Source organism: Cupressus sempervirens, chromosome 1, assembly GCF_028749045.1.
Source record: "Cupressus sempervirens isolate cs-2001-9-10 chromosome 1, ASM2874904v1, whole genome shotgun sequence".
NCBI classification, from domain to species: Eukaryota; Viridiplantae; Streptophyta; class Pinopsida; order Cupressales; family Cupressaceae; genus Cupressus; species Cupressus sempervirens.
The window spans coordinates 872,930,517-873,002,605 of NC_143118.1; the positions used below are offsets into that span (position 1 = coordinate 872,930,517).

The 72,089-nt window shown below is 35.1% G+C and overlaps 2 protein-coding genes across 4 annotated transcripts; both read left to right on the forward strand.

The window, feature by feature from the left end:
- Positions 1-31,790: 31,790 nt before the first annotated feature.
- Positions 31,791-44,798, forward strand: LOC149580605 (sucrose transport protein SUC9-like). 3 transcript variants are annotated; one of them, XM_089792215.1, is made up of 6 exons: positions 31,791-32,407; positions 32,566-33,428; positions 34,827-35,629; positions 35,814-35,877; positions 44,270-44,313; positions 44,411-44,798. In XM_089792215.1, the coding sequence occupies exons 2-6, from the start codon at positions 32,963-32,965 to the stop codon at positions 44,594-44,596; spliced, it is 1,563 nt and encodes a 520-aa protein (XP_089648341.1). In that variant the 5' UTR covers positions 31,791-32,407; positions 32,566-32,962; the 3' UTR covers positions 44,597-44,798. The 3 variants fall into 3 exon arrangements, with proteins under 3 accessions (XP_089648341.1, XP_089648350.1, XP_089648333.1); XM_089792224.1 differs by having other exon boundaries at positions 32,064-32,407; positions 32,561-33,428; XM_089792207.1 differs by lacking the exon at positions 31,791-32,407 and having other exon boundaries at positions 32,546-33,428.
- A 2,235-nt stretch (positions 44,799-47,033) lies between these two features.
- On the forward strand, positions 47,034-48,121 carry LOC149580606 (subtilisin-like serine-protease S). Its single transcript, XM_089792236.1, has 2 exons — positions 47,034-47,235; positions 47,418-48,121. The coding sequence occupies exons 1-2, from the start codon at positions 47,226-47,228 to the stop codon at positions 47,672-47,674; spliced, it is 267 nt and encodes an 88-aa protein (XP_089648362.1). The 5' UTR covers positions 47,034-47,225; the 3' UTR covers positions 47,675-48,121.
- The last annotated feature ends 23,968 nt before the right edge of the window (positions 48,122-72,089 follow it).

The following is a 72,089-nucleotide window of genomic DNA, read 5'->3' on the forward strand; positions in this document are numbered from 1 at the left end:
AATTTTTTGGGTATCATCCCCACCCTAGTTTTACCTTCTTATTCCTAGAGGGTTTCTGGGTTACCAAAATCTCAAGTGTTATGTGGTGGTGCATGTTTTTTTTTCATGGTTGTTTGATATGTTTATATGCATGCAATCTACTTTCAGTTAAAAGTTTTAATGGTTAAACTAATACTTCTTATTCACACCCCCTCTCAGAAGCATTCTTCCTATTTGAATATTCCAACATGATCATCAGTATGTTGAAGAGAAGATTGAAGACTTTTTCCCATCGAGTAGCTCAGATGAAGCTAATGAAGTAATCAAAGAACTCCTAGCAAAGAATGGCTCTCTATAAGAAGAAGTAAGAAAACTTAAAAGAGAAAAAGAAATCCAATCAATCAGGCTATGTGAAATTTTGGAACAAAGGAATAAGGCAAATGAAGACTTGGAGGCAAGGAACAATGAAGAACAGAATCAATCCAATCGGCATGAAGACCTCATTGATCAAATCACTAAAGCAAATGAAGAAATCAGGATTCTCAAAACATAGAATGAAAGAATAAGAAGTGACCTAAATTATGAAAGGGAAATTAATGAAGGAATAATGAGAGAATTGAGATGTGAAAAGCAAATCATTGAAAAATTGAAGAATAACCTAAATGCTAAAAAATAAATCAATGAGAGAATGTTGAAATCACAAGAAGACATGAATCAATTGAATCAACAAAATGAGTAGAATCTTCATATGCAAAAAGGTAAAGTAGGACTAGGATACAATGAAGAACAAGGTGAATCTTTCAAGCAAGGTGCAAAAAGGAATCTAAAACCCTCATGCAATCATTGTGGGAAAATTGGTCATGCATCAAAAAAATGCTAGAGCAATGGAAAAGGAAAATTCAATGGAAAGTGCTATAACTGCAATCAACATGGTCACAAAGCCAATGAATGCAAGGAGAAACCAACATTTGAAGGTAAATGTCACAAATGCAAAAAACATGGTCACAAGGCATCTCAATGTAGATCCAAATCATTTAATCTAGCTGAACAATTAGTAAAGGCAATATTTGGATGGGACTACAATACCTAGTGTAGATGTCATTATTATGGAGAATATGGATACACTAGCATAAATTGTGCAAGGCACCACCTAAGAAAGAAAGATACTACTATAAGGTGTTACACATGCGCTAAACTCAGTCATATAGCTAAAAACTACATGAATATGGGAAAAGTTGAAGATGAAAAGAAAGCAAGGGCTAACAATATAAGGACACAAATGAGGTAGCAATGGATTCCTAAATCTATTGAGGATACAAGATCGAATCATGATAGTGAAGTCACTCAATAAGTGGGTGATTCCATCTCATCAAACTAAATTCCTAAGAATGTATTGGAGTTCTACTCAGTAAGAAAATCATAAGCAGTTCCAAGAAATATGAGGAATGCAAATGATCCAATCAGTATTCTAGACACTAGGAATCACAGAAATGTTATCCTTCACCGAGCTACATCAGACTCCACTGAGGTAAGCTAGTTATAGACCTTACCGAGTGAGGTTGGGAGTAAAGGAAATTTGGTTTGTTCGTCAAGTTGATACTCTTGCCGAGTTATGTCAATGGATGATAGTCTTTCATTCACTATGTTATAATGCCATCGAGCATTTATGAAAATTTCTCAACAAAAGGGGCAATTTTGACTTCATTTTTCATCGCATCCACAGCATTCGAAGAGCAGAGCGATTTGAAAGAGCATCATAGTGTTTTTGAGCGATTCAGCAGCAAGATTTTCATGAATTTCATCATCTACCGAGTAGCAATGGCATCTACCAATGGAAGCAACACTAAACCAAAGAAGGGTTCTGAAATGCTGGTTAAGGGTGTTGAATGGAAAGCACCAAACTTTAAAATCATTCTGGTTGTTGCTGAGTCACTTGATCCATATGGAGCTCAGTCTCAAATCTTGCCCAAGGTACTCCTAATTAACGACATGCAAACTCACTTTAAATATTTTGTTCAAGAATTAGGGACACTAGAAATAGATACTGCCCTAGCTAAAATGTGTGTTGATGAAGTTTTGAAACCTGAGCATAAACATTTGGAAGTTAAAGGATTAACTCATATCCCTCACATGCCTCGAAATTTTTGAGTAAAGTGGTTGGAACAACCCATTCTGATTACAAAGAAAATGATACACAAGGTTACGGATCTACTAATACTAAGCTAGGCCAAATCAACCAAAACCCTAGGTCGAGAGGAACTGTAACAGAAAACCCTAGCCGAATGGGATAGTAGAGGTTTGAAACTAAACAATGTCACTAACATAGAGCTTAGGTTAGGCATCCATATCATTACATATAAAATATATAGCTCGAGTTGGTCAAACAACGTTCCTTGTGAGGCAGTTGACCTACCATACATGGTTATAAAGAAGAATCTTGAATTTGATTTGTCAAATGTACTTCTGAAGCAATTGAACAAAAACATTGAAAGTGTGAAGACTTCCAAGAACAATTCCTTCAAGTTCGGTTCATTGCTTACCTATTTATTCTTTTATGTTCAAAAATTCTTTCCACCTAAGGGCATAGTTGTATGGAGAAAAGACACCCCTGTTCTTTATCAGATAAATGAATTTATTGAAGAAATAGGTGAAAACTTTGAAAGGGTGTTGGATAATTACTTTGAGGCATTCAAAGAGAAAATGAATAATAGATTCTGAATCCCACACCAAGCTTGTGGAAGACTACAATAATGACATATGCTTCATGGTGGACTGTGATAGAGTGTACATTCAAGTAGTCATACCAAGAGTGGCATGGGTAAAACCATTGCCTTATGAAATTAACATTGATGAAGCTAGAGACATTATTAAGGCTTTAGTAAATGAGCTAGCCAATCCAAATCTTCCTACTTTTGGCACTTATGAGGAAGCCAAGAAGAGGATAGAACTTAGTATCGAGATTCCTCAAGCTATCAACAGAGACAAGAAGAGGATTGCAAAATTGAAGAAAGTTGAAGGTCCTCTAATGCTTATCGAGGGCAAGGGTGAGGATGAAGAAGAGGAATATGATGAAGGTGAAGAAGAAGAATCAGAGAAAGAGGAACTAGTAAGGAAGAAAGGTAGAGTAATTATCACTAAACCTCAAAAGAAACATACTGCAATGTTCTCCAGGAGAGGTAGGAAAGGTAAAAGTGAACCAGTACTTCTTGTCACAAAAGTTTGTACCCTTGTCCAAAGTTTTTACCTAAGGACAAACTTGTGAAACATGGAAACAACCTCCAAGCTGTGGGACTTGAACTGTGAGGTTGAGTCTCCAGAGAAGGCCGACTTCCTTTATTATCAGGGTGCACCTAACTACTCTTGGAGAGGAAAAGGGAGAAGGAATGCATAGAAGCAAATCTACCTATTCTAACCTAAGGGGGGTGATGCACCAAAAATAGAGTGTTCAAACCAATCTCTGCCCATATATGCACTATTGAACCATCATGACACCAAAAGATATACACATCCAGACTTGCTTTAATCTAACAATCACATGTAGATCAAAAAAACCCAAATGAATGAGACAAGGAAAGAGAGGATTCACTTATATACCATTCATAGGCCAAAAGAGATATAGTCATGCAAGATTGCAGATATCTACAATACACCAATAAGAGGAAAATAGTTCTTGCACTTCACATCAATGGCTGAAGGAGATAAGACTGTCATAAAATTCAGAGGCAAAGGGGATTTACAATGAAATTGCAGAGCAATATCAGAGAAAACAAAGAAGGGTCAACCTCAAAAAAATCTACAAAAATTGCCTTTATAGCTTAGGCATAACTGAGATGTTCTCTAACTGAAGTTACTCCACAACCGCTACCATTAAGTCCCTTTAGAGATCTGGAGAAAATATGATCTGGGCACAGATTCAGATACAATGAAATCTGATATTTTGTTGAAACAGGGCCCTGACAAAAACGACGCCATTAAACCATTATAACCAAGTAGATGGATAAACTGGGGTGATGGAGTGTTCTCCTGCTATTTATTGGGTTCAACATTCATTCAAAAGTGGTTGGAATTGATCATGAGGATCAAATCATGTAAGAAAAATCAATTTCCTTCATTTCTGGCTCATTAGTCAGCAAAGTCAAAAAGTCGACTAAATGCTGCAACCAAAATGGGCCACGTGGGCCAATAATTTTGTTTCATTTTGCCACCCCGTAAAGTCTCCACATGGTTGACCACATCTTCTCAATTAACTGAGCCACCTTCCCAACTTAACCGTAATGTCACATAACTGTCAGTCTTAACTGTTAATGCCTTAGCTAGGCCCATAAGGACACATGTCCTTCAGGAACTTTCCCACATTGTTTAATTACCTTGCAACTTCATAATGCAGAGAAGCACCCACCATAGATTTGTTTGCATTGGATGGTGGATCTTGCTTTGAGAAGAATAGATGCATGATGTTATTATCAGCTACATGTCACGAAGGGGCTTGCCCGCATTACTTAAAACTCATGCACTTTCATATTGCGGGCGAGCGCTAGCCCTTGATCTTTGCTAAATCAATGATCACAATGCATGAACTATAAATTTTATTCCTTTGGGCCCGCGAGGACATGTGGCGATCTAGCACTTGCCCGCATTGTCAGGAAGTTTGACAAAACATAGAATGCAGGAAAGCGCCTGCCAATCAAATTGCCAGCTCACCTAGTAACTTCCCAACTTGTAGCCTGCAAGAAGAACATGGACCCACTTGCCATGTGTCATGATGAGGCTTTCTCACATTATGTAAAGATCACTTGTTTTGAGAAAGTGGGAAAGTGCCCACTGTAGATCTATGCAAGATCTGACGGTGTAGAAAGTTGTGGGCCAGGGGAAACACATTTAGGAAAATAGGAAATACCATATAATCTTTATTTTTTTATCTCTCATATTTCTAAGGCATTTAAATAATATCAAAGATGGTTAAAGATCGTTGGGTGGGCTCAAGTATTTGAATTCAAATTTTTGGCAGGAGGCAAATATGGTTAATAGTACTCATTTGCTCTCCACCTACATTTGAGGAAAGAATGAAACAACTAAGAGTTGGAGTAGGAATATGTAACTTCAAAGTTCTCAAGTATGAGACTCGAACTCCAGCTGAGTAGAAAGAGATTGAGGACTTAGTCATGGAGAAGATGGGTATTTGGAAATACTCCCCTACTCAGATGCAAGCTCAAATCCATGCAGATCTCTTTGCCAAAATTCAAGTCAGATGGGAGAACATGGTTCAAACTATTAAAGACATCTTTGAATAATAGCTGAAACAGTTAGTACCTAATCTGACTAATGCTGAAGTAAAGAAGGCAATGAAACAACATAAAGACAGAATGATTATAAAGCTTAACTCATGCTTTATATTAATGAATAACATAGAATTAGTGGTTAAGCATGCCTCAGACATCTCGAGAGATGTATATCATCTCAACAAGCCATCAGAAGAAACTGTTATAATTAAAGATGATGATAGTGATGATGATGATGACAACACTCCTTCCATCACAGTTACTGAAGGTGAATTGCATGCTTTAATGGAAGACAAGGAAGAAGAGGAGGAGGAAGTAGAAGAAATGGATGAAGAAGGAGAGGAGGAAGAAGCAGAAGAGGAAGCAAAGGATGAAGATGATCCAGTCAAAATTGCAACAAAAGCTATTGCATCTCTTCCTCACACTCCACCACATACTGTCACATATGTGGAGATAGCTTCTACTAGTAAAATTGTGAGCACAACAACATCAATTGCTCAACCTTCACCAGTCACCTTCGAGCTCCAAGTATCAAGCACTTCATCTACAGAGCTGACTATCACCTCTTCAGCTATCAAGTTAGCTCCCTCTGTATCTACATCTTCAATTTGTGCATCAGTAAGTTCTACAATTTTTTCTTCATCAACTCCAGTAAGCTCTACAGTTTGGTTTTCATCTACATTGTCTGCATCTACTTTGATTCTAGTTAGTTCAGACACTTCTATGAGTATTCTACCGAGTGTGGCACCATTTTTGGGAAATGTTTCATTTTTTGGTCCAGTTAGTACTTCTATTGGCATTCAATCCTTAAGCCCTTTCCATTTTTCACTGCTAACCCTTCTATCTCTACTATTGTGTCTATTCCAAGGGTCAAACTAGTCATCACTAAAGTAAAACCAAGGCAACCATTGAAACTTCTGATCATTGTAAAGGAAATTGAAGAAGACATTAACTTAGAAACAGAGATAATAATACCTAAGATTGACTATGAGACTGCTACTATTGAAGAAATGAGGTTAGCCAGTCAACTCATAGAGAAGAAAGCTATGTAGAAGCAACTAAGGTCTGAAAGGGATAAGGAGTACAAAATAATTGAAAATGCCAAGAATATAATTACAGATGCTATAGGTATTGAAATGGATTCCACTCAACATATTTTGATTTAGTTAGAAGAGGTTGTACATAAATATAATGAGGACTCCTCTAGACAAGAGAAGCTAATTGAAAAGGCTAAAAGGAAGTTTGATACCAAGGTGCTAGAACATATTGCTCAGTAGATTGCAATCAAACAAGTGGAGTTGTCCACATTTTTTGGGAAATTTTGAAAATTCCTTTAATAATGTAGCATCACTTTTTGCAAAACTTTGTGATATGTCCGATTTTACCAATGAAATAAAGGAGAAGCTAAATAAGATTGAAGTTGACATGAAATCTAGTGCATCAAAGTTGTAGGCTGACCCCTCTTCCAGCTCCCTCATCACACTAAGGTGAAATATCTAGTAGAAGTGTAGGCAGAACTTCTAAGAGAAGAAGCAAGAATAAGAGCAACCTTGATTGATATTCAGGAAACATGATCTTGCCAATAATGGATACAATGCAGAAACATATTGCTCATTGCAAGACATTGGTTCAGGATCAGAACTTCTCAATGGCTGATCACATGATCAAATTATCAGCTGAAGTTCATATTGCTCTCTCCACCTGCAAAATTTTGCAAAAGAATTGGGATACTTCATTCGCCCTTATTCTTAAGGTACATCAATAATTTCTCTCTCAATTTGGTGTAACTATATAGATAGTACATGTAGCCCTTTGGCATTACTCTCAAAAAGGGGGAGAGATATCAGTATAAACAAAATGGAAATTTTGTATATAAGGAGAAATATTAGTATAAGTGAAAGGGGGAGATAGCACTCAATAGAGTCAGCATGTATATGTGTATAGCTATGTACATAATTATCTTTTTATATACATTACATGTCACCAAGGAGATATATGTAGAAATGTATATGCAGTAGCTTTACAAAGATCAATTTTGAAAAACCAAAACTTAGTGAGTTCATTTATGTACATATGTTTTGGCTTATAAGTGTTTTGTCACTAATGCCAAAGGAGGAGATTGTTGGCATTAAGTTAGTATTTCCATTAGTGACAACACTTATCCATATCAGTATAACTATCAAGCTGAACACTTAATTCTCTACTCTCACCAAGCATTCTAGTGTTAACCAAGCTTTGAAGAGTTTAGCAGTTTACACTGAGCAGACAGTGGCTACTGAGCGAATATAGGCAATATGAAGATCAATAGTGTCTATCGAGCTTCACAATGTCTACTGAGCAGTAAGCTTGTGTCATGCAAATTCTGTTTAAACCGAGCATTGGAAGAATTAGTGTTTACCGAGTGAAGCAAGGTAAACTTGGTATCTACCGAGTGATACTACATCTACTGAGTCACCAGTGGTCACCGAGTTCAAAACTACATCGAGTGATTAGTATGGACGGAGACTTCACTTCTACGGAGTGCATGATGATGCCGAGTAATGCAGTGGACGTCATGTATCAGAAGGTCATTGAGTTAGTTTAGTGAACTCGAGTTATTTACTATTGGGCCGACTTTGTAATGTATTTGTTCACTTATGTTTTGGTCGACCTTGCAGTTTTGTAAATTTGAAAGGTATATATGTAAGAGGTATTGTAAGATATCACATGCATGAAGAAATAGCGAAGTAATGAGAACTATATGTGAAAGATTATCAACAGTAGTTCAAGGAACACAGCAAGGTCAATACAAAGGTAGAAAAGTTATATCTATCACATAAGGTGATCAGTGCATAAAGGATCTTATCAGCAATCAGTTGTAAGCAGATCCACTACTTCATCTTAACAGGTGAATCAATTTTCTAAATCCTCTAACAAGGTAGACTTAATAGTCTTTGTACAAATTTCTTAACCGAGTGCATACGTCATTGTATGTTTGTAAATCCTCTAACAAGGTGGACCTAACAATCCTTTGTGCTCCTAATAGGGAAAATCACCAAAAGTGGTCAATGTAAGCCTTAATAGGCCAACTTTATGCTGTAGTATTGAAGTTTTGTGGGTATCATCCCCACCCCAGTTTTACTTTCTATTTGGAAGGTTTCCGGGTCACCAAAATATTGTGTTCTTTTGTGTGATGAATATTTTAACTTTCAGTATTAATGCATAGAGTAGCATAGATTGGTTTGTGACTAATTCAAAAGAAGAATTTAAGGTTACTGATTCACCCTTCCCCTCTCAGTAACCTATCATATATTGAATATTTCCAACACCATCATGTTGATTGGTACATGAATATATGTACGAGGGGGGGGGGGGGGTGTACAAGAGTAACGACACTGAAAAAGGAAGGAAACAAATATAATGGATCATAAAAAGACTAGGCATAAAGAAGTCTAAAGCTAAGTAAATATCAAGGACATGGGTCAAGGAGTATCCACTCATGCACTATCTGATGACTAAGGTGAAAATAGAATGTGCTCTACCTTCATTATGAGAGTATTGACATCGAGGGAAAAATTTGAATAAGAAATAGAATTGAAGCAGCTAAAAAGGGTAGCCGATCAACCCCAAACTTAATAAAGTGACCCTATTATCATTGTATTAAATGAACATTCCTATATAGGGATATAAAGGAGACATTCAAGTGAAAATGTTGAGAATATTTATTTGAATATTAAGTGGGAAAATAATAGAGAAACATGTTATCATATTATTTGGAAGGGATTATAATATTAAATATATCTTGTTTGATATATGAAACACATATCTTCCATATACAAGAGCTTGTATACCTTGAAGTGAACATAAATTTTTATATATTTTAGATATAGAATATATTCATCATATGTAGTCTGACCTATTTGAAACTCCAAATTAGGAAATTGGAATAATTAAAGAGTAAACCCTAAAAGTGATTATTACAAGTGGTATCAAAGCATAATCCTACAATCTTGTGAATAAAGTCTATGGAAAATCACAAAGTGATGATGGGCCACACCACCCGTACCAACTCACAACCAAAAATGCAATAATATGGAGACAAGAGAGATGACAAAATGCTTCATAAAACTTCCATTAATACTTGAAATTCATTAGAATATTCTCCAAATGGAAAAACTCTAAATTCTTACAATATAAGAGAGATTGCTCGCTAAGAGCTTCTACAAGAAATTACATCCGAAGAGCTTTTACTTGAAGAGCTTGTCTTGAAGAGCTTCTATTTCTCCAACTTCCATTAGAAGAGCTTCCATTTCTTTTACTTCATTACAAATGATAATAGGCCTTTCTTAAATAGGCACTTACCACCCAAGGCATGATTTATCCACAACATTCTAGAATCTCCACAACCTTCTACAATATCTACAACCTTCTAGAATTTCCACCTAAATACAACTAAGCACCACTATGTGGCCCAATTAGAAAATTACATTTCTTTTGTGGATCACAACAAATATTAAATGCATGATGCCACCTACACACCTCAATTAATGGAATAACAACTATTTTTATTATTTTTCTATTTACGCCACCTATGCATCTTGAAAATAGAAATTCCTCTTTTCTCCTTTTTCCCTTATTTTATTTTTAAATTATTTTTCCTTCTATTTTCGTCACTTTCTCTCTCCTCCACAATTTTTTTTTTTTTTCTTTCTTTCTTTCTCTCTCTCTCTCTCTCTCTCTCTTTTCTAATAATTTAATTTTCCCATGCAAGATGCTCCTGCATCAGACTCCCTTGGTAGATAGAAAAGTGTGTCCCACACTTTGATGTTAAAAGAGAGATATAGAACCATCTTCATCTTCACCAAAAGCTTCCACCTTAATAGGGGCAAGAAAACCAACATGCAAATCTTCGACTTTTTTTTTTTTCTGCTGATGCATGATGCTCCTACATCCGACTTGCATGGTAGAAATTTTTTTTTGTGAATATGGATTCACAAAATGAAGTAGCCACTGTTGACATTTATTTTTATTTTTTTTCCTCTTCCTCCAACACATAGTTGGAACAAGTATTCGGTGCCGATATATTTCCTTCTTTCTTCTTTTCCAACACCTGGCTGGAACAACTATTTGCTGCTGAAAATACTCCTTTGCAATGAACTCTATCCAAGTATAACTCTCATCCTCATCCAATCTTGTTGAATTAATCACACCTGTAATAAATCTAGCAACACCATACCAATCTTCCTTTGCATACCATACATCACAAACAAGATCCTCATGCAAACCATCATTAATATCTTTTAAACTAATATCAAAGACAACATCCCATGATTCATAAGAATTTACCTGTTTGACATCTTCATCTTTGCTTGCCTCTTTTATGTCATCAACAATGCACATAACTACTCCACTTGCTTGATCTCTAACGAAGGCACTATATTCTTCCTCCATTGTTGCAATCTTCACATCATCTTGATCTATTTCAGGTTCATAAATCTTGTCATCTTTATGCTCTTCCTCTTCTCTTTCATCTTCTTCAACTTTAGGTTCGCAAATAATTTCCTCTTCATCCGCTTGCTCTTCCACTGGATCATCTTTCTTTTCCACATCCAAAGAATTATCAACATCCCTTTTCTGGTGACATGCTCTTTGTTTCCGCAACTCAGCTTCTAATTCATTCACTTGCTTCTGCAAATCAACTAGCAATGATTGTTGATTTCTTGCTCTAAATTTCTCAAGTCGAGGAATCCTCAGAATCCATCCAATCACAAAAGTCATCTTCTTCTTTCTCTTCTCCATAATCAAGTCTTCAGAAGACAAATCTCATGCAACACAAGAACCTTGTGCAAACTGCCTCACAGTCGGTGATCTATCTACACAATCAAGAACTTCTTGACAAACTTCAACCAACTCAAGGTCTTGGTGCAAACTGCCTCACGTTCGGCGATCTGTCCGCACGCTCAGGAACTCCTGCTCTGATACCACTGATGACGGGCCACACCACCCGTACCAACTCACAACCAAAAATGCAATAATATGGAGACAAGAGAGATGACAAAATGCTTCATAAAACTTCCATTAATACTTGAAATTCATTAGAATATTGTCATGTCCCCTTTTCAAATAATTAAAATATAATAATCTTTGCTAAGGCAGGCAGGCCCAAGAAAGTGAAGTTTCGGAAAAAGGGGGTTAATCTTTGGAAACCGTTGGATTAATAAATGAAAATTATTATTAAAATATGTTTCATTAACCTCTCTTGGACGTGAGTTACAGTTATGCCTTCTTTTAAAGGGTTTTGGAGGCATTTTGGGCTCATTCCAGACTTGATTTTCGCTCATTCTTTGTTATTCTTCAGAGGCTGCCAAACCTGTGGAGAAGGAGACCCAAGAACGGGAGTTTGCAGGTTTCCAAGAAGGCTAAGGACGGGAGTTTGAAGCCATTCCATGTGCATGCTCATACAGAGTTTGCCTTTGTGCTGAACAGTGCCGATTTGTGAGTTTCCGGGTGTATTTTTGTAAGAGTTTGGTGTTTCCGATTGAGTATTTCATATCAGTTTTGGTTGCTGCTGTATTTTATACTTTAAGCTATTAAAATAGAGCTGAATATATATATTGGGACATGATTAAACTTCTGAGATAGATTATTAGTGTTCTTGTGGTGTTTCCGGGCATATTTTGTGCTATTTCGGGAGCCCGATGAGCATAGTTTTGGTACTACATTTTCGAGCTGTTGTGTAAAGGCTATACGGATCTGGAAATGTCAATTTGTTGGCTGTTATGCTGCTGAAAGTTCTGTAAAAATTTCCATTTTCAGATTCATTAATAATTTGTGAAGTTGTGAAGCTTTTAGCACTATTTTCAGCATACCCGATTTGGGGTTTCTTGAGGAATTTGGTGGATCTTTGGGATATTAGTTGTTTGATTTTGAAAATCTGATTAGAGGTGTGAAATAACATATCAAATCAGAAAAGGGACATTACAGTGGTATCAGAGCCATGATCTTGCCAGCCTGAGGGTTTGTAGAAGTTTGCAGGTCAGTTTTGACAACTACCCAGATCTTGCATTTCAGTTTTGAGAACTACCCAAATCTTGCATGTCATAATTTATGGTTGCATGTTTCTTCTAATTAGCTGCATGTCAAAATTAATGGGTGCATGCTACTTCTAATCATTTTCATGTTAGTTCTTGGTGAATTTGGTGATTGTAGAAGTTTGCATGTCAGTTTTCACAACTACCCAGATCTTGCATGTCAGTTTTGACAACTACCCAGATCTTGGATGCCATAATTTGGTGGTTGCATGTTGCTTCTAATCAGTTGCATTTCCAAATCTATAGTTTCATGTTAGTTCTTGGTGAATTTGGTGGTTGTAGAAGTTTGTATGTCAGTTTTGACAACTACCCAGATCTTGCATGTCAGTTTTGACAACTACCCAGATCTTGCATGTCATAATTTGGTGGTTGCATGTTGCTTCTAATCAGTTGCATGTCAAAATCTATGGTTGCATGCTACTTCTAATCAATTGCATGTTAGTTCTTGGTGTTTGAAGAAGTTATATCCTATTGGGGTTACACTCTACTTTATCCAGAATGGACAGGTATAGTACAGAGTCTCAGAGGACACGATCTTGGACAATTGATATCCAGAGTCAAAATAGTAGGAAGGATGGTTATTTAGACATTCGAGATAAACTTATGAAAATAAGCCATGACATGTCTAAACAGTTGGTTGAGCACCACCGTATAATGAATGACATGTTGTCCGACCCAGCTAAGGTGGATAAGTTGACTAGATTTCTATTTGGCAAATTTTCTCACAGGACAGATGACACAATTCACAAGAACTTGCATGAGGAGTTTGAGAAACTAGCTGATAGCCAGGTAGAGGTCTCAGATTCTACTCTGCCACAGGAGGTGGTGGGAAAGGATATCACACAGATTGATAGTAACAGTCAACTTGATACTCAAATTGAGACAATTGTTTACAGGTCGTCAAAGGGTGATGCCACAGGTATTCAAGATGGTATAGTTACAACAGGCAGTGACTACAGTGTAGTGGGTTCAGATGATGATTATGAGGATGTTGTTGTGCAGGATGGTGAGATACCTGGTAGAGATGATCAGACATTGAGCATTCATGACTTTGCTGAGAAAGAGTACCAGGCACAGTTAGATGCTTCATCACATGAGGTTGAGGCTGGTAGTACTTCACATGATTTGTCCAGCCAGCTGAAGGTGAACCAAGATAGTATTGTGACTTCATTATATCATCATGACAGGTATGTGGAGTTAGTTGGTATTGGTCATATTACTCAGGTGAGGAGTTTTCTTGAGTTACCAGTTGATTCTAGTTTACAGATATGGACTCGAGATTGTTATATTGGCATTTGGGATTCAGTTGACTGGAGATCTTTAACACTTTTTGGTAGTAGTGTTTGTTTGGGTGCTATCATGGATTTGATTAGCAGATTACACGGTGTTGTCTTTTCTTGTGCCAGTATCTTGTCTGATGTTGGTATTAGTTTTTATACACCAGTGTTGGGCTTTGTTCATATATCCAGTCGACCATACTTGTTGGAATGTGTTGATGATGTTTCATATTTGGCAGTGTGTATAGATGAGTCCCAGAATCATATTGGCATTGATGACATCCAGGAGGATGTAGTGGGAAATTTTGAAGACTTAGTTTCTTTGGGTATAGAGGAGTTGGACAGCAGTGCTACAGTTTTTGACACTCCGTATGTTGATATGAGCTTTAGATTTGATTCACAGGATATGGATGGTAATACTCTAGAGACTAGTAACTTTGAGGACACTCCTTCAGACAGTGCATCAGAGGAGGTTTGTAGGAGACAGTCAAGCCAGTGCCATCATGTGTCTAATCAGTTGAGAGTTAGTGACCAAGACATTGCTATCACTTGCCAACATTTCGATGCTGCTCGTCAGTTGTTAGCAGTTTATGGATGGGGTTCTCCTACTAATGATGAGCAGGAAGGAAGTTATCTTTCCTTGACAGAGATCCACTCTTTATGGGAGGCTATTCGGATTTTGAGACAGAATTATATGCAGTTGGTAGCTGACAGAGATTATCTTATGGAGTGGGGTAGTACAGCATATGATGCATTGTTGGCCAAGGAAGATGAGGTGAGTGAGCTTACTGAGCAGCTTGAGGTGACTTCTGAGATTCTTGAGAGTACACAGTTGGCTTTCAAGGAGTCACAGTTTCATTTGGCTAAGGTGACCATGGAGTTAGAGTGACTACAGTCTTTATCTGATTCTATACAGTCACAAGCTATGGTGTTTGGTGATTCGAGGATGTCCATGGCTGAGATTGTCAGAGACAGTGGAGATGGGGATGCATCCATCCTTGATACTAACATTGGCATATCAGGTTCATTCCCACTAGAGTCAGGTTTAGTTGAGTTGGGTGTTGTAGCAGATTGTTGTATGCCTGACATGGTGGTGACCTCTAGTATTGATGGCACAGAGACTAGAGATGTATCAAAGATCATGTGTGATGTTGGTGAGTCGACAGTTGGCATGGTTCTTGCTAGTAATACTACTTCCTTGGTGATATCTTCGGAGGTAGTAGTCAGTTCCAACATGGTTAATGATCAATTGCAGTTAGTTTCATCTGGATTACAGTCTGAGCCACTGAATGAGATTGGCACATTCTATCGGCATTACACTATGAGGTACGTTCATCAATCTACATTTGATGACCATGTTGATGAGATAATGGTACAGAGATGTACTTTGGTTCCTAGTGCTTATCATCAGTTATGGGGCAATTTGATGCCTCAAGATGAGAGTTGTGATGTGCATGACATGGTGATAGGTTCTATAGTTGACAGCTTGATGATATATGACTTAGAGCAGGAGTTTGGGAGTGATGCTTCAATGGGTGTTGTTATTGATTCTACTCCATTGGCTATGACATCTCCTGACTTAGCTAGTGATCAGTCATAGTGGATTGTATCACTTGTTCATGGTGAGCTGTTGACTGAGGTTGGTTTTTTTAATCAACATTATATTGCAGGGTATGAACATCAGTTAGCATTTGATCCTTGTTTTGAGGAGTTGATGGCAGGAAAATTTGGTTTGGATTCCATTTCTTACTCTTTATCTTGTAATGTCTTTTCACCATCAGCAGTGCATGGGAGTTATGGTTATGAGATAGTGGCCGGTGATTTGCAGAGTTGTGTTGACTGCAGGAGTTGTACAGTGTGTGGATTCTCCATACTTGGTACAGTTTCATTCGAGAGCATTCATCATTGTTGCAGAGTTGGATTGTACATTCCGTATAGGCCAGTGGGATGCGTTGATGGTATTTACTGTGTTGGTAGTTTGATTTGTCCACTTTACTTGGATTCTGATGTTCTAAGAGTTTGTGTCTCATGGGTTTTTGACTATGGTAGTGGTGATTTTGGAGTTTGGTTGAGCTATAATTGTCAGTTTGATTATGGTTTCCTCTTGGTCATATTGCAAAGGATATTGCAGGAGCCTGTGTTAATTGGTAGTAGTATAGTTCATGACTACATTTGGGATCCAGGTGGATTGATTGGTTTATTGTTCAGCCATTGCTTGAGGACAAGCAATGTTTGGGAGGGGAGGACTTGTCATGTCCCCTTTTCAAATAATTAAAATATAATAATCTTTGCTAAGGCAGGCAGGCCCAAGAAAGTGAAGTTTCGGAAAAAGGGGGTTAATCTTTGGAAACCGTTGGATTAATAAATGAAAATTATTATTAAAATATGTTTCATTAACCTCTCTTGGACGTGAGTTACAGTTATGCCCTCTTTTAAAGGGTTTTGGAGGCATTTTGGGCTCATTCCAGACTTGATTTTCGCTCATTCTTTGTTATTCTTCAGAGGCTGCCAAACCTGTGGAGAAGGAGACCCAAGAACGGGAGTTTGCAGGTTTCCAAGAAGGCTAAGGACGGGAGTTTGAAGCCATTCCATGTGCATGCTCATACAGAGTTTGCCTTTGTGCTGAACAGTGCCGATTTGTGAGTTTCCGGGTGTATTTTTGTAAGAGTTTGGTGTTTTCGATTGAGTATTTCATATCAGTTTTGGTTGCTGCTGTATTTTATACTTTAAGCTATTAAAATAGAGCTAAATATATATATTGGGACATGATTAAACTTCTGAGATAGATTATTAGTGTTCTTGTGGTGTTTCCGGGCATATTTTGTGCTATTTCGGGAGCCCGATGAGCATAGTTTTGGTACTACATTTTCGAGCTGTTGTGTAAAGGCTATACGGATCTGGAAATGTCAATTTGTTGGCTGTTATGCTGCTGAAAGTTCTGTAAAAATTTCCATTTTCAGATTCATTAATAATTTGTGAAGTTGTGAAGCTTTTAGCACTATTTTCAGCATACCCGATTTGGGGTTTCTTGAGGAATTTGGTGGATCTTTGGGATATTAGTTGTTTGATTTTGAAAATCTGATTAGAGGTGTGAAATAACATATCAAATCAGAAAAGGGACATTACAAATATTCTCCAAATGGAAAAACTCTAAATTCTTACAATATAAGAGAGATTGCTCGCTAAGAGCTTCTACAAGAAATTACATCCGAAGAGCTTCTACTTGAAGAGCTTGTCTTGAAGAGCTTCTATTTCTCCAACTTCCATTAGAAGAGCTTCCATTTCTTTTACTTCATTACAAATGATAATAGGCCTTTCTTAAATAGGCACTTACCACCCAAGGCATGATTTATCCACAACATTCTAGAATCTCCACAACCTTCTACAATATCTACAACCTTCTAGAATTTCCACCTAAATACAACTAAGCACCACTATGTGGCCCAATTAGAAAATTACATTTCTTTTGTGGATCACAACAAATATTAAATGCATGATGCCACCTACACACCTCAATTAATGGAATAACAACTATTTTTATTATTTTTCTATTTACGCCACCTATGCATCTTGAAAATAGAAATTCCTCTTTTCTCCTTTTTCCCTTATTTTATTTTTAAATTATTTTTCCTTCTATTTTCGTCACTTTCTCTCTCCTCCACAATTTTTTTTTTCTTTCTTTCTCTCTCTCTCTCTCTCTCTCTCTCTCTCTCTCTCTCTCTCTCTCTCTCTCTCTCTCTCTCTCTCTCTCTCTTTTCTAATAATTTAATTTTCCCATGCAAGATGCTCCTGCATCACAAAGAAAAGACAAAAAGAACCACTATGGGTGACATAGCAAATGAAATGAAACCTTACATGGAACAAAACAACCAACCACTCATTAATCAAATATAAAATTCTAACCAAACACTTCTCCAAGCACTTAAAAGTATGGTAAATTCAATTAGTAATAATTTGAAAGGACAACCTACTGATATAAGAGACACTATCTCAACTCACTCAAAGAATAATAATATGTCTTCTAGGACCAAGGTATCACAACCCGCATTCTTAGCTAAAGAAGATTTATTAAGTGAGGAAGAAAGGATAGAACAACCCTTGAATTGAACTAAGGATATAGCAAGAACATATGCCAAACCAGATACTCATTAGGAAAGTGGTATTATTTAGGGAATTTTGTGAAGATAAGAGAAAAGAAACACTAAGGACACATGTTAATAAATATCTTAAACATAAAACAAATAAGATGGATGTCCTAAAATTTGATGGATCGAAAAAGATCATGACATACAATTGGCTACAAACACTAAACACTTACCTAACATTCAACCCCATGATTGAAGAAGATGCACTCCAATTGGCCATTCTCCATCTAGTAGGCATAACACATGAATGGTGGTACCATGGAAAAAGCACCTAGGTGAAAGTACAAAGCCGTGTCACCTTTTAGGTTGACTTATCAAAACGACTGAATTTGGGTATTTCTATCTAAAAGTTAATTTTTTTCAAACATATGATCTATAGATAAATTCACTCTAGCTAAGTTGCATGTGGTCTCACACTTTTCCAATTGGAAATATCTATTAAATGTATGTTTTTATACTACTTTGTATCTAATTACTAAAAAAAAAAAAATTCAGAAAACAGACGTTGCAATAACTCTTACCATTTTTTATGATATTTTTTTAATAACATATAAATACCATTTTATAGAGCTCAAAGGCAAGAATATTCTCATATAGATTTTATAGTGTTTTAATTAGATATAGTATATTATAATTACAAAGTTCTACAAGAATGTATTTTAACACTCTGGATGATGTCAATTTTGAGAAGGAAAACAAATATTAAATCATATAAAAAAATTGAAAATCATATGACGTTCTAGAGGAGAGAGTTCTCTTCTAGAATCTACAATTTTTCTTTTGGTTAGAATAAATTTGTTTTGAAAAATGTGGTGGGAGATGAAAACTATCGATTTCAGGTGAGTTGGAATTTTAATCGTTATAAAAGATAAAATATAGGATAAAAGCCAATTTTTATTTTTGATTGTTCTATCTATACATGATATCTATAACATAATATAAGATCAAAGGGAAATAATTTTATTTTGATATAATTTTGTGGTGGCAACTAGACCCCTAATTTTCAATGTTTTTTAGCAACTCAAATATTGACTTTAATAATTAGGAAAATATATCAATTCTTATTCCAAATAATTATTAAAAATTATAATCTTAAACTTCATCTATTTCTACACATTTCATTAGTTTACTTCATTTTCAAATTCTAAATAGTAATACTAGTTTTATGTCATTGAAAATAAACAATTATACTTTTGTTAGCCTTTTCCTTTGTAAAAGGGTGACAAAGTTTTGTACTTTTACCCACCTATGGTAATGATAATATTACCTCATATAAGGAATTCACACAAACATTTATGAAGAGATTTGATAGGAAACATCCCTAAGAAGATTTCAAAAGACTAACACATAGTAGACAATATGGGACAGTGGAAAGCTACATTAATGAGTTTGACATAATATAAGTGTGAGTGACAAGAATGGGCAAGGAAAGAATTACTTATCTATTTATAAACGAATTAAAGGGAACATTTAGAGGATTGGTCAGTGCTCTAAAACTAGGAAATCTTGAAGATGCTTTTGAAGCAGCTCTAAATTTGGAAACCTCTTCAACAAGCAACAATCCCTTAAGGAACCACACAAAACAATTTCATGATAGAGATGAACAACATACAAAGGAATTTCCAAAAAGAAAATGTTTTCATTGTAACGAGAAATTTGAACATGGACACATATGCTGAGATGAGAAGGCCAAAAAGCAATGAGAATATTTGAGAAAGAGAAAGTTATATTTTAGATGTAAAGAGTCATGGGAACTAGGAGACAAGTGCATAAAAAGAAGTCAAGTTAATAAAATAGAAGAAATAATCGATACAAAAATAAGAGGAACATCATTCAAGAAAATGAAGTATGATCAAGGGAATCTCAATAGCATTGAATCAACAAACAAAGAATAAAGTTGACAGAGTTGCAAGGAAGTCCATCTTGAACTTTGCAATAGTAATTCAAAATTATCTTTATTGGTAATGTAATAATATCTTATCTATGTAACTTAATTTTGATCATATTATATTTAAGAAATTAATTAATTAAAGAGATGCAATTAAGGGAGAATGGCGAGGGCACCCTATTGTAAAGGAAGTTAAGGGAGAATGGTTGTGAAGACACCCTATTGCTATACAATTAAAGGGAGAACTACTAAGGAACCCTATTGCAAATACCTTTCCTATGGAGTCTACAATTAAGGGAAAATCACAAGGGGACCCTATCACAAAAATGGTTAGGGGAGTACGTCACCCTACTACTTTGAGATAAAGGGAGAATGGCTAGGGAACTGTATTGTAGTACTAGCTAAGGGAAAGACGACTTAATGTATCTTGATGCAAGAGATTTCCTATGGAGTCTACAATAGGGAGTACCACTAGGGTACCTATTTTAGCACTAGTTAAGGAAAAGATGCTAAGGGAATATTTTGGAGAAAAAATACAAGACACAAAAATTGAAACAAACATCCCACTAAGTACACCACCTCGTGTGGATGCCTAACCTCTACCACTGGGGCCAAGAGGACCACAGTTTCGCTCTTGGGCTTAGTATGGGATCAACTTGAACTAACTTATCATAAATATGTTTTTTCTTTAAAGATTATTTATATGTACATACTAATATTCACTTTGTGATTGCGGGATTCATAATCAAAAGCATAACAAAGAATATAGTTTTAAAAATAGGATGATCAAATGTTTTGTTTACTTTGTGTCTTCGTATCTACATCATGTATGATTCATACATCAATACTAATACTTTGTGTTTTCATACATCAATATTAATACTTATAAATTCCTTACATTTTTATCACATTCTGTTCTCATTATATATATTCTACACATAGAAATGTATATAACAATCATTGCTTGAGGACAAGCAATTTCAGGAAGATCAAACTTGTCATGACCCACCCAAAATGATACTAAATAATATTAAATATATCATATGATTAAAACATATACTATCATGATCTTATGTAATTACCCAAATATGTTACTACCCTAATGAGCTCAATAAAATCATTGAGCAATGACAAATCCATAAACCCACTAGGGTGTTTACACAGTAACAAACAAGCGTTACAATACTACAAATGATTATATTTTCCCATCAGAGTCACTATTAAACTTCACAATAACTTTGATAATCATATAAATATATACTCAAATATAAATTTATATCACATTAAGAATGGTAAAAATATCTAATTATTATATAGTCAAATATTACTAATAATTTAAATCTTATCTAAAATTGTATAAACATTAATTACATGAAAACTCCTATATTTAACTAGTCATATAATAAATCAATTTTATAATTCCATTGGGTGGGTCCCACATGAACCATCATGTTGATTGGTGGGGGGGCGGGGGGGGGGGGGGGGCGCTGGGGCAAGAGTAACAACATCAAAAGAGGAAGGTAAAAAAAATAGTGGATCATAAAAAGACTAGGCAGAAAGAAGTTTGAAGCCAACTAAATATGAAGGACACGAGTCAAGGAAGACCCACTCATGCACTATCCATCGACTAAGGTGGAAATATAAAGTACTCTACCTTTATAATGGGAGTATTGACATCGAGGATGGAATTTGAATAATGAATAAAATTGAAGTAGCTAAAAGGGTAGCCGATCACCTCTAAACTCAATAAAGTGTTCCTATTATCATTGTGTTATATGAACATTCCTATATAGGGATATAAACATTTGAGTGAAATATTGGGAATATTTATTTGAATATTAAGTGGGAAAATAATAGAGAAACATATTATCATATTATTTGGAAGGGATTATGAAATGACCCTTTTCTGATTTTATATGATATTTCAAGCCTCTAATTAGATCTTAAAGATCAAACAACCAATCTTTCAAAGATCCACCAATTTCTCAATAAACCTCAAATCGGGTATGCCGAAAATAGTGCCAAAAACTTCACAGCTTCACATATTATTAGTAAATCTGAAAAAAACCACAAATTTGCACTGTTTAACACAAAGGCAAACTCCGCATGAGAATGCACATGGAATGGTTTCAAACTCCCATCTTTAGCCTTCTTGGAAACCTGCAAACTCCCATTCTTGGGTCTCCCTCTCCACAGGTTTGGCAACCTATGAAGAATAACAAAAAAATGAGCAAAAATCAAGTTCTGGAATGAGCCCAAAATGCCTCCAAACCCATTAAAAGAGGGCATAACCCTAACTCATGTCCAAGAGGGGTTAATAAAATATAATTTAATAATAATTTTTATTTATTAGTCCACTGGTTTTCAAAGATTAGCCCCTTTTTCCGAAACTTCACCTTTTTGGAGCCTGCCTGCCTTAGCAAAATTTATTATTTTTAATTATTTGAAAAGGGGACATGACAAGTCCTCCCCTCCCAAATATTGCTTGTCCTCAAGCAATGAAGGTTGGAATTCTCAAGAATATGTGCTCCTTCCCAAGTTGCATCCTCTAGTGGTAATCCTTTCCATTTGACCAAATGCTCTATGACGCTCATGTTTCTCAATCTTTTCTCTCTTGTATCCAAAATCTCTTCTGGTATCAAAACTAATTTCCCTTCATCATCAAGAGGTGGTAATTCTGTAGATATTATGGTTTGCTGGCCTAGAACCTTCTTTAGACAAGATACATGGAAAATATTATGTATTTTGTTGTTTGGTGGGAGCTCCAATTCATAAGCTACCTCTCCTACCTTCTTGATGATCTTATAAGGCCCATAGAACCTTGGCTTGAGTTTCTCTGCCCCACTCCTCTTCAAGGTGCTTTGCTTATATGGCTGCAACCTAAAAAATACCAAATCTCCCACCTCAAAAGATCTTTCAGTCCTTTTCCTATCAGCATATAACTTTTTTTGGTTCTGTGCATGTTGTAGATTATCCTTGAGGGACCTTATTATGTCTTGGCTTTGCTTGACAAAATCACTTGCTGCAGGTACTCTGCTATTGGAAAGTATTAGATCAACAAAGGAAAGGGCATCATAACCATAAAGAGCATGAAAAGGAGGCATACCAATAGACATGTGATGAGATGTATTGTAACAATAATCCCCTAGGTGTAACCATTTCACCCAAGCATGTTGTTGATTTGAAACATTATTCCTCAAATATCCCTCTATCCATTTATTAACTATCTCTGTTTGAGGGTGATAGCTAGTACTGGGAGTGAGTTCAGTTCCTGCCAAATGAAAGAGCTCCTTCCAAAAAGAGCTAAGGAATCTACTATCTCGGTCACTAACAATGTTTCTAGGCAAGCCATGTAATCTAAAAATTTCCTTGAAGAACAATTCGGCCACTTGTGATGCCTTGAAATTAGATGTGATAGGAAAGAAATGTGCATACTTAGTTAGTCTATCTACCACCACATATATGCAATCCTTACCTTGAACCTTGGGCAACCCAGTGATGAAGTCCATGGAAATACTTTCCCATTTTTGTTCAGGAATAGGAAGTGGCTGCAACAACCCTGTAGGAAAATTTTTCTCACTCTTGCTTTTTTGGCATACCATACATTCCTTAATGTGTTTAAAGACATCCTCCTTCATACCCTTCCATGAAAACCATTCTCGAATTTGCCTGTATGTCTTGAAGTATCCTTGATGACTAGCCAAAGGTGTGTCATGAAAGGCCCTCAATATCCTCTCCTTAGTTTTTTATCCTGGCACTAAGAAGATCCTGTTCTTGTAATAAATCAATTCATCAACAACCTTGTACCTATTATCATCCACTAACTTATCCAAAATCTTGGTGGCAAAGGAATCTTTAGCATACTCTAAAATTATGGAGACTTTCCAATCAGCAGAGATAGATGTTAAGGAACACAAAGTGGGTTTTCTTGAGAGAGCATCATCAACCACATTATTCTTTCCTTTCATGTATTCAATATCAAAATCATAAGCTTGCAATTTGCTTACCCATTTTTGTTGACGATCATTCAAATCCCTTTGGTTCAAGAAGAACCTGAGGCTATTATGGTCTATCTTTACAATGAATCTCCCACATACCAAATATTGTCTAAACTTATGAAGTGCATGCATGATTGCCAACATTTCCTTATCATAGATGGAGTAACCTTTCTCTGATTGATTTAATTTTCTACTCTCAAATGCTCTTGGATGTCCCCTTTGAGTTAGGACAGCCCCTATACCTTCTCCAGAAGCATCACATTCAACAACAAAAGGTAAATGAACTCATTACCTCCTTAAGCTTATCAAATGTTTTTTGTGCCTCTTCTGTCCAAACAAAAGCTCTTTTCTTTGTCAAATCAGTCAAGGGGGCAGCAAGCTGAGAAAATCCCTTGGAAAATCTCCCATAGTAGCTACACAACCCGAAGAAACCTCTCAACTGTGTAAGATTAGTGGGTGGAGGCCAATCTAAAATTATCTAGATTTTTTTTTGATAAACATGTACTCCTTTAGAACTTATAATATATCCCAAATATAGGATCTCTGTTAAACCAAACTCACATTTAGATAGCTTAGCATAGAAGGATTGCTGCTCCAAGATTCCCAAAACAGTGTCTATGTGCTTTAGATGCTCTTCCCATGTTTTACTGTAAATCAAGATATCATCAAAAAATGGAAGATGCTGGCTGAATACCTTATTCATACAGGATTGGAATGTTGCAGGTGCATTAGTGAGGCCAAATGGCATAACAAGAAATTCAAAGTGCCCATAGTGACATCTGAAAGCAGTCTTTTCCACATCTTCACTCCTCATTCAAATTTGATGGTACCCTGATCTTAAGTCAATTTTTGAGAAGTATACATCACCATGTAACTCATCAATGAGTTCATCTATGCATGGTATGGGATACCTATTTTTTATGGTCTTCTTGTTTAGAGCCCTATAGTCTATACACATTCTCATTGTACCATCCTTTTTCTTGACAAGTACCACAAATGATGCAAATGGACTAGAGCTAGGCCTTATGAATCCCATGTCCAGGAGTTCTTTAATAGTTTTTTCAATTTCTTCCTTATAATCCCTTGGATGGCAGTATGGGGTTGTTATAACTGGTTTGGCACCTTATTCTAACTCTATAACATGCTCAAAACCTCTATCTAGTGGTAATCTTGGAGGCAAGTCATTGAAAACTATACTATGCTTATCAAGAATATTTTGAATTTCAAAATGGAAATTACCTTGATTCTTTGGAGAGCTTGTTGGATGGATTATGACTCCTGCTGCCCTTGCTACTTGTTCTCTTCGAAAAGTCCTCTCCATCCTCTTTGCAAAAACTACCTTAGGTGCTCCATTCGATAAGCCTCTCAATATGACTTCTTTCCCATTGGAATGAAATTAAACTCCATAGTTTGATGGTTCATGTAATAGCCTCCAATAGAGTGCAACCATTGAACACCCAATACAAGATCTATCTCCCCAATGCCAACAACATAGAAGTCATCACATAACTCATAATCTCCTAAGGTCATCTTGAGTTGTTTCACCACCCGTGTGCAAGGCATAGTGAATCCATAAGCTATAGTAACATTGAATCCTTCAAATTCTTCTGCTTTAAGCCCTCTTTTCATGACAAATCCCTCATCAATAAAATTGTGAGTTGCTCCACTATCAAGAAGAACTGTCAACCTTTGCCCTACTAGTACCCCTCAAATTCGAAAGGGATGGTATCTTGGGACTCCTGATAATGCTGCTAAAGTGCCATCCTTGCTGATTTCTTTTTCTTTCTCTTCTTCTACCTCCTCCTTAGTGTCATGAAATTCCTCATGCTCATCTGAATCAGATTCTGAAGCAACTTCAATATAGTGTACTTGACCTTTCCCCAAACATCTGTGTCCTGGAACCCATGGTTCTCTACAAGTAAAACAAAGTTTTTTCCTTCGTAATTCACTCCTAGTCTCTTCATCTACCTTCTTTTTTGCCACATTTATCACATCTTTTGGTGGTAGTGTTGGGAAAGTCTTTTTCTAAAAATTCCCCTTATGTTGCCAAAGATTTGGGAGTTTTTGATTCGTGACTGGTTTCATAGGCACACAAGTTTCAAGTTGCAAGCTTCTTTTGATAGCTTCCTGTAAGGTTGAGGGTGAGAAAGCCTTAACCAAACCCTTAACAAAATCTTCTAAACCATCAAGAAAAAGATAAACAATCCTCTTTTCACTCATATCAGGTACCATAACAGCCACTTTTTGAAACTCTTCTATATACTCATTAACTGATTTGGTTTGCTTCAACTTTGACAATTCTTTAAAGTACTCTTCATCATCCTTGAGGTCAAATCTATCTATCACTCTTTGACTGAAATCATCAAATGTAGTTACCTGATCATGACCTTGAGTAGTCATTCCATGATACCACCAATCATAGGCTGCATCTTCCAAGTGTAGACTTGCCAATTGAATAGCATCACTCTCCTTCATGGGGTTAAGTGTGAAGAAAGTCTGTAATTTTTGTAGCCATGCTCTAGCTGAAATTTTATTTGTTCCATCAAAAGTAGGTGTTGTAAACTTGCTTATTTTATTTTTGAGCTCTCTTCCACTTATGTCATGCTCCCTCCTGTTCTCTTTCTTGGGCATCAAAGTGTTCATCATATCCACATATTCTCTAAAAGGAACCGAACTGTGAAAGTCATCATCTAAGCCATTGTAAGTAGCTCTTAATGCAATCAAGTTACCTGTAACCTCTTCCACGGGATTAAGGGCTAGATTCGGTACTGGTGGCTCATCTGCAGGCAAGAAAATAGTTTTGGTTGATTTAGATGGTGTGGATTTCAGATTTCTTGGCTCCTCTGAAGTGCTCCCTTTCTCATTAATAGATTCAACTCCTTGCAGTTTTTCTGTCAATATTCGCAAAGCCTCTCTAGTTTCTGCCAAACTATCCACTGTTTGCTTCTGAGTATTTTGGATGTCTTGGAAGAATTTCTTTGCCATCTCATCTGGATCAGCCATACTTTTTCCTTCCTTGGATTTTGTACTTTTACTTTCAACTGGAGGTTTGATCAAAATTTCTTTATTCTTTTCTCGCTGCAAATATCTTTTTTCTCTTTCACTTAGTTGTATGCAACCATAAATTTTGACATGCAGGTGATTAGAAGCAACATGCAACCACCAAATTCACCAAGAACTAACATGCAAATGATTAAAACTAGCATGCAACAATAAATTTTGACATGCAGCTGATTAGAAGCAACATGCAACCATAAATTATGACATGCAAGATTTGGGTAGTTGTCAAAACTGACATGCAAACTTCTACAAACCCTCAAGCTGGCAAGATCATAGCTCTAATACCACTGAAATGTCCCTTTTCTGATTTTATATGATATTTCAAGCCTCTAATCAGATCTTAAAGATCAAACAACCAATCTTTCAAAGATCCACCAATTTCTCAATAAACCTCAAATCGGGTATGCCGAAAATAGTGCCAAAAACTTCACAGCTTCACATATTATTAGTAAATCCGAAAAAAATCAGAAATCTACACTGTTCAACAGAAAGGCAAACTCCACATGAGCATGCACATGGAATGGCTTCAAACTCCCGTCCTTAGCCTTCTTGGAAACCTGCAAACTCCCGTTCTTGGGTCTCCTTCTCCACAGGTTTGGCAGCCTCTGAAAAATAACAAAAAAATGAGCAAAAATCAAGTTCTGAAATAAGCCCAAAATGCCTCCAAACCCCTTAAAAGAGGGCATAACCCTAACTCACGTCCAAGAGGGGTTAATAAAATATAATTTAATAATAATTTTTATTTATTAATCCATTGGTTTCCAAAGATTAGCCCCTTTTGCCGAAACTTCACCTTTTTGGAGCCTGCCTGCCTTAGCAAAGTTTATTATTTTTAATTATTTGAAAAGGGGACATGACAGATTATAATATTAAATATATCTTGTTTAATATATAAAACACTTATCTTTCAAAAACACAAGAGCACCTTTAAGTGAACATAAATTTTCATATATTTTAGGTAGAGAATATATTCATCATACATAGTTTGACCTATTTGGAACTACAAATTAGGAAATTGGAATAATCAAAGAGTAAACCCTAAAAGAGATTAATACATCATACTTGAAGAGTTTGTTGAAAATGATGACACAAAGGATTTCATCGATTAGCATCATTGGAATCCTAGTAAAGGGAACAACAATGTTTAGTGGTGCAATGTAAGTTGGATAATTGTGTGTTTCAATAGAGGTTGGATGCCAACTCACATGCTCTACCTGTGCATTTGATTTGATTTGGGATCCTACAGCTGAAGATGTTGATCGGATAGTGAATTGCTTTAGGACAAGCAACCTTTGGACAACAAGCATTTGTAATATCCCTAATTTTAATATAATATTTAATTAGTTAAGGTCTCATAAGTTAAATAACATTATAAATGAACCTTTAATTAATTGTTAACACTTCGTGTAATCTTTTGATAAGCTTCTCTAAAGCCCTCTATAAGACTAGTTTTGGTTGTTGTAGGCATGTGTCTTGGATTTTATTATGTATTGTGAATTCCAGTTGAAGTTTTTCTTTGCCATTTTGGTGGTGGAAGATCATCCCTATTTGGTGAATGCAGTTTTAGTGGTTCACAACCACCCTAGACTATCATTGGAATATTTTATAGGTGCATCGAATCTATCAACTATTGTCATTTGGTGACTACTCTATATTTGCACGGATCTGATCTATGTAATATAATTGAAGTACTTTCATTATTTGACGATAAATATATTTGAGTCGTCGGCTTTGGCGACAACATCTAAAGTGTTGTTATCAATTACTTCTAGCATCTATTGCACACTATACTCATCTTTGGTATCCACACAATTTGGAATTCTATTTGTCTATGTCTATGAAACCATCTTTTTTGTGTTGCAATTCCTTGCACATGCCCCTCAAATTGAATCACCTATCGAACACCATTGTGTCTTTCCTTTCTAGACATTCCACACAACAACCACCCCCTCGCCTTGAATCTTCACCATACACCCACAATTCATTGAAGTCTGTACGCCCATTGTGCTTTCCCTTATACATTCCTTCATAGGCTTCCTACAAATATTTTCCTTAAAAAAAACTCAGGTGTGTCATTGAGAACATTGCATAATAATATTAATAATAGTTGAAATTTATAAAAGAAAACAAATTATATTATAAAAAATAAAAATAAAAATAAATTTAAAAATCAGAAGTCGTAATTCAATCCAATCCCTTTAAAATCGAAACATGGAACGAATGAGACAGCTTCGAAAATTCGCAGGAGGAAAAACTGAAGAAATTACATCCAAAGTCGTTAATCGTTCCAATCCCTTCCGACTGAAATATCAAACGAATGAGACGGCTTTGAAAATCCGCAGGAGAAAAAAATCGCAGGAGGATAAACTGTAATAAATTTTGTATTGATAGCGGAGTTCCCATAGGAAAGAATCCTCTCTCTGAACTCTGTGCAGGCAAGTAGGCAGACCAACATGCAGACAAAATGCAAGTAGGAATTTGGCTTTACATCTATAATGCATTAGTTTGAAGAGATTTCAAGGTCTTATCCAAATATCCATTTCGTGCATATCCTGCAACAATGAGATGAAATCTCTTTCAGGCATTCCGTCAAATAGTTGGCATGCATTGCCCTGCTTTCATATTTTTCCGGAAAGTTGCAACTATAATTTCTGACAATACTCTCCCTTTGATTGATGTCCCCACAAACAGCCTTCCGTGACGTCGAAGATTCCTAAGACAACACCTTTGCCAATTAATCGACCACAACAGATTTTGGTTCTTCTGCAGCAATATCTCATCCGACACCGTACTTTGAACGCCAGAAATATACTTCCAAAGGGTTAGAAATGAAAAATTTGAAGAAACAAGGCACTACAACCTTGTAACCTTGATCTGCCCGATTCAACAGTGACTGCTGAGGGTTAACCGTATAATTCAGTCTGAGTGCCACAGTTGAGAACGGAAACAGCCAAGGGAGGGGAGGAATAATTTACAAGATTCAACGTTTGATTTCTTTCCGGAAAGTTTAAATTTTTAATATTCAAATCTCCTATCGGACAAGAAAAAGTAATTCAAAAACATTGGCATAATGGAATTAGGAAAAGTAAAGAAAGAACGAATTAATTCGCAGAAAATGAAATTACAGAGCATCCGATGCTGCTCATCGCCATTAACGAAAGAGGAAAGTAGAGAAGGGACAATACAAGGACGAATCTTAAAAATGGAAGATTTGATAGTTCAATCCGGCGAATCTGACTTACTGTTCTTTTAAGCCTTTTTCGTTTTTCTTTTTTTTACAACCTAATAAGTTTGTTAAAACTGTTTAAATTGTATTTTATGTCTTGATTTTTATTAAAAAATTATTTTAAAATTATTATATTATTTGTTATTATAAATTTATTTTATCTAAGTTTTTCAATTATTTGGGAGGGTTTACTTTTAGAATCTTTCAAATTAAATTTATATTGTTAGTATTTTTTTTCAACGAAAGTATACAACTAATGTATTTATAATTTTAAAAAAATCATGTAAAAATGATGATATGTTCTTTTTAAGGAAATTATCTTTTTTTTAAAATATTTTATTTTAAAAATTGTTATATTATTTGTTATAATAAATTTATTTTATCAAAATTTTCTTATTATTTAGAAGAGTTTACTTGTTAGAATCTTTGAAACTATATTTTCAACTTTCATTTATTCTTTTTTCCTTTTTTTAATGAATTCTTATTGATCTTTTATAAGAATTGTGAAAGCATAAACATGAACATGATGTTAATAAATTTATATTATTAGATATAGAAATAAAGTTAAGGGTTATAAGCTTTAAAGTTTTCTAATTGTGAAAAATGTTAGAGAAAAAGATGAGCATTTTCAAATTAGAATAGTGAAACAAGAAGCATAAGTGAGAGAACAATTAGTCTTATATGAAGATGTAGGAGGGGTTAAGAAGAAGAACAATAAGACTCTCTTACAACATTTGAAAATATCTTTTATATCAAAAATCATCTTTTGATATTTTGAAGGACACCAATATTAGAAATGATAACTTAAATCTATTTTCTTTTAATGGCTCCTTAGACATATAAAATATATAGAACTATTAAGTTACACATATCATCTATATTTGACTTGCATGGTTAATAAATATTTTCATGTAAGGAAACTAAAATTATTAAATGAATAATATATTGTATAATTATTTATATTTTATGAATAATATTTTATATAATATTTTTTAGTTTAAATCAAATATTAAAGTTGAAGATACAACTTAATTAATTATAATAAATTACCATGACATTTATATTTAATTAGAAATTTTTTAATTGTTTTTTTTGTCAAATGTTTAAATATTCAAAACAAAATAATAGTTTTTTTATGTAAGAGTATATTTAATTTTTAAAAATATTAATAAAATTATATTAAATTTTATCAAATTTTGAACTTTACTATTCTATTTAATTGAGTTATTATAAATTAGTGCAAATACATGTCACTATGTGACACTTGTTTGATCCGTAAACACATATATAGATCACTAATAGTAAAACTTTTAATCTTACATTAAATTGAAATTGTCTAGAAGACATCTAAATCAATTTACAAACCATTAAGATTTTGGAAAGTAAAATCTAATTGCATAATCTTTGAGAATTCTTATGACTTGCCTTATTCTTGTATAAAACACACACGTGTGCTCTGACAAAATATCTCAAAGTGCGAATCAAGTCACCTTTTTCCTCATACATCCCAAAACAAGGTGCGACAAAGTTCATAGGTAAAGGTGTTTAGCAATCTCACACTTAAATCAAATCTTACCCATTAGATCTTGTATCAATTTTTTCACCGTTTAATATATCATTTATATAGACGAACATCTAAGCACAGAGGAGGAATGGTGACAAGGGAAGGTTAAGGTCTATTATGGTGAATATAGATATAGATGTGATAATACTAAAGATACAACAATGATAATAGACTGAATGTCTAAATAAATATGATTATTATAAAAATATATAATATTCTGAAAATAACCTTGATATTGAACTAAATAATATCTGAACTAAATTTTACCAAAAAATATATTATTATGAATTCGGATTTTTAACATACAATTGGAAACATTTCTGCCAATATTATATATTAAACATTAAAAATAATAAAATCATAATTCAGCTACTTGAAAATTAAAAATATAAAAAAATCATAATTCAGCTACATGAAAACTGGTTGGAATGGGATAAGAGCCCTGTTTAAAGTGTACAGAGAATCTTTAGATTTAGATTTTTGTGAAGGAATAAAATGTCTATGATCTTAAAAATGTCAATCTCATAATTTTTATGGGTTGGTGATGTTATACTCACTCTTCCGCTTTAAATGCAGTATAGTTATGTGAAGTGTACAAGATAAGTACAAACTTGGTCTGATACGAGTAGATTTGTGAAGCCAAAGTAATCACAGCTGAGAGCCACCTGTATATCAAACAGGCTGACACGATCTTCACACGTTTCATTTCTGTTCTGTAAGTTAAAAAGATCGCAGTTCAATGTTCGATTACTCTAACAAATATATTTGTACCAAGGTGGATGGCATCAAAATCCTGCCACGTGTAGATTACATGCACTTTCTTCGCCCAAAGAATCTCAAAACAGTATTGGAATTGATAAAATTCTCTCTGGAAAGTTTTAAAAAGAAAGAAACCCATGGTTTTGAGATTGTCACAGAAAGGTAAATGAGGTAGTTTACCGTATATCATGTATATTAGATACTCGTATGACAATGCAATCACATTTTACATGTAATGTTAATAGTGTGTTTTTAATGTCATTTTTTGTTTATAGATTGTTTTTAATGCCATTGTTATGCATACAATTGATGTAGAAAAGAGCTGGGAGCCTGAAAGGAATTAAGCAATAGGGTTTGTGAGGGGGTTTAGTATCTCTGAAGGAGATCTTACATTTCTTCTGAATGAATATGAGTATCGCGACATTGAAATATAACTGTTATCATCATGCCCATCAGAGAAAGTTATTGGAGTCAGAGGATGATTGTTGTTTCCATACCCATCATCTGTAGTTGTTACATTCTTGGAGCAATTGCTCTTTGACATCATATGTATATAATCTGGAATCATTAGTTTCATGCAATAGTTAATGTTATCGGCCTACCCGTCATTTGAAAGCTCTTTTATCGCCATAGAAATTGATTGTGAGTTTCATTGAAAAATTGCTGTTATTTGTCATACGATACCAATCTTTTGGAGTTGGGGGGATTGTTTTAATCATGAATAGAAATCTTCGTGTGGGAAGAAAAGTGAAGAATGGAGTTCCCCTGAGAACTCTAGCAAGGGTTGCATCAGTGGCAGCAGGGATGCAATTTGGATGGGCTTTGCAGCTCTCTTTACTGACGCCATATGTGCAGGTTTTAGGTATTCCTCATACATGGGCTAGTTACATATGGCTGTGTGGTCCTATTTCTGGCATGTTTGTGCAACCAATAGTGGGGTATTATAGTGATAGATGCGAGTGCTCCTGGGGTAGAAGGAGGCCATTTATAGTTATGGGAGCATGCATTGTGGTAATGGCAGTTATGCTCATTGGATTTTCAGCAGATTTGGGATATATGCTTGGTGATTCAATCTCATACAGGCCAAGAGCTATTACTATTTTTGTTTTAGGGTTTTGGCTTCTTGATCTTGCCAACAATATGCTTCAAGGGCCTTGCAGGGCACTCCTCGCAGATTTATCAGGTATGTCGCGCTTATATTGTTTTGCTATTTGTTGCAATGGTATCTAGAAAGTTTATGTTTAAGATGATGGGTAAGGCCGGCCTTACAGCCTTTTTGAGGTATATTTCTTTTTCCCCTCTCTTTTTTTCAATGTCATCTTGTAGTATTGTTCAAGGTAACGGTCAACTTGCGGACATTTCTCCTATGTTGGTGTTAGCTCCAATCCCGCTTGAACAGGATCATTTATAGAAAATTTTCAACAAAAAATACCATGTATAAAGCAACTCAAATATTTAGAGAAAGAAACCTTTTTGATTAATGCAAAACTTTGACATTCCGCATCTCTCGAGGTTTTGAATCTTCAATGCCCAATGTTCAAGACTTTTCCATGAAGGGCTGTCTGGGAAAACCTCCTTACCTTAGCCATGCAGAAAACAGACCTTGAAGGAAGTATATGTTTACAGAATGTCTCTGTTAAGATCAACCATTACAGGATGGTGAGGTGATTAATTTTTAATCTACGGAAACTAGTGTTTTGATTCATGAAACTATTACTGTATTAATCCGCAATCAACTATATTTATTCCCTCTGGAGGAAGTTTTACCTATGGGATTTTTTTTATTTACCATTTATAAGGGGATTTACCAATTGTTTTTGCTTTCAAAATTTTCATCAAGCAAAATATTTCATTACGATAGACCTTATAGGTCTTTGAAATTGTTTGCATGCCACATTCAAAGAGGCTTTGGTTGAAGCCAATAATTTCCTATCGTTTATCATTAGATTTTATTAATGGTTACAGATTTTTAAAATTTAGCTCTTGATGGTTGTAATTTGAATAATTATGCTCATTAAAGGGTATATACCATTATCTTATGTCGAGCATTTCTTGTTAGGAGTGCATATTTCATCAAAGGCAGTGCCAGATAGGTCTGGATTTTTTATATTCTAGTGTGTACCAAGTTCCAACTAAAGACTCCTCTACTGCAAATGCAGTTTCTTTTCTCAATGAAGAGACTTTGCCAAAAAGAACATCAATACTTGGTTTATATTTCATTGACTATATCCCAGAAAGGTCTGATTTCTTCGCATGCCTTGGATAGGGACATTGTCCATAGGGAATTTCACTCCAAGGAAAAAGTTGTTCATTTATTTTCATGGGCTAAGTAGTGCAAATTTTGAGGGAAGAATTTGGAGTCTCCCTATCATTCAAGGACTCAATATAGTGTTTACATGAGCAAATTTTGCTCTCTACAAATAGCCACAAGAAATTAAAACTAGGCAACCATACATGAACTCTAGATTGTATTCTCTTGCTAAATGAAAGACTTTAATATGATGAATGAAATATTTTACTGAATTCTAGCACCTCTTGAAGCTCCACCCATATGTATTTCTAAATGCTTTTCCTCTGCCAGGAAAAAACCAGAGACGAACTAGGAGTGCCAATGCCTTTTTCTCACTGTTTATGGCAGTAGGGAATGTGTTAGGATTTGCGAGTGGTTCTTACAGTAAATGGTATAAAGTTCTTCCGTTCACCAGAACAGAGGCCTGTGGTGTCAGCTGTGCTAATCTAAAGTCTGCATTTTTTATAGCAATAATCCTCTTAGTGGCTGCTACCATTCTCAGTGTAACAGCCACCCCTGAAAAAAGATGGTCAAAGGCTCAAGCAGAAGCAAAAGCAAGGGCAAAGGCAGCGGGAGGTAAAATTCATAATCCAGTTGATGAAAATGATGAAGATGATGAGGAGGAGGAGGCTGATGAAGAAACCCAGGAGACATTCATATGGGAGCTATTTGGTGCCTTCAGAGATCTCCCTCCTCCAATGTTGTATTTACTTATTGTAACTGCACTGACATGGCTTGCGTGGTTCCCCTTCTTACTCTTTGACACAGATTGGATGGGTCGAGAAGTTTATAAGGGAAAGCCTTTTGGTCCTGAACCTCTTCCAATTTTATATGATGAAGGTGTCAGAGTAGGATCATTTGGCCTAATGCTAAATTCAATAATGCTAGGAGCAACTTCTTTGATGATAGAAACTATGGCTCGCAGGATAGGCCCTAAATTATTGTGGGCAATCGCAAACTTCATCCTGTGCCTTTTGCTTGCATGTACTGTTATCATCACCAAACTTGCTGAAAATCATGAATCTGTACCTCCTCATAGTTCTGTTAAAATTGCAGCTTTGGTTGTTTTTGCAGCCCTTGGAGCACCTCTTGCGGTATGTCTTAGACTCTCCCCCTTTGACTGTTATCTTGGATGTTACGTATATACATATATAATTTCTAGTTTCTATTTAAGTGACTAATTTGATATCAAAGTATCATGGTAAGCGCTATTTTCCGTGCTGTGGATAGTTACAGTTTATGAATTTGATAAAGATTGATTACCTGTGACATTTGCAGGTAACATATAGCATTCCTTTTGCATTAACAGCAACCTTTACTTCAGATTCTGGAGCAGGTCAAGGTAAATATTCTTTAATCAACTTATTTTCTTTTTAATGCTTTCACAATTATTTTGAACATTTCCAAGGCTGTCAGTAATTTTCACTGTCAACTCAATCAACATATTCCCTCAAATCAACTTGTTTTGGTTTTTTATGCTTTCATGATTATTATGAACATTTCCAAGGCTGTGAGTAATTTTACTGCGAATTCAATCAACACAATCCCTTCTGAGTTTACTTTTGCAGTGCAACTGTTTTTTGGTTTTGGAAGTACATAGTATATTTGAATATTGCTCTTGAGGGATATGAAGAAATGCAAATTATTCAGAATACAGAATTAGCAGTTGCTCTATAGTAGAGAGCCCATTGAAATTATTACTTACACCACATCAACATTTATGCATAACTGAATAACTAACCTCAAATTATCAAATACCTATGAGGAATGTTATTAACTTAGTAGATTAAATAAAGTAACAACATTTTGAAATCACAGCTATTTACAGTCAAAAATATCACTCACACTGCTCTTGTCTGAAATATCTAGCTCATTTTTTTGATGAATAGTCCCTTCTCTATTAATTAAATATTAAGTATTCGCAAAAAAAGGGTCGGGGGATATGAGATCACCCCACAAGTTCAAACGGCATGTGGCCGGAGATATTTAGCTCATTTCAATAAAATAGCCTTCTGACTTTAATTAACAATTATCATCTAATTGGCCCCTTTGTTGTGATTTACAAGGATAGTGGCACTTATGCTTTTGAACTTGATGCAAACTAGAGCTTTGTATTGCATGTCTTATTTGTTGGTCATGTTTTTGCCTCATGTTTTTATGAACATGTCATTCTATGAATTTTCCTGGTTTTTATGAGCAAATCAGGGTTTGGTCTTATCAAAAATGATTAGCCCTAACAAAAACCCTAATTAAACCATATTTATGACCTAAGTGAGCCCTTTAGGTCATATGTTTCACCTTTTAAATTGAGCGGGACAAATCATTTTTGAAATAATTATATTTTTGGGAACTTTTAAAAGAATTTATATTTTTGCTTCATAATTCCCCGAAAGGTTCCTCATCGTCAGATCTTTTTAAGATCTACGGTAGTCGTCTTGTCGCTATGAAAACTTGCGTTCATTTTACTTCATGCAACATAGCGACCAAGTAAGTATTACACCTGGGACCCAGTCAAATAAGCATGACTTTAATGTGTATTGCCCATGCTGTCAGATCTTTCAAGATCAACAGTGGTCGCTATGTCGTCGTCGGGAATTGCAAGATTTTTACCTGTTGCTACATGGCGACCTCCTGCAAAAGAGAAACACAACGGCGCCAAAAGTAAATACAGCGCTGTAAATTCTGTCTGTTATTAATAAGCCTTGTCATCATTATGGAACGTCAGATGTGTCAAGTGCAATAAAGAGTTAACCATGAAATGAACGCGCGTTACTTCACTGTGTCGAATTTCTTCAAAAAATACGGTGGTCACTATGTCGCCATTGGAAATTTTAAGAACTTCACCAGTTGCGACATAGCGACCTCCAGTGAAAGGAAAAACACGATGGGACCTATTTTCAAAAGCAGTGCCAAAAGGATTAACTGTTGCAAATGACCATGCCAGCATCTCAAGTTAGTCTGATGTCACATGCCATTGGGATTTGCACTCAGAATAAGATTTGTGTTGATTGATGTTGGGTGCCATGTCGCTATGGAAACTTGCTCGACTTTTAGTGCACGCGACATGGCGACCAAAGGGAATTTTAGAAGGACTCACCACAGTTGCAATCAACAATGGTCGTTATGTTGCATGCAGGAGTTGCTTGATGTTTATGCATATTGACATAGCGAGTGTGTGACACGTGTACATGAGCGCCACTGGGTACAAAATAAGTTGCCAGCAATGGAAGGAAAAACTTATGTGGAGAAACTTGATTGGGTTGACTGCCAACTTGGCAAATCGAAAGTGAGTCATTCAGGATTTTATTCCTAAATCGTCAGATTTTTTAGAATCAACGGTGTGTTTTCAAAATTAGAAGGTGATACCACCCTGTTCTCCTTACATTTCATTTATGAAAATTGAAAGCTCCCTGTGCGAACTAGAACCAAAGATATATTGCAGGATTTCACTGAGTTTTCTCTATGCAAACGAATTTCAAAATTTTAGAGAGCTGGGAGCCATCGAAGAATTGTTCCTTGCGTGATTAAAGTGCGAAAGAATTTCCAATATCCATATTGTGTTGCATAATTGCAGCGAAAGAGTAACAAACAGCCAAGTAAGTATCCAAATCCATTAGATAGTAAAGAATTTTGGTATTTTGTGTCAATAGTAAACATGCCTCCAAAGAAAGTTTTCTCAGGAAAGGTAGATTATGCAAGTAAACATATACATGATGACCTTCTTGAATTATTGCCTGAGTCTACAAATGAGTCTGCCTAGATGAAAAAGCTAATTCTTGTCAACCCTAAGCTCAAGATTGCGGATGGCTTATATGATAGAGGGAATTGGGTTAGGGATGCTACTACTACTAAAACAAGGCTTCATCTTTTTAAGAAGTGGTTCACAGAAAGAAAATTGTTTGCTCCCCATGGAAACATTTAGAATTTTGATTCGGGAAAACTAGTGGTCCCTAGTGTTTTTATGGATTCTAACCTGCTCATGGCCATTGCCTAAAATTATAACCCAACAGCCATGATAGTGAGAAGAATAGACGGGGAATGCCTAGTACGAATAAATGTTGAAGGAATTCAAGAAGTTTTTGCTCTAGAACCATTTTCAGATTATCATGTAACCGTTGACCTGCCAGGACTGGAGAAAGAATACTTGTCTAAGAGGGATAAGATCAAGCAGGGTGCACTGAGGGCACGCTTGGGTTCAATTGAAAATTTGCCAGTGGTTACAACATCTACTAAAGAGCCCTTTAAGAAGTAATTTTTCACTTCTAGGGCCATAGCAATATATATGACTCTGGGTAGGGTTTTTGGTGAGGATGAGCAGAATTTTATGCCAATAAAAATCATGTATATGATCACTCACATTTCTTCTTTTGGTATTGATATTATTTTTTATTTTGCATCATATATAGCAGAAGAGATCCATATAGGGTTAGTTGGAATTGCAAAGAGCAAAGTGGAAAAGACTTTTTGGCCATTATTCATTGTTAATGCACATGTTCCTATTTAAAGGAGTTACATATTTTGAAAAGGAGATGGTCCTGAACTGAAAGTATGAAGAAGAAGCTCTACCAGCCTAGTTGTGGAGTGCAGACATGACCTGGGATGGAGAGGAGGCCAGTTTTGTTAAGTTTGATAGGTATTTTGCCTCTAGATTGAGAAGCCTCTTGTTAAGGGATAATCCCAGAATCTCCAAGGCACTGATGGATTTTATCAGACCTATGGATAATCCTTTTGATTTGAAAGTATCACATAATTGCGCTGATATCATACCTTACCCTGTTTCTATAGTTTTTAGGGTATATGGTTTCCAAGGGACTCCCCATGTATTGCCCTACTAGGTGCCTTTGAAGGTAGGGATTGCTGAGATGCTGTGGCAAATAGGGGGATTGGAGGAAGCACAATTGGCTAGAAGAAATAGAGGCTCAAGTTCCCCCACTTGTATTGTGGCCCACCATTTCATAATCACAAAGGGTGGTTGGTTATTCTTGTATAAATTTTTGGACTAGTACAAGATGGTTGTGTCTCATCCCCGTTTTTGTGACACTGAGGGATTTTTTGATGTTTTCAGAGGAAGGGCTAAAGTTGGTTCAAAAAATTATGAACCCTACTTTCCTGAGGATATAATAAGAAATGAGTTCTCTTTGCAAGAGCAAGAGATTAAGAATGGAAAATGGAGAGTTTTTTTCTAAATTTTTGGAATTCATTCATTGTTTTGATAATAATTACAAGCCTCTAGCTGATGCAAAAAAAAAGGCAGACATGTTAAATAAACTAATGACCACTTTTCCTGAAATTATGGAGGTCATGAATGAAAAGAAACTATTCTTTATCAATTCTTTTCCAGAAAAAGCCAAAGACGTCATGAAAAGATTATCTTTTACCCCTACAGTAGGATCAGAGCAGTTGATTGTTCAAAAGAGACCTATCTATAGTGTGATCCAAAATAAAAAAGGGCCACTGTGGATAAAGGAAAACATATAATGGGATCAACCAGTGTTGTTCTTGAGGAAAGACTTGATGAACCCTTGCCCAAGAGGCAAAAAATAGTAAAGGAACAAACACCTCAAATTGAGGAATATTCACCACTCAATCCCCATTACAAATAGGAGATGAACAGCTCAATAGGGAGCAGGTGGAGCAATTGGGATCCCAAGGGGGAGTGTTCATTACTCAAGCAGAATTAGAAGAGGGGAATCCTCAGGAACCTCCAATGCCAAGCCTTGAGTTAACTGTGGCAGATTACAAAGGAAGAGAGTTGACCCCGTGATGGAACAAGCTTGCCATGAACTTATTTCTGATGATAATTTTATCAAATCAAGAGCCTTTTACCAATTTGCTTGGAGAACAAATATTGGAAAGTTTGAGGAAAGATGCAGCAAATTGAAAACAGAACATCTAGAAATGAAAGAGGTAGATGTACAAAACCAAGTCAAGGAAGAGATGATGCAAGATTTCAAGAGCTTGACCCCTGAAGAAGGGAGACAAATGATAAAAGCATCCGGGGTGTTACTGCTACCCAATTGGGATATTGCAGATTTTATGATTTTTAATTGTGTTACAAATAAATTGAGTGTAGAGGAAAAGGAGAAGAAAGAAATGAAAGGTGCTAAATTTAGTGAAGACCTTGCTGCACTGGTCATTTGGTCAATGAGGAAAGGATCTAGGACTACCTCTTCCCAGCCTGATGATACTGGCTTGATAGGCAGCCTGATTGTAACAAGAGCTGAAGAAACTACCACTGAAGAGGCCACAGAGCTAGGTGTTGAGTCAGCCAACTTCACCTTAGCCACAGCTAAAAGAGACAAAAGAGAAAGTTTGGAATTGCAAGACATGTATGAGAAGGTTTTGGCTGCATACAATAAAGAAGTTCAAAAGAGGATTGAATTGGAGAATAAAGTAATGGGGCGATCCACTAGGCCAAGAATCACCTATCCTCATCCACGAGTGGAGCCTTTTAAATCTACTCCTCTCATTGAAATCCCAGACACACCACAAAGGCCACAGTATTATACTGCAGAAGATTTTGAAGAAGAAAAGAGCAAATTGTGGACATTACATGTGGAGTTGGAAATCAAGTATGAGGAAAGGTTGAGGGGAGCTATTATGTATTTAATTAAAAAAATTGATTGGCTATCCTTCTATGAGCAGCTAACAAAGGTATTGAATACATGGGAAGAGCTGAAAACAAGTGATGATGCTCTTAAGCCAATTGTCAACAAATGGATCAGAAGAAATAAGGGTGTCACTCTTCTATGCTATTCTGTTATTAGTTTATCCCATGAATATATAGAGAAAACTTATGATTTGACCAATGACATATAAGAGTTTGATGATAAAAGAATTGCATTGCAAAAAAAAATCATAAGTTATCTAGATAAGTATAAGAGGGTCAGCTTCAGATTGTTCCCACATGCCATAGATGAAAAAGATAAATTGAAAAATAAGGAAGAGTGGGCCTAGGAATTAAATGATTTGTTATGCCTTCGAATGAATTAAGTCATAAATGAAAAGGGAAATGCATGGTGGGCAGCCACAACTGAGGAAGTTGTGAAAGTTCAGTTATTCTTTGATTCTCTGAGGCAAGATTTTGTTGAGATTGATAAATTAGGAGAATATGTAATGAAGGAACAACATGATCTTCTAAATTTTGATTGGCCAGATGACACATTTTTTGACAAGTGGATAGTAGATTTAGTTCATGCGAAGCAGTTGGAATATGCTGAAACTGATGATGAGGATATGGAACAAGATGAAGTATAGATAATTGACACATTAGTAAAAGAAGAAGAGGACACGAAAAGCAACCAATTGCAGTTACTAGAGTGGAGCCCCAAAATGATGACTTGACAACAGAGCAACTGAAGGTAATTGTCAATTTGTCAGTTCAAGAGGACACGGATGAAATATCTCAAGTCCAGCTCAGCTTGCAAGTACCAGAACAAGGCACCCCACATGCAGAGTCAGTAATCACACACTCCAAGGATGAACAACAACAACAAGGCCAATCATGAAATCCTCTTGGCTATAGAAGATGTAATAGAAAGTGGTCCCACCAAAGAATATTCATATTGAAAAACATTTGTTGCACAAACTCTTGTCCTTTATGATAGTAATAATGTAAATATTTTGGTCTTAGGGACAGTTGTCAGTTCTCTATACCTAAAGCTTGTTGCATCTCACCCTATATAAGTGAGATCTCAAGGTTAGAGAAAGGGTCCGAGTCATTGCATAATTTTAATTTTTACTAAGTCTTATTTGGTCCAGTCTTGATGCAAACTTTATGATGTGTTTTCTTTGAAAGTATTTGAGAATACATTGATGTTATAGGATCTTGATGCCTAATCTTGAGTCGTTTTGAAGTCTACTACAATTATACAATTTTCAAAGGAAATTAATATAAAGATGAACTGTCCCCATATCTTTTCTTCATGAATCTTGTCTCCATTTTTATTATCTGGTTATCTTGAAATTGCATGAGCAAAGCTTGTCCAATTGAATGCAATTAGGTTAAGTAGTATATCATTTTCACTATTGCTCTTAGTTCAATGAATTGGGTAAATGTTTCAGTGAACATGATAGGATCTCCATGATAGTAGAGAGGATATGTGTAAGAATGAGTTTCAATGAGAATTGCCGATAATATTGATTGTAATGCAGTCAATTAGATCCATAAATTGGATAGACTTTGAATCCCAATGGATGAGGCACTGATCAACTAGTTTAGTCTAGAGAAACAATGAATGAGCATGAAGCTTAAAATCAAAATCAATTTTACTTTAAATGTTTGAAGAATATCAAAGCTGGTCAGCACTTGTTTGTATTTAATTTCTAAGTGTTAGCCGCTATTTCCCAGAGTTATCTGTAAATCTAAGAAGAATTTTGACCAATCTGCTATAAGGGATAAATATTGTTATAGAATGCCATGGAATAAATGAAATATGTATGTAGTATCAGATTGTAAAACTTTTATCCCTCAGGTGCACCCGCCTTGGTTTTACAGAGCCAAAAGAGTAGAGAATCGTTCATGATTTTGTTGAAGTTGGGTCCAGATCTTAAGAAATGTAATTGTTTATGGGAATTAGCTGATCCTTAGATTATTGTGTTTTCTCATCCTCTTGGTATTTGAGTATTTTGTTGCTTAGTAGTTTGAAAACACCAACACTATTTTTGTTTAAATAATCATAAAGGAGAGATTTTGAAAGGTTCCCAACCCATTTTAAAAAATCAGAAAATATTTATAGATGGACCCCAATGAACAGAAAAACTACAGTGTTAAGGTACAGGCTAGCAGCAACAGTCACTCCGACTCACAAAAAGGGACAAAAGGAACAAAAATATTTGAGAATTAGATACAGCCAAGGGTCCTATCCACAGGATCATTGAGACTCGAGAGGCAAGTTTCCTTCCTGGCTTTTCTTAAATTTTCTGATTGCCAATCCTGAAGCAGGAGCACTCCTAATACACCTCTCTTCAAAAGTTGTTCTCCTTGTATTCCTTTTTGAGGAATGTGAGGAATGTGAAATCAGAAACTTAGACGTGGGGGTGATAACATTTCTTCCCGTATAACTCTATATCAAGTTATCAACCCTCAACAAATTTCTACTTGCTACCAGCCTCATCTAAAACTCTCATACGGGTCAAGGGTCTCTTGTCATGGAACATTATTTTAGTCAAGCAGAGAAATGTTCCTCCCTTTTTGTTGGCTTTGCAATAGTTTGCAATTTAACAAGTGAATTTTCCGCTAGTCTCAAAGATAACAACCATATTAAAAAAGAATTGTGAAGTTTTATTGTTGCCCTAATGTGGTGATTGAAAAGGATTCTGGCCCTTCTGATCCTTCTGGCTATAGTCTTGTTCTCCATAGGCAAACTTTTCTTGGATCTGTTTAAGTATGCTCCAAATATATGAAGTGGCCTTTTCACAAGATTGGCTGTAAATACAATCTTAATGTCTTTTCTGACATTTTAATGCTTTGAAGATTTAGTTTTAGATTATTTAAATTTTGTTCTATTGCTTCATACTGCATAGTTTATAATTTTAGTTACTTTAATAATTAAGTTTCCTTGGCCTTTTGATTGGGTAGTGAACTTGCAGAAGTTTTCTGTGTCATTGATTTATTGCGGTATTTCATTGATAAAAAATGATACAAGTGTGTGTTTTTACCCTGATTGAAGTCAACGTCATATTTTCAAATGAAGAAAAGCATAATCATTTGAAATTTGCTTTTGTCATTTCAGGACTGTCTATGGGAGTTCTTAATCTTTCAATTGTCATTCCACAGGTAAATGTTTAATTGTTTCTCACATTATAATTTCTTCTCTTCAACTCAATTTTTCTGTCAGATCTTCTATGCACAGCTTATTGTATTGCTTCTTCAGATTATTGTGTCTATAGGAAGTGGACCATGGGATGCACTATTTGGAGGTGGAAATCTCCCTGCATTTGTGTTGGCATCAGTTTCTGCGTTGGCTGGTGGGACAGTAGCTCTTTTTCTGCTACCCTCACCACCTCCTGAGTTTCATCCTTCTCGCTTGCTACGAACTAGTAGTTCTCCCATTCCTTGATGATCCCTGATATCGTCACTCTACTTCAAATGTCATTTTTTTGGACTGACTACATCTAGCACTCAATAATTTTTTTTGCCTAATGACCCATCTCTCACGAGCTTGTGAGAATGCATAATGTTGTACAAGGAAACCTACAAATTTGCTTTGTTTGTCAAGATATAATATATCTACTCAAGATTAAAGAAATTTTGTATTTTTACCAAGTGTCTCAAAACTGAATGATGTTGATTCTGGAAAATATTATTAGCAAATGCAAAATAAATAGGCTGGTCTCACTTCAGTAGGTTCAACCACTCTTTATCTATGAAGTAATGGACAGCTATAAGTTGGTCATTAGAATGTAGAAAATCGGTATAATTTGCCATATTCTTTTCTTTTAGTTATGCTAGAGAAACTTTACACGGTTAAAATTATACAAGGGAATATTTAAAACTTTTAGATGAGATACCAATGATGCTGTGTCTTTCATGGCTAGTCTGGCATTTTAATTTCAAAATTTAATGCATTTATTTGCAAATATTTTCAATGTTTCACTTTAACTCATGTATCAGATGAAATTTGATTTAGCTCAATGAAGTGTTATTAAGTATGATTTCAATCGTTAATGGTGAATATATCCTCTAGATCAGGTGTGAGGTGGTTCGGCATGAAACATCTTTTATGTTTTGTTTCCGTTGTTTCCAAACCTTTTTTTTCACCTATTTATATTGGGTAAATAAATCATCGACCGTGTCTTTATCTTAGTACCAAAGCTTGAGAAATTCTTGCTGAATGTGAAGGTCCAATGCCACATAAGGAATGGCACATGTTATAAAGTTTGATCTAAACATGAATCTAGAAACAATGACCTAATCTTGGTATGGGATTAAGAAGCATGAGTGGTTTGGTTTCACATGAAACGTCCAAGTTTTATACCAAAAACCTGAAAGGCTCATTACACATATGACATTTCAGTTAGTTTTAAACCCACCTGTTTGAACAAATTGGATTTATGCTGAGGAGGGTTTAGAAAGGTGAATTGAAACATTCGTTTAATAATGGAACTATTCATGATGAGGATAAATTGTATGACTATTCATTATGAGGTTAAACTGTATAACTGGAAAAGTCTACTAAGAAGCAATGGATGCAGTTAATATAAACAGGTTTTAATATAAGCTGTATTTGAGCTAAATCTGGTCGAAACTGATAGGAACGACTCAGACTTCAATATTATCCTTAGTACTAGTTGAGAAGTCGGCCTTGAAGCTTCAAATAAGAGAAGATGGATTTACCTTTGACATGGGGTTTAGCAGTATGAATCAGGAAATTAATTCAAATCAATCCAAAGGGGTTGTAAACAATCGATTTTTATTGAGCATAAACCTATCTTGTGAGTGGATAGGTATTGAATGGTAGGGTTTAATTAGTAAATTAAAAAAGAATAATAATAATAATGATCGCAAATAAATAAATAATTTAAAATAAAAATATAATAAGATAACAAATGCAATAAATAATTAATATTGGGGACCTAGTTAGCACCTAATTAGTAAATTACCAAAATGGTCGAAGTGGAAAAAGGATTATAGACGAGAAGTTCATTAAGGGGATATATATATACACAATTAAATGAAAATGGAAGATAAATGGGAAAGGTATGTATGTGGTAGGACAACTTGTATTCAAAACATTTAGGACAATTAATAAAACATCTCCATGTTCGCAAACCCTAGAACCATTCCAACTACAATTGAACTTCACTTGCATATACGGAGTGTCTTAATTGGAGTATAGAAGGTGAAAGATTTACAACAATAACATTATTTTACTCTTGTTATAACTTGATATTGAAATCAATGATAGACAACCAGGTGACCTTTTATGGGAACTTGAGGCTAGATATTTCGAATGTAAAAATTCTTCTATGCCAAACTAACTCCCTCAACTACAAACTCAATGATCGAGGTAGTAGCTTTCTAACATCCTCGAGGAATGTGAATTGATTATCCAGATACCTAAACAGTTCGATAGGACTTTCATAGCAAGTAAAGATCTATTCATGCTACCTTAGTTTAACTTTCAGAAAAAAATTGGTTGTGTTTTGCCTCATAAGTTTAGGGCAAGACATTTGCTTTTAGTAAACCATTCTCTATAAAGGCTGTTGCTGTTAAGGGTTCATCAAAGCACTGTACTCTAAGATATTCTGGTCATGCAGGTATCCTGTAGCTTACATTTCTCGCCCGGAAACAAAATTGAATATAAAACCAAATCCAGTAATGGCAGACTTTTCCTCTATAGGCCCAAATAGTCTTACTCCAGACATACTCAAGGTCATATTTCAAGCTTGAAAACTCTGATTTTCTTTTGCATGAATTCCATCATTGTAAAGCAGGGGACGTTTGAATGTCTTCATTAAAATGTTTTGAGTGTTTAATGCACCCTGACATTACAGCACCGGGGGTGAACATCCTTGCAGCATGGACAAGAGCCTCAAGTCCTACTGATGAGCCTTACGATCTTAGATGGGTTCCCTTCAACATAATCTCAGGCACATCTATGGCGTGCCCCCATTTTACTGGTGTTGCAACTTTGCTTAAAGAAGGCATATCCTCATTGGAGCCCTGCAGCCATTAAGTCAGCTATTATGACTACAGGTATACATAAAAAATACATGCACCCTTCAGTAACATAATGTCACTACTAAAGGCATGGATTATTTCACCAAGTTCATGGTAATGCAAATTTGTACCTAAAGTTATTTCTTCATTTCTCATTACCTGAGCCATATTTATTATACAATTTTGCATCTAATTTTGCTTATGCTTTGGAATCATAGCTTCCAGAATGGACAACAGCAACAAGCCAATTAGGAGATTCTCAAACGGAACAGCAGGCCCATTTGACTACGGTGCAGGTCATCTTAATCCAAATAGGGCTTCAAATCCTTCCCTGGTTTATGATGCATCAGAAGAGGACAACTCATTCTTTTGTAGACTGGAAATTTTAACTAGAAGACCGTCTTCTTGCCCAAAACATAGAGAACCAATATACAACTTCAATTATCCTTCCATTTCTGTTTCGGAGTTGAAATGACCTCTCTTTGTGAGCAGAACTATGACATATGTATCAGATGGACCAGCGGTTTTTAAAGGAATTGGAGGCTCTTTTCAAGGTTTTGTCGTGGCACTGAAGCCTAACAAGCTTACATTTTCAAAGATGGGAGAGAAAAAATTATTCTATGTGGTACTGAAACCAGAGAAGAACTTAAGGAAAAATTAAGCAATGGACATAGGAATCTGGCCATCACAAGGTGAGAAGCCCCATTGCAGTGAAAGGAGCAATGAAGTGAAGTTCTGAAGACAGGTAATAAGTTATGGCCGTGGCTATCCTCCCACAAAAATGTACAGTTGACCAATTTTCAAAAAGATTGTAAACAGCATAGATTATTTTGAAAATTTCTGCATTTGATCTTCATGAGTTGCATAGTTTGTAATCGAAAACAACAAAAAATTTAGAAAAAATTATCTATGTTTTCATGAATCTGGAAAAAAAAAAATTAACTTTGTTTTGTCTTTGGTACTTTTTTAGTTGGAGATTAGGCTGTCCCATCAGTTATATGGGTGTGGCAAGTGATTAAGGGGTTATTGGTACGACGTTGGCAATAATTAATTGAATGTTATAAATGAGCACATATAAAATATTAATATATTTAAAATAGAAAAAGAAAAATGAAGAATTAAAAATGGCTACATCTACTTTTAAATATCTTATTAACATTTATTTTAGAGTACATTATATATGTCAGTCAAAGTTATTTGTAGAAATATAAACAAGTAATAAATGATGAGGTGGGAGAAGGTGCAAGGTCATGACTGGTGGCCTTAATATACTCAACATTGAAAGGAAATGACATGACTATTGGGTTTAACATATTCCTACATCTCCACTTTTTATGATACACTATAACGAGTCTCTTAGAAGATTTCAAATTCACCTAACCTTGTTCATGGACAATATGAGTTAATCTTCTTCAAATTTTATAAGATTCAATACAATCCAACCCCAAAATATCTTCCATTACAACTTTTACAGATCCAAACTTGCACATAAACCCATTATTAGGATTGAGTTCACCTCTTTATTCCAAATTTTCCAATATGTGTTCCACTAGATCAACTTGACCTTTAGTGCTCTTAATTTGAACTCACATCTCCATGTTTTCAATAATTTGGAATTGTTATTCTTCCTATATATATATATATATGTATGTATGCATATATATGGGTATTATTATGCTTTTACCGATTAATTTTATGAAAGTGATTTTGACAAAATTTAGATGACAACGTGAAGACTGATTTATTCACTTTATGAAAATGAGTTTCCTTAAAAAATGTATCATCCCTAATTTGTCGATTTAACTTTGCAATCATATCCAAGAAAAGTTAAAAATTTCACACTGAAAATATTCATAATCTAACTTCCGTTGTTCAAATGTTCAAGATGATGCATTTACTCACATTCACATTCTCTGATAAAATCAATAAAATTGAGAGTATTTTTTTCAATGAAGTCTCATTTTCATTTGAAATACATTTCAATAAAGTTAATGCACACATTTTTCAAATACCATATTAACACAGATTGGAGTAAACCAATTAAAAGAAAAACAAGTAGACACTTGAAGCAAGCACATGTATCAATTAATCATTTCAAGAACATTTTCTATGTGGGTGTGTGAATTCACATGTATCAATTAATCATTTCAAGAACATTTTCTATGCGGGTGTGTGAATTCTATAGCTACCTTATAGTTTTACAAGGTTAGACTGCCTCCCTTCAACAATATTCTCACTTTGTTATGATGTTTCACTCCCTTTATTATATTCATAGGAACAACAAAATATCAAATCCATGTTATATAGTATAAATCAAATCAAATATTCCCTTATCTCAATAATTTCCAAATGTTAAGGAAAATAATATCAATGATAACAATGCAAACAAGACTAAGCAAGTTTGACACATTCTCCCTAAGCCATTCAATACAAGAGAAAGAAAGGCTTCCAAGTATAACTCTCAATAAGGCCTAAATTTGATTAGCAAAAATCCCACAGAGGATAAAGGGATGCCAATACAAAATCTACAGACTTGTCAAGGAAGTATGCTAGCAAGGTTCTCTTTCATGCAATGTTGATAAGAGATATGACAAATAGAGACCTCAAATACACACAAATAGCCCAATAGAGATATGAAAGTAAATGTATGCAAGGAGGGAAAATAAGAGGTAAAGTACTCACCTTGAAATGCATAGAGGGAGAAGTGTTTTAGCTCTAAACTCACATAGCTAAATTATTTCTAAACTTTTGATAACAAATCCAGGAATAAAATAACGAAAGAAGCAAAACCCAAAAATCTCCCTAGAAACAGGCACTGAAGGTCTAGGCCAATTTGGAAAGGCATCCTACAACTAGGTTGATGTAGTATGATGACCTATAAACAACTTCTCTTGAAATCTCTCGAAGAGTATGTTACAGATTTGTAAGCCTCCCATTGATATCCTACAAAATTGTAACAAGTTTTGTGTGTATGAGTGACTATAAATGGGTTTACTTTAGTCAACCCCCTATTTTGGTGATTGTCACCTCCACGAATAACTATTAGAAAAAATGTCATGTATGTGTGTGTGTGTGTGTGTGTGTGTGTGTGTGTGTATCTTAGATGTGTAGATCTAGAATGCAAATGCACTAAGATACTAAGAGTCTACTCAATGAGTGAAATCCTAGCATGTAAGTGTTCATGTACATGTAAATGTATGAAGGTGCAAAGAATCAGATATGAAACTTATGATGTAGAAGTCATACCAAGCCCCCAATGCTAAAGTAATCTAACCATCTTCAAGATCCCTTCACAACTCCATGTTTGATATATTTGCCTTTTAATGCTTGATGAAGAATGATGCCCTCACTTTGCAAAGAAGAATAAGAAACCAACCCTTGCTTTCACCTTGCAATTTTCCTAAGTTAGATTGGGGTGTCCACACATGATTTATTTTTGCTCTTCTTATGTACCAATGAGAGATTGAATGCTTTTTTATAGTAAATTTATGGAATATTCACAAAACTACTCTGTAAGAGTTGAGTGCACAAATAGAATTTTATCAAAGGAGTTAAATAACACCAACCCCTGAATCACTAGAAGTTCTCAGATTAGGCCAACCTAGGTCGACCTATTCTAGTTTAGATCGACCTACTCTAGTCTAGAGTGACCTAGTCTAGAAGGTCAACCTTCAAGGTCTTCCTATTCCAACTTGTAGACTACCAGGGGCTAGAGGTGAAATAGATGTCCCATACTGTCAACCAAAGATCCAATATAGGATTTTGGGATCCTAAAAAGAGAGGATAGTCATAGATTAATTCTTAATTCATTGAATGTGTGAGGAAGAAGGAAAATAGGGAAGGATTCGTTAGGTCTTACCTCTGTTTCACCTAAGAGAAGAAGGATAAAAGAATTGAGGTGTGTGCTTAAGGTGTGAATATGAAATGAAAACATACGAAAGAGTTGCTAAAAAGTCTTAAACTGAAGTGCATCCAATTTAAGAAGGTGCATTTAGTGCCCATTTTAGTGAGATATGACACTATGTGCATATGCAAGATAAAGTAAGAGAACATAATCATCACTTGTAAAAAGGATATAACAAAGTCCATATGCACAAATCCTACAAGAAAACATTAGTAACCACATCCTATGAAATCACAAGTTAGTGATGAATCAAAAATAACCTAGGACTTACTATGGGAGGATGGCGAAACTTATAGATAGCCATGCCCCCTTGTTTCAACTTGTTCTTCTTGAAAAGGTGAAACAAAGGATCATGTTAAATGTAGTGAACTATAGATAAAAGATGATGACAAGAAGCCCTAAAAACACTACTAGATGAACTTTGAATTCTTTAAGAGGGTATTCAAAGGTTACGTAACTAAGTCACAGTTCCAACACCTATGACAGGGAGGAAATTAGAGCTACTATGCTCAAGATATTATAAAAAGAGTGAAAATTAGGGTTTTGTAAAACATATCCAAAATGTAACCTAACATAATGTTATATAATCTTGTGTTACCTTTTGAAATTTCATTTTATACCTTGTGCTTGAAGGAAAGAAGAAGAAGGGAGATATGTCGAAGACAAAGCCACTGTAGCCCCCACGAATGGAGGTACTTCGATGGGATGTATTAGACAGTTCTGCACTTGAGGAGGTAAGTATTGGATCCGTACTTTACATCATTTCATGTCTTTCTCATATTTGTGCTTTTGTAGATGTAGAATCTTTCCATATAGGTGATTTATAGGGTTCCTAGTAAGAGGTCGACCTAGTCTTGGGTCAATTCAACCTAGTTCTTAATGTGTCTATGGTGTCTCAAGGTCATTTCAACCTACCCAAAAGGTAGGTTGACCTAGTCCCTTGGGAGTTTGACCTAGTCCTTAGGAGGTAGACCTAGTCTAAATATAGACTAGGTGGATTGCAAAGTTTGGTATGTTAAACGAATAGGTTCCTTATTATAAGATCCACTAGTTATGAGAGAGAACTATAGGTTGGATGTGATGATATACATTTGAGAGCACATCTAGGACCTGGGAGAAATAGATATCTAGATACTCAAGGATACATGTATGTATTGGGTAGCACAACAGCCATGGGTGAGATTCCACAAGGGTATGCTACTAGCATTGATGAAGAGATGGGATGAGACTATATGCTTATTCCACTTACCAATAGGAGAATGAAAATCACTTTGGAGGATGTGTATTGGATCTTGCACCTACTTGTTCATGGGCCGACAATGAGACCACGAGGAAACATATCATGCATAGAGATTAGGATAGACTTTAAGTAATGCATGTGTATGTCATATAGAGAGAGACAAAGACCATACCAAGTGCACCTAAAGAGCATTATCCTTGGACAGTCACCTCTTCTTAGGAAGATTATGCTAGATGCATTACTGCCACTACTATCATACCTGTCACAAAGGGTGCAATATTCCTTACTCCTCTAGCACATATAGTTAGGCATATGAAGAGAGAGTCAATAGTGTATGCATGGGGACTGAGCATGATAACACATCTATACTATGAGTTAGGGAAGTCTGTGAGGTACCAACAACAAATTCTTATGACATGTACACTCCTATAGGTGTGGGCTTTTGAGCACTTCACATTCACTAGACCATCTAGGTTCTCGACTGAGATACCATCAAAGTCACCGATAGTGTATACTTGCACACTAAGCCATCCTTGGTAGTTTGGAGATATATTATATTGGAGGACCAGATTTGACCAACTATAGTCTACTAATGTTACTTGGAGACCCTTTCATCTCATGATAGTATGGCTAGACTCAGTAAGGAAGCTGAGGTGGATGTAGAAGCAGAGGGTTTTAGAGGGCACACACAAGTACATAGTGGTGTCCTACTATTATGATAGAGTGCTATGATAGTTCAGTCATTGGTAGGGTCATCTTCCATATGTGCCTTGATATCTATATGAGACTAGATACAAAGATATCCCAAGGACTAGACACCAATTTTCAATAGATGATATGTGACACTGACAGATACTGAGGGCCCAGATGACATTGAGCTACTCGCTACATTAAAGGATGCAGGAGTATCTATATTATTTTAGTGTTGAGAGTGTGAAACCCCTATTCCTAGATGGCTACCCCATGGGTGATCTAGGTCCATATTTCAAAGTATCATGAGGAGAGGATGACGTAGGCTATGATGATGATGAAAATGATGAGCATCTACCAAAGGGAGAGATGATGGAGGTTGAGGGTGATGAGGATACACAAGTAGCATGTGGGAGAGAATGGGAGACGATGACATCTCTTATAGTAGCTAGACCACTACAATATTGCACACCATGAGGTTAGACCAGTACCCATCCTTCTAGGACTAGACATTCAGAGCATAGAGAGCTGAGTTGACCACCACTAGCTACCTATATCCAAGATATAGAATCTAGGTACTAGGAAGGAGATCCAAGTATGAAAGCTGATGCAAAAGTAATATATGAACAAATGATGCATGATAAATGATTGATAAAAATGTAACTTGTGCAGTTAGTATGAAGGAGTAGAGATCCATTGTAAGGGACATCTTGACAACCATGGCCACAAAGGAAAGGAATCCTTCCACTTTGTAGATCTAATATGTGAGGAGACAATATTGTGAATGCCACTAAAACATCTTCACACCTGTAGCAGTAGAGCTACAATTGATGCAAGAGCATCTGGATTAGTTGATTCATGAGCTACAAGAGCTATGTGAGCACTGGCATAGATCTCATAGTCAATCAGAGAGAAGTACATCTAGGAGTCGCACATATGTGTCGACTACCCAAAAGAGTTTAGACGTGATTGAGTTATAAGTTAAGTGTAAATCGAGTCAGGTCATTTACCAAGGAACTCAATGGTAACTAAGTGACTCAGTTTCAGTTCAAGATGACTTGAATCAGAATAATTTCCTTTTATTATTTGTTTTATACAAGCCAAATTGATGGATGTTAATTATTTAATTGTAAGGATATTCAAGTTGACTTGCATTGTAATTCATATATATGAAAGGTCAAGATGTAGATAGAATAGTGTGCAAGTGTTGAAGAAGATAAGATGCAAAATAAGAAGGATATCAAATTAAGGGAAGAATATCCAAGGAGCTACAAAGAATATTCTAATCAAGAAGGATCTAGAGGATAAACCAAAATAGTGATATGAATCTACAATCTAGTTGCTTCATCAATCAAGTCAATCATTGTTACTCTTTAACAATCGTAGCAGTGGAGAAATCTCTTAATAGATTTCACTTAACAATCATTTTCTAAATCCTCTAACTAAGTGGCATTTCTAGATTGAAGTGTCTTAAGACCTCTAACAAGGCCACTTAGGTTGATTTGAATCCTTCAATAGAATCACACCTAACAATGTGTTTTGTAACCTTTAACAGGGTTGGCTCCTAATAGGGCTCACTTTATAAGAGTGAAAACTTGTAACTAGGTGCATTGGTAGTTTTTCCAAATTGGGTTTCCATGTTAAATCTTTGTGTCGTATGTGTTCATGTTATTTTCTTATTGCTTTATCTTTTTGCAACTAAGTTACTAAAGGTTAATGCACATTAATATATCAGATTGCTTTGTTAACCGAGTTACAAAGGATTTCTAGTTCTAACCAAGCTATGAGTTATAAGAGAGGTTATTATTGACATCTAAGGGATTTAGATTTCTTTTAGTGGTAACTAATTTAACCCTCCCCTCTCAATTACTCCTCTTATATTTTGACCAATTGGTATCAGATCTCATTGCATAGGAATTAGTACATCATGTACATTGTAAAAGCACTGTGTCAAGTCTTTGGCATGTTATTTTGAAGAGGGAGAGATTGGATCATGTCATATATTCATTGAGGGAGAGACCAATCTAGAGTAAGTGATATGCATATCAGAAATAGGGAGAACTTGATCTGATGGTGTTTGAAGATAAGATGGTAGAAGGAGAATCCCAGAGGGAGTTCTCATGGATAGATAGAGATTCAGAATGAAACTAAGGATATTATAAAATCTTATGAATCATTTGATTGCTCTAACTTTTCTTTTCATAATGACATATTGTGTTTCCATCAATGCTAAAGAGGGAGATTGTTGATAAAAATTATTCAATTGTATATTGTTATTGATGTTACACAAATGTTATACTCTAACTGAGCACTTCCAGCTAGAATTGAGCTTAGAAGACTTCTGTATTAGTCAAGTAGAAGACAAGTTTAGTAATCTAGTTGAAGCTGAGCTAGGCCAGTCACCAGAGGAGTTTAGACGTGACCAAGTTAGAAGTTCAGTGTAAACCGAGTCAGGTTGGTTACCAAGGAACTCAGTGGGAATTGAGTGACTTAGTTTCAGTTCAAGCCGACATGTATCATAATAATTTCCTTTTATTTTTTGGTTTATGCAAGATGACTTGATGGATTTAATTGTTTAATTGGAAGGTTATTCAAGCTGAATTGACATGGTATAGTAAATTATTTTCTAGATTTGATTGTGTGTTTTTTTTTATCATCAATGTTTCACATCACACTACATGATCTATCATATTTACTATTATGTACTTTTTCATCTTGATGATGGATCATGTAGTGCGATGCAAAACATTGATGATAAAAAACACACACAGAATTGAATCCAAAAAATAATTTATTTTACAAATGGATTATGGAAATTTTACAATGTTAATCGACATTGTATTTCATATATATGAAAGGTCAAGATGTGAATTGAATAGTGTGCAAGTGTTGAAGAAGATGAGATGGGAATTAAGAAGGATATCTGATTAAGGGTAGAATATCCAAGGAGTTTTAAAGAATATTTTGATCAAGAAGGATAAACTAGAATAGTGATATGAATTTGCAATCTAATTGCTTCGTCAATCAATTTAATCATTTTCATTCTCTAACAATTGTAGCAGTGAAGAAATCTATTAATAGAGTTGACTTAATAGTCATTTTCTAAATCCTCTAACCAGGTGACGTTTCTTGGTTGAAGTGTCTTAAGACCTCTAACAAGGCCACTCCTAACAGGGTGATTTAAATCCTTTAATAGGGTCACACCTAATAGTGTGTTTTGTAACCTTTAACAGGTTTGGCTCCTAACAAGACCCACTTAAGAAGAGTGAAAAGTTGTAATTAATTACATTCGTGGTTTTTCCAAATTGGGTTTCCATGTTAAATCTTGGTGTCTCATGTGTTCATGTTATTTTCTTATTTCTTTATCTTCTTACAAATAAGTTACTAAAGGTTAATGCACATTAATCTATTAAATTGCTTTGTTAATTAAGTCACAGGGGATTTCTAGTTCTAACCAAGCTGTGAGTTATAAGAGAAGTTATTATTGACATCTAAAGGATTTGGATTTATTTTAGTGGTAATTGATTCACCCCTCCCGTCTTAGTTAATCCTTTTATATTTCTAACACATTTATGATGGAGAAGAGTATATCAAAGAAATATTGGAGAGAGACTATTAGTACTGGTGTCTATACCTAAATAGAGTACAAGTCAAGAAAGGTACAAATGTTACACCTTTTGAATTATGGAATGGATATGATCCTAATGTGAAATATTTCAAAATATTTGGAAGTAGATGCTATATACTTAAAGATAATAGAAATGGAAAACTTGATACAAAGAGTGACACTACATGCAAAGAGGAACCTGATGACTACAATACATTCATCTATGTGGATGATGATGCTCTTAGCACTCCTAATGAACAAGAAAATAAAGCTACAGTATCTAAACAAACATGGAATGATGTAGTGCAACAAATTGTCGAGCAATAGAGAGTGGTTGCCGACTAACAAACTAAAGATTTCGAGTCATAGATAGGCAATACCAATCATCATATAGAGAATTCTGAGAATACAGAACATGAATCAGAACCTAAACAAGAAAGAGAAAATGAGCATGAGATTATTTTTCAAGATGAACCTATAGAAGAATAGAGAAATAAACCAACCGTGCTAGAAAAGTTTGTAAGAAAACATCACAAAATAGAACAAATCATTGGTAATCCTAAATCAAGTGTTATGAAAAGAAAAATACTCAAAGATGACACATGCTTACTTTGTGAATTTGAGCCCAAAATAGTAAAAGATACTTTAGACAATGAAGATTGGATTCAGGCAATGGACGAGGAAATTGAACAAATTGAGAACAACAATGCTTGGACTTTAATGCCAAGACCTAAAGACAAAAATGCAATTGGAAAAAAGTAATTTTTTAGAAATAAACTCAATGAGAATGGTAAAATAACAAGAAATAAAGCAAGATTGGTATGCAAAGGATATGCTCAAGAAGAATGAGTTGATTAGGGAGAAAAATTTCTCCTATGGCAAGACTTGAAGGAGTCAGAACTCTACTTGCATATTCATCATACAAGAATTTCAAGGTATATCAAATGGATGTCAAATTTGCATTTTTGAATGGTATACTTGAGGAAGAAGTATACATTGAACAACCTAAAGAATTTGTAGATCTAGACAAGAGGAATATGGTATGTTAATTGATGAAAGCCCTTTATGGATTGAAACAAGCCCCAAGAGCATGATATGAATGATTACATAATTATTTGGGGAAGATTGGTTTTGAAAGGATAAATAATAATAGTAATCCATATTTGAAGAATGGTAAGAACAATGAAGTACTACTTTATGAAATATCTGTTGATGACATTATATTTGGAGGAAGAGAAGCATTATGCAAATCATTTGCTAATGAAATGAAGAAGGAATTTGAAATTTCTATGTTTGGTGAAATCAAATTCTTTTTAGGATTATAAGTATGTCAAATGAATTTTAGTATTTTTATTACAAAATACAAATACATCAAGGAGATACTAAAGACTTTTGGTATGGAAGATTCAAGACCAGTGAGCACACCTATGTCAATAGAACATAAGCTATCTAATGATGATGAATATGCTAATGTCAACAAGACCTTATACATATCCATGATTGTAAAATTGCAATATGTTGTTCATAGTAGACCTGATATTGCATTAGCCGTTGGGATAGTTGCTAGATTTTTAGAAAATCCTAAGGAGATTGACATGATGGTAGTGAAAAGGATAATGGAATATCTAGAAGGTACATAAGACTATTGATTGTATTACAAGATAAGTGATAGATTTGAACTAAAGGTATTTACCAGCTCAAATTGGGGAGGAAATATTGATGATAGAAGAAGCACTAGTGGAGGTGCATTTTTTCTAGGAAAGAGATTGGTGTCATAGACAAGCAAGAAAACAAATTGTATTTCCCAATCAACAACTGAAGTTGAGAATGTGGCAGTTGTAGTGAACTGTTCAAACATTATGTGGATAAAAAAATTACTGAAAGGTATGAAAGAAGAGATTATAGATCCAGTAGTTATCTATTGTGATAACACAAGTGCTATTAACATTTTAAAGAATCTAGTGATGCACACTAAGACAAAGCACATTGCTATCAAGTATCACTACTTGAGGGAACTAGTTCAAGACAAAGAAGTGAAGATAGAATAGGTGCACACAAAAGAACAAATTGTTGACATATTCACAAAAGCCTTACCTAAAGATGCTCATGAATATCTTAGAGGTAAATTAGGGGTGATTCCCCTAAAAAAATCTACTTAAGAAGGCAAGGTGCATTGCAATATAAAATGTGCTAATCATAATATATTACACATTGATGCAACACCACTCTACTTTAAAAAATTCCTAAGGTAGATAGTCTAGTGCAACATAATAGATCAGTCCTAGATAGATGACATAAATCAGCTAGACATGCAAAATCTACATAATTCAAATGCATGAAGAGATTGAAGCAAATAAAGCTAAGTGTCTTTGGTATTGTTTTCAAAGAGAGAGAATATACAAAGAAGAAGAGATAGACAAAGGAGAGAGTTATATCAGAGAAGGGGAATATGAAGACATAAAGAGACTATTATCTTAGAGGGATAAAATATTTTGGATTATATTGTAACAAAGTGAGATATATTTGATACATTAATATATTTCTGATATTGAGATGTACGGATGTTGCCATCAATGCTAAAGAGGGAGATTGTTGGAAAACTTACAATTGGAATAATTATTGTTTTGTCATTAATTTCAAATCTATTGATAAGACAATTTCTAGCTAATCTAAATGTCATATCTAATTGATTGATAAAGAGGATTTGAGTATTTTATCATACCAATAGAACCTAGAGGAAAGGTTGAGTCATGAAAAGGAAGCTAGAATGGACATTTGGTTAGTTAGATTTTGATGAGACAAAGTGATTGTTTATATCAAGAAAGTTAAGCTAAGTCAAGAAATAAAGTAAATGGTTAAGGAATGTCAAGTGGTGCTAGTGTCAACTGAGCTACAACTAGTGGTAAGAAATTCTAGTGTTGATTGAGCACCAATATCTACTGAGAAAGTTACTCAATGACAAGCTAGAATTTTTACAATGACTGAGTACTTCAGTGATGACCAATTGTTAGCACTTAGTAATTGTCAAGGAACAATGTTGAGAATGAATTTGAGGAAATTGTGATTCCTAGCTAACTCAGTTGATTTCTTGGGAGATGTAAACTGTATTGAAGATAAGATTGATGAGTTGGAACATTATTCAAGGTGAGGATTAGGTAAATACCTAACACAGATTCTAGAGAATTTTCTAGAGGAAGATCAAGAAGATGGATAGATACAATGAATCGTGTTGAACCTGATCATAAACTCTAAGATCTATAGTGATTATGGTAAATGGTAAAGAAAGAATTCCCTATTCAAAGAGTTATAGAGATGAATGAAGGAGAGCCAATACATGTTCAAATGTGTGTGAGGTGAGTAAAGAGGAAGGTCAATTAGAGATGCACAACTACAAGAGTGCATGTGAAGATAAGTGAATTTGAGCAAAAGGCTTAAGTGTTGTTGAAAAGGGAATATTGATTTTTTGAAGGGTTACCAAGCAAATCAAGAACAAAGATGACAATAGAGATATTATCAGTGACTCAAGACATGAATCAAACAATGATTTGAACTTGCAAAGTGAGTTGTAATCATATAAATCCTATTTTTTTCTTTCTAATCATTGAAAATGGTTTGTATTGAAATCCTTTTAACAAGGGTTTACCTAATAGTCATTAGAAGGACCTAATAGTCTATGTAAATCCTTTAACAAGGTGATATTCTAAATGGAATGATCAAAGTCCTCTAACAAGGCCACTCCTAATAGGGTAATTAAATCCTCTAAAAAAGTCAAATTAAAATTTTTTTATTGTAAACCTTTAACAAGGTTGGATCCTTACAGAGCTCGCTTCGAAGGAGTGAAAAAATGGTGACACGTTGTTGGTGGTTTTTCCCAAATTGGGTTTCCATGTAAAATCCTAGTGTCAAATCTTGTGTTGAATATTTTATATGCTTTACATTTTATATTCAACAAAGTATGTTATAGTTGGGAAAATAATTTTGTTTATCAATACTATAGAGATTGAGCAATAACAAGATAAGAAAAACAGTGAGTGTTTTAAGTTTAATTGTTCAAATGGTACTTATAGACCTTGAGTAAATGATTCACCCCCAAATTTATTCTAAACATTTCTACCATATGTGTGAATCCTAGATGTGTAGATCTAGAATGCAAATAGTCTTAAATGCTAAGAATATTCTCCATGAGTGAAACCCTAGCATGTAAGTGTGCATGTATGTAAATGTATGAAGGTGCAAAGTGTTGGTGTTTGAAACTATTGAGCAACAAAATGCTCAATATCATAGTGAAATTACTCACACAATCTAAGGATTAGCCAATTCCTAGTAGCAATTACATGAATAAACCACTTTGACCCAACTTCAAAAAAACTAGAAATGGTTTTCTACTCTTTAGGCTCTGCTAAACCAAGACGGGTATACCTAGGGATGATTCTAATGCAAATTGTGGTATGAAATTATCTTAGTGTCATTCTGATTCTCATCTTTTACCCTCAGGCACATACACAGTTTATCAATTTTCTCTAAAAGCTTCTCAAATCTATATGCATCCCCTATAAGTAGATCTGGTTATAAATCTCCTATAGTTTACAAGTATTCCTGGAATTAGTGGCTATCTAAGACTTAGAAAACTATATGAAAATGAGTGGTAACTAGAATTTGTAACTTTAAACAAAATGGAATGAAATAATTTTGATTTTTAAAAAATGATTTGACATGTAGCAACAGAATTCACCCTTGCCCATTTTTGACTCATGTGACCAGTGCCTTATCCATTAGGAAAAATCTTAACTATTGGCGGGAAATCTAATTCAAATAACTTGTAAATGAATTAATCAATTGTAATCACCCATTTCCATTCTTACGAAGTATCCTTTTATAAACTCATAAACCCTACTAATTTATTGAAGCATTTCTATAATTCCTTGAATTAAAAGAAATAGTGAAATCAGTATACAACCCATCTAGATTGCATTTAGCCAAGTTAAACCTTATTTAAATGACTTCAAAGTAGGCAAACCCATAAAATGGAGACATAAATTGATGACACAAATATAGTATAAATACCCCTTTGTATTATCTTTTCAGATGACTAATACAATGACCAATAGAAATCAATGAAAAGCCCAGAACAAATTTCTTTTTCTGTCATTTCAATATGTTATCAGAGAGTACAATTGGAAGAAAACTCAAAACAACTACATACTATTGGATCGACTGAATGTACTTTTCTTGAAAGAAAACAAAAATTCTACAAGTTTCAAACCCTCACATTTCCTTGAAAACTCATTTATATAGACATGAGTTGCAACAAGCAAAGGGAAAATGTGATTGAAAGGTGTTCTTTAAAAGATATTTACACACACCTGTCACAAAAAGACAAAATGCAAATAGCAAAAAGGTTATTACATCGAACATTCCTTTGTGGGCCCCTTTCTATTATTCCACCTGAACAAAAAAAGTGTTACCATCTAATTCTTTGGTTACTCTGATTCCTCGGAGTAAGTGGCCATCAAGTTTGAAAGCGATGAGTCATCTCTGATTACCTGCACACTCACTTTAATCCGAGAATTTTCCTTGTCTTCATCATTAATTGTAAGGGTAATTTTTACTTTTGCACCTTCTTCCTCCTAATCATCTTTGCTTCATCATCCTCTTCCATTTGCTCCATAGACATAAATTTATCTTTCCACTCATTATAAGCATTGTACTTCGGCCAATCAAAATTTAGAACTTCTCTTTGTATAGTTACTAAACAATTTGCAATTGCTTCTATATCAACAAAATCTTTTTTGATGATATTATAGAATAACTGTACTTTTACCAACTCCTCGTTTGTGATTGACCATAACAAATGGCCTATTTCATTTATAACCTTATTTATTCTTTCACAAAAAGACTTCATCTAGCTCCCTCTTCCATTCTTCCTTTTCTTTTATTTTATCAATTATTTTTAAAGCACAAGGCAATAAATCAAAATTTTCTTCAAAATACTTGAAAAAAAAAAAGTTAATCTTGTTTGGAAAGAATCTTGCTTATCATCAAAACTCTACAACTTATTTAATAAATCAAAGATTTTTTCTATTTGATGATATGTTAGCTAAATGATAGTCATACACATAGCAGTGATATCTTCATTTCTCTTTGTCCATTTCTGTACAATGGGTTTGAATATAGCTTCATTTACTTCAATTCATCCCTGATAGCTGAAATCCTCACTAATTGATCAAAAAATGTGGGCCATTCTATCATGTCTATTAAATAGATGATACCCTGCCTCAATTTTTCTTCATATTGATTATTAAGTTCTACATGCATTGCATATAATTTATTTTTCTCGCCTTCAAAATCTTCTGCAGTATAGAACTGTGGCCTTTTTGGGGTATCTGGTACCTCAGCAATTCAAGTTGATTTAAAAGGTTCAACAGGTGGCCTTGGGGGATATGCAATTCTAGGTCTACTAGATTCTTGTACTTTTCTCTTCCCAAGTACCTTTTCCATTTGAGATACTTTGTTTTCCAATGACTGTATCTGCATACACCTCTCCTCATATGCTTTCAAAACTTCTTCAAACCTAGCATTGAGTTGGGAAAATCTTTCTTCTTCCTGACCAGATACAACACTACCAAATTTCAACATTTCTGAGGCCATTCCAATTATTTGTTTACTACCAACCTCACCAACCCTGAATACTATCAATGCACTAGTATGCTCTACAGTAGAAATTTCCTACATCCTAGTCTTATCCCTTTTCTCAATAGACCAAATTACAAGAGCTTGGTGGTCATCACTAAACTTGACTCCTCTATGAGCCTATAGTACCTCTTCCTCAGTTTTAAATTAGATATGCTTTTGTTTTCTTACCAAATCAAAAACTATGGAATTCACTATATCCCATTCTGGTAATATAAGGACTCTTGACTGTTTAACTAATTGCCTTCTAGCCTCAGGTGTAAATTGATAAAAATCATTCAAAAATTTAGACTTTACCTCCTCCTTAATAGTAGAATCTGATTTACCAAGTTGTTCTGCCTTTATTTTTTCACAAGTTTTCTCAAAATTGCCTATGTTTAGCCTCCACAAAAATTGTGCAAATGCTCTAGACTTCACAAAATTCTTATCATTAATAAACCTCTCAGAGGCTTGGGCAACTATAGGGTCAATTTCCTTACCTTGGTAATCAACAATAGTTAAATCCAAGGAAGGTGTAGGAGGTTCTTGTGGTTCTCCAATCTCCAAGTCTATAGAAGTAACAATTACATCCCCTTCTCCACCCATTTTTCTAAGATGCTCCCTTAAATATGCTTCATCATCGATCCAGATTGGGGATTGGCTTGGGGAGTATTTTTCTACTTGAGAAGAAGAAGACCCTTGCTCCAATTTTTGCCTTTTTGGAGCACTGGTTGCAGATGGACTTTTTGGTCTTGGCCTCTGATGAAGGGGTACCTGTTGCACACTTTGAACCATCACATAACCTGCCCTTCTCTTCAAAGTATACTAGCCAGGAGCCACCACATTTTTGCTACTTATCCTTCTTTGTACCTCTGCAACCTTGTCTTGATATGCCTCAACATATATGGCTTTCTTCTCATTCATGGTTTGGATTATTATAGAAAAATTATTCATTAATGATTGCATTTTGGCTCCCCAATATTTCTTATCTTTCAAGGGGTCATAACTAGAGTCAAAAGCATTAATAAATTCTAAAGTCTTACTGAATACTATCCAGTTTTCTTTTCTCAATTCCTGCTCTTGTAAAGAAAAAAATTCCTAATAACATCCTCAGGATAGTATACTTGGTGTACCATATGAGCAGCCTTTGTCCTCTCTCTTAAGAGATCATAGAAAGCTCCAGGATCAATAAATCTGGCATGGGACTCTGCCATGTTGTATCTATCTAGGAATAAGTTAAGATGTTTCCATCCTTTCTTCACAAAAACAAAATCATGCACTACAATAACAATTGGAAAGAATGTACCCTTCTTTGGTAGATCTCTTTCATCAATAGTGCCTATCTGCCAGAACAATTTTGCTATCCCTATTTTCAAAGGCACATGGAAAGGTAAAACATGAGGCTTTCCCAAAAAGCCATATACTCTTATTACTATTGAAATATTGTAAGGGATTATATCCCCCCAGTTATGACTGACCAATAGCCCTTTTGCACGTCCTTGGGTCTGACCAATTCTAGTAGTGCTTGTGGAATCCTAGGTCTATCTCCTCTCAAGAGTAACCTAAGCTTTGATGCAGAGTATCTGTCAAACCTCACATAACTGGCATCTATAGCTTCTAAGGTCATATCCACACTCCACAACTATACTAGATTCCTCTCTCCATCTCTAGTCAGATCCAATTCCATTTCCTTGGAGAAAAAGGAAAATCTCTTATAAAAACATACATACATGAGTAAGGAATACCAACAGAAAGGTTTATCCACTTTTCCCCATGCTATCCCCACCAAACCATTGTGAATCTCCTTTGCAAGGAAAGTAGCAAAATCTAGAATAGTGCTCATCCCAAATTGAAGAGTTTGAGCCATTATGAGAACAATTGAGCTTGGGATTTGCTCGGCTTCATCCATTCCAAAAATCTTGCAAAGAGAAAAATACAATGCTTGAGCCCTAAGGTTAAAATGCCTCCTTAGTAATGGTTTGGGGGTGCTGGCTGTAATTATAGGCAAAGTACCAATTTTAGCAGCATGCTCCTGCAGTGGCCCTTTTCTTATGTAGACCCTTTGTGCATCATACCTCGCTTGAAAATCATCCATATCAATAGCTTCATGCACAACATGGTTAGGGTTGAGATTGAAAACTTCTTTGATTAATTCAAGGCAAATCCTAAAAAGTTTTACTCTAGCATGGTTCTTTACCCACCCCATAATTGGATCATATTTCTTGGCCAAATCCATCAATAAATCACTATCAAAGAAAACTATGGGGACTGTTAATTTACCAATGTCAAACTCCCATACATTGCTCATAGGAGTGTCTAGTTTTCGCTTTGAAAACCATTTTCTAAACAACTCTAGACCTCGCATGGAGACCTGGGCATCTTGTACCCAGTTAGCCTTGTCATAAAAACCCTCTGCTACGGCTACCCTACAGTGTTTAGGAATCAACTCCCTCCCCTTTGTTATTTCATGTACAGATAAAGGAAATTGTTCCAGAAAGTCATCATGCACAAAGCGCTTTAGATAATCAATTTGTCTAGTAAATTCTTTATGTGGAGGCATTTTGAGATTTAAAAAAAAATCTATCTCACCAAATTCTTACTACTAAGGAGATTTGAAAGTACTTACCTACGAAATTTTGCTTTGCTCTGTGAAATTCTGTGCCCTAGCTCCGACAATTTTATATATTCTAATAGCCTTGTGCAATTCAGTGGTTTAATAAATGGTGAGATCATGAATTATATTTGAGCATTGAAATCAAATGAATGAGCTCTAAACCAAATTAAATTCCAGTAGCTATTTTTTCTCAAGTTGCATCAGAATTTCAAATCTCATCCATTGATTTCATCAGATTGGACGACTTTAATTCAAAAAAGAAATAAGCTTTATGTCCTTAGGAGTGGGTCCACATGTCGCAATACCGCTTACTTGCATTTCTTAAATTTCTTGCACCTTAGAATTGTTAGGAAGCACTGCTCGTTGATCAAGACAAGATCAATGATCAGATCAGTTTATTATTTAAACAAAGTCCAGTCAGCTATACTGACCAATAGGAAGCCTTTATATGAGTTTGTGCCTCTTGACAACTTCCACGCTAGCGGGTCCCATATCTTCTTCTGAGCGAGCAGGTGCTTGATGTCATTCTTTCCATATGTCAAGCTGGCGCATTCTCACTTTCCTTATTTGATGAGCATCTTCAAATTGTGGGCTTGTGCTAGTCGTCGATCTTCGAAAGATCAACGATGGCAATGTTGGAATTCTATAAACCTTACAAGATGGGAAAAGTGATGTTACCAAGTACACATGTTTGCAAGGCACATATTCGCTTTGTTTAAACTTCACTCAAGTTCTTTATGCAGGAAAGCGCCCTTCGTTGATCAAGATATGGTCAACGGTGTGAAAATTTTTGCATTTTATAATTGCATCGTCCACTTAGAGCAATAAAATGACTCTTCTCAACCCTCGTGCTTTGACCCACCTGACTACTGCATTAATTTCTGAGGTTTTCGTGCCCATAACATAAGTACTTCTAGCTAAGCACAAATGGTAGACCACATGGCATGATTCAGCGTTCCTCCATAATTTGGCCCCACTGTGACACACGTTGCAAAGGTGCATACTCGCATTCCTTATTGAACTAGCAACTTCATAATGCGGTATTGCACTAACCGTCGATCTTTGAAAGATCTATGGCTGATAAGGCTTCACTTCCATTTGGAAGACAAACTTCTTCAGTGGCACATCTGGCATTACATATTAGCGATCAATTTACAGTGTGGCACACTGTAGCATACAGTTAGAGATTCCCGGCCCCACCTTGCCATATGTCAAAAAATTGCTTGCCTGCATTATTTATCTCTCGTGCAGCTTCAAAATGTGAGCATGCACTGGCCTTTGATCTTTGATAGATCAATGGTTATAGAATCAGGTGTCTTAAATACCATGTTGGCTGAAGTGACGAATAAAATATTTCCATCCATTCCAACTCATCTGGCACTTGCCATGGAAGACATCTCAATCATCACCCTTGGGAATGGCAGGGCCCATGTTGTCAGACTGTGCCACTTGTCCCATTGACACTTCCCTACATTAGTTAATTCATGAGCATCTCCTTCTTGCGAGAAAATGCTAGCCCTTGATTTAAATGAAATCAATAGTTGACGCTTCTTGGTGATAAAGGCATATCTCTGTTAGTAATTCAACCAATGACATCATAGGAAATCCAGAACATGCATGAAAATTACTAACAAACCTACAAAAGTTTCTAACAACTTCTGACTCCCCACAAACTTTACGATTCACTGAAACTTAAAAAGGAAAGGGCTACGTGTCACCAAGTCACATGCTCGCATTATTTAAAAACCTTGCATCTCAAAATTGCGAGAATGCAATACCCATTGATCTGAACAAGATCAACGATTATAAAAATTTGTATCATCAGAGATATTTCTTAATAGAATGATTAGGCAATTTGCAGGCCAAGCATGGCGACGTAAGGTTTAGAAAAAATCATAATGAATTCATGCTTGTGCAAGCCCTTCCTTGGGGTAAAAGTAATGAACCTTAAGAGCGAATTAATTTTTTTTTTTTTTTTTGAGGGTTTTCAAGGCTAAGGTAAATTTTAATAAGGCATTTAGGGTTTTTCAATTGATTTCTCTAATGACCAACTTTGAGAAACTGATAAAATTTCAACAACACAGAGATCACGACATGAACTAGGGCAATCTAAGGGTTTGAAAAATAGAAGGAACAAAACCCTAATTTGCAAGACACAAAGACTTAAATGATTTTTCACTAAAAATTTCCAAAATTTTTGCATTGTGAAAAATCAGACCAACACAAAGAATTAGATCTAAAGTATGATGTAAAAATCATACCAAGCCCCCAAGGCTAAAGTACATTAACCATCTTCCATATCCCTTTGCAACTCCATGTTTGATATCTTTGCCTTTGAATGCTTGATGAATAATGATGACCTCACTTTGCAATGAAGAATAAGAAACCATCCCTTACTTTCACCTTGCAATTTCCCTAAGTTAGATTAAGATATTCACGCATGATTTATCCTTGCTCCTCTAATGTAAAAATGAGGGATTGATTGCATTTTTATAGTATATGTTTTGAATATTTGTGAAATTAATTTGGAAGGGCCAATTGCACAAGTGAGATTTTATCAAAGGAGTTAAACAACACCAAGGATAGAATCATTAGAAGCTCAGGGACTAGATCAACATATTCTAAATGGTCAACCTTTCACATCTTCGTATTCTAGATTCTAGACTAGAAGGGGTAGGAGGTGAAAAGGTTGTCCTATACTATCAACTGGTGATCCAATCTAGGATTTTTTAGTCTTAAGAAGAGAGGATGCTCATAGATGAAGTCTTAATTCAGTGAATGTGTGAGGAAGAAGAAAAATTTAGGATGATTCATTAGGTCTTACATCAGTTTCTCCTAGGAGAAGAATAAGAAAAGAAGTGAGATGTGTTTTTAAGATGTGAATATGAAATGAAAACACACTAAAGAGGATCTAAAAGGTCTTAAATCGAAGTGCATCCAATTTAAGATGGTACAATAAGTTGCAGATTACCTAAAAATTACAAGGGAACATGCACATGCCTATTTTTACTTACCATACCTTAGATTTACATGGAATTGACCTTGTTAGTGGATACTTCATATCTACTTCCTTTCATACTCATACATTTACACATACAATACTTTTAGATCAATGTCAATGGCTTAAGGAAATAAGGTTTCATTTTAAAATATCAATAGTCAACATTTTCTTTTAAATTTTTTATTTCTTAACTCAATTAAGATTTAATCACATCTAGATTATAAGTAACATAAATGCTTTTTCATGTATTTCATCTAACATGTGGGACTTAATAAGTAAGTCAATCATCCAAGAATTCTCACCAATCATCTATAAAGTTTAGTGGATCCACTTTTCCTATTTATGTGACCTAGGCCCCCATGCTCATCTGGTTGCAATATAAACATAAATATATATGATAAAATTCTATTTTAGTTATATATAGATGATAGCCAACAATATACCCATAGAATTTTTTATTTTTACATAATAAGTTTTACATCAATAAAATTGATGACATAAATACAATGATAAAAATTAGAATATATCCATGTATGTTATACATTAGGAGTACAACCATATAGAATGAGTACATGAAGAATACTAGTATCATGAGTAAAATAATTAAATAAAGTAATAAAAAGTGCATCACAAGGGTCTTTCATGATACAATTTCCCTTAGACTGTTGGTATCTCTAACCACTATTGTCTATTAGTGTCAACCACTTTGTCATTTACAAGGCAGAGTCATACAGTCATCACTTCGATCAAGCTACTCTATATAGGCTAAGTCATGTACATTTAAAAGTATGTACCAAGCTCTATAAGAGTAATTTCTATATGAGCTAAGCTCATCAATGATCAAGAAAGTATCAAGCATATAAGTGCTGAGTTACATAGTATATGTTGAGTACAATACATGTTGAACATTAGGAGAGTAATATGGGTCGAGCAACAAAAATGCCGAGCATCAGGAAACAGTAAGGATCAGGCAATGAAAAGTTTACATAAAAGTCAGGAATGGAATAGAGTTTGAGGGAAAATGATAATTAGTACAACTTGGAAGGAACACTTAAATTTTGAAGAGGTTACAGAACATTTAATACTTACAAAGGTTGTTATAGAAAATTTACATGGCATGGATCACAGATCCCTATATTGTGTGTTCAATGATCAAGATGAAGAGGAAAAACATGGAATCATCTAGAAAATTCTTTATAAAAATATTTAAATATTGATGATCTTAACCTAGATCAAAAGTATGTAGAGTAAGAGCAAGAGTAGAGAGGTGTATGTATGTGAACAGAGTAATATGTAAGTGAAGGATTGAAATTAGATCATAAGTCAGTGAAGGGTTTAACTATCATCTAACAAAGAAAGTGACCTAGTCATAGCAATAAAGTGAAAGGGAAAGACATGCGTACAAGATTAGAGGAGAGGATTAGTTCGCAAGGAGAAGACTCAAAATCAACTTATAAAGAAAAATAAGAGTCTAGTACTAAATTAGTTTTAATTGACTTGAATCAGGGCAAATCTCTTAACAGAGTGGTCTTAACATATCTTTGAAAATCTCTTAATAGGGTCCTTACTTTGTTGTAATTGTTAAATCATCTAACAAGGTGAGACCTAATAGTCTCTTAAGCCTTTAACAGGGAAAACTCCTCATAGGGTAGATCATATCTTATGATCAACTATTGTAACTTTAATTGGTTAACTTTATTACTATAGTAGTGAATATTTGTGGGTGTCATCCCCACCCCAAATTTACCTTCACCTTGGAGTGTTTTTGGATAACAAATATTGTGTTATGTGTTTTATTTTCATGCATGCAATTGATTAGATTTATATGTTACAACATATTTACATTACAAGTTTTACATGCACAATTTTATTGATATATGTGAACAAATTGGTGAAAATATTAAAATGTTTAAGATTATGATTCAGAACCCCTCTTAGTATCTAGTTTATACCATTTATACCTCTATCAGTCAACAATTGGTATAAGGGCATTGGTTCTCTAAGAGAAGCTTAATAGCTTGGAGATTAGATCTTGAAGATGGAGGCTTTCAAAATGGACAAGGTTATTGATAATTAGGTTGTTGACATCCAAATCATATTATAGAAACTTGAGAAAGAAATACAAGATCTGAAGGATTCCCTGAAAAGGACAAACAAAATTTCCATCCAAATAAAAAAATTGTTACAAAGAAGCTGAGACTGAAGGATTATTTGAATCACTAAATCCAAATGACAAAGCATCTACATATCTACTTGAAAAAAACAAAATATTGAATGAACAAATAAGAGGACTAAAAAGAGAACATGAAATCCTAATGTAGTGCAAGACAGGAGAATCTCCAAAGGAGATGTCCTAGCCCCCAACAATAAAAACCACAGAGTGGAAATACAACAACAAGAAAAAATAATGCAAGATGTGATACCAAATCACAACTCTTTATTCATAGATATAACTAATTACATGCAAATGCTCAGCTGTAAGGCCTTCTGGGTTAGGGCCAAGTAAAAACAACAATTACAAAATCATATCTAAAAGATCCACAAGATCTAACTTACAAATCCAATCCTGGCTAGTCTAGATACACAACTAGATAAGAACACCAAGAGAATCCACACTTATACCCTTAGGTCCACCAAGCGATCCTCTAGTTCTCAATCCACAACCCTTACTCTTTAAAATTTGCATCTACTTCTTCCTTGATCACTTCACTACCAAAAGACTCAACATGACCCTGATTTACACTTGCCAAAATGGCTTATAGAACATTCTAGAACATTACATAAGAGGAAGGCTGACCCAACAATGGTTTGGAAACATCCCTAGAAAAGATCTTAACATAAATGTCACGATCAAAATAAATCCTGCAAGTCAGCTTGCAAAAATCATGTCCAAATGCTAACACTTGACATACAGTGGGTAACTTAGCATAGAAAGGGTCACTCAACATACACTGGGTAATTTGGCACCTAAAGGAATACTTGGTCAACACTAGATTACTATAGTAACTTGGCACCGACTGAGTGCTACAATAACTCAGCTCCAATTAAGAGATACAATAACTTGGCTCCAACTAAGTGTTATAGTAACTCAGCTCCAATTGAGTGCTATAGTAACTTAGCTCCAAATGAGTACTATAGTAACTTAGCTCCAAATGAGTGCTATAG

Coding starts and splice junctions, on each gene's coding strand:
- LOC149580605 (XM_089792215.1), top strand. CDS start 32,963: ATGAATAGAAATCTTCGTGTGGGAAGAAAAGTGAAGAATGGAGTTCCC. Junction 33,429..34,826: donor ACTCCTCGCAGATTTATCAG/GTATGTCGCGCT, acceptor TTCCTCTGCCAG/GAAAAAACCAGAGACGAACT. Junction 35,630..35,813: donor CCCTTGGAGCACCTCTTGCG/GTATGTCTTAGA, acceptor TGACATTTGCAG/GTAACATATAGCATTCCTTT.